Source organism: Staurois parvus, unplaced genomic scaffold, assembly GCF_062004578.1.
Source record: "Staurois parvus isolate SC_StPar_1 unplaced genomic scaffold, SC_StPar_1.0 ptg001049l, whole genome shotgun sequence".
NCBI classification, from domain to species: domain Eukaryota; kingdom Metazoa; phylum Chordata; class Amphibia; order Anura; family Ranidae; genus Staurois; species Staurois parvus.
This window is the reverse complement of record NW_028318845.1, coordinates 964,310-1,036,398: the sequence shown is the minus strand read 5'-3', so window position 1 is coordinate 1,036,398 and position 72,089 is coordinate 964,310. Positions and strand designations below refer to the sequence as shown.

At 44.1% G+C, this 72,089-nt stretch overlaps 1 protein-coding gene across 2 annotated transcripts; it reads left to right on the top strand.

Moving 5' to 3' along the window:
* Positions 1-19,710: 19,710 nt before the first annotated feature.
* LOC149440901 (class I histocompatibility antigen, F10 alpha chain-like) lies at positions 19,711-60,616 on the top strand. 2 transcript variants are annotated; one of them, XM_089658010.1, is made up of 6 exons: positions 19,711-19,861; positions 44,397-44,675; positions 48,990-49,102; positions 50,624-50,665; positions 52,268-52,307; positions 57,079-60,616. In XM_089658010.1, the coding sequence occupies exons 1-3, from the start codon at positions 19,723-19,725 to the stop codon at positions 49,043-49,045; spliced, it is 474 nt and encodes a 157-aa protein (XP_089514136.1). In that variant the 5' UTR covers positions 19,711-19,722; the 3' UTR covers positions 49,046-49,102; positions 50,624-50,665; positions 52,268-52,307; positions 57,079-60,616. The 2 variants fall into 2 exon arrangements, with proteins under 2 accessions (XP_089514136.1, XP_089514137.1); XM_089658011.1 differs by lacking the exon at positions 52,268-52,307.
* Positions 60,617-72,089: the final 11,473 nt, after the last annotated feature.

Sequence of the window (72,089 nt, the reverse complement as noted above, 5' to 3'; positions counted from 1 at the left end):
ACAATCCTGTCAAAACGCACAAAGTTCAATGCTGAAAAAGCTACACGAACTACTTTGGCGCGTGGGTTGTGCGTAGGGAAGCCCATGGAAATGAATGGGCTGACCTATGCGTGTAGTACAAAAATACACACAAAAAAGTGCTCTTTTTACATGCGTCCACAAAATGCAGTTTATAGATGTAGGATAAAAAAAATTACAAAGGAAAAAAATCTTTTGCAATTATGAGGGTGGCCACTGGGGTGTAGTATGTGTCATTATTTCTCTGTACTGCACTCCCAGCTGCCCACACTATACATGGCAGGAAGGGGGCGCTTTACCAGGATAAAGAGATGTGCACTGCTCAGCTCCGCCCACTCACATGCTGGCTTAGCTGCTAATGACAGCTTTGAAACTGCACCCAAAATCGCCATTCATACATGTATTATCAGCCCAGATGCCATTGGCTGTCCCTCTGGGGTGTTCTGTGGCTACTACTGCTTTGAATTACATCCCCAGGTGCCCACACTACACCTAGAAGGGAATAGGTCCCTTCACCGTTACAAACATGGCCGCCGGAGTCCTCAGCTCCGCCCCGTTTAGCTACTTAGCAAGTAATGACAGCTTTAAAACTGGAAACAAAATCAGCATTCGTACATAAATAATCAGTCCAAAAGTCATGAGATGTCCCTCTGGGGTGTGCGGGTACTATGTCTGCTCTGCGTTACATTCCCGGCTGCCCACACTGTACATAGAAAGGAATGAGTTACTTTACCATAATAAAGATGGCCACCGGAGTCCTCAGTTCCGCCCACTCAGATACTAGGTTAGCAACGAATGACGGCTTTGAAACTTCAATCAAAACCAGCATTCAAACATGAATAAACATTACAAATTACATGAGCTGCCCCTCCAGAGAATACTGTGGCTATTACTACTCTGAATGACATTCACGGCTGCCCACACTGTATATAGAGGAGAATGGGTCACTGTACCTTAACAAAGATGGCCATCGCAGTACTCGTCCCCGCCTCTCCTTGGCTCCACCTCTCATATAGCCGAGTCTGTGGTCTCTTCATAACTGACGGAGGAGGAGCTTCAGCCCAGCAGTCCTCTCCTCTCTAAGAAAAGGCAGTGAATGAACAGTTGCTAGGGACTCCAGAGTGCTTAGCAACCGAGGTTTGCTCCGCCCCCTGCTGCGTGTAGCTCCTCCCACTTCCCGCCCCCGGATTGGCTGACTTCTGGGACTTGTCAGGTATAATGGGGGGCTGTGATAGGAGCTGTGTTGAGCTATGGGGAGGGGGACTGTGATCTATGGGGGACCTCAGAGGGGATCTAGCTCTGTATACACAAGCATTGCTATAGAAATGTCTGTCATCTCCTGTACAGGTGATCATGACATCACACTCTGCTTTCTATGGACACTTTACTACTTTGTTGTCAGAGGTTTTCTATAAAGTGACCCTTCCCCCTCCCCCCCCCCTTTGTATCATTGCACTCCTCCCCCTCCGCTGTCACAGATGGACATTTTATTTCATTATTGTATTATTCTACTTTTTTTGGCATTTTTTCTTAAATTTGTTTATTGCTGTAATATCTTTTTTTCTTGTCCCCACCCCTCACATTTACAGGTGATCATGACATCACACTCTGCTTTCTATGGACACTTTGCTACTTTTGTTTGTCACTTTTCTTTTAAAGAGACCCTCCCCCCCACACTTTGTATGATTGCACTCCCCCCCCCCCCCACACACATTGTATCATTGCACTCCTCCCCCCACACACACACTTTGTATGATTGCACTCCTCCCCCCCCCCACACACACTTTGTATGATTGCACTCCTCCCCCCCCCCCCCACACACACACACACTTTGTATGATTGCACTCCTCCCCCCCCCCCACACACACTTTGTATGATTGCACTCCTCCCCCCCCCCCCACACACACACATTGTATCATTGCACTCCTCCCCCCCACACACACTTTGTATCATTGCACTCCCCCCCCACACACTTTGTATGATTGCACTCCTCCCCCCCCCCACACACTTTGTATGATTGCACTCCTCCCCCTCCGCTGTCACAGATGGACATTTCTTTGTATTTCTTATATGGATTATTCGCCTTTTTTGCATTTCTTTATTCATTTTTGTAATACCATTTTCCTTGTCCCCTCCCACCACGGGCAAGACTCTCCGACATCCTCCTGGAATACTGATGTCATGCATCCCAGGAAGCCTCGGGGTCCCGTACAACGCATGCGCATCATCAGAGCTCTGGCTGTCACTTCCTGATTCTTGCAGCTGTAGCCATGATGCTGCACTGTGGCCAATGCGTGCCATTAGGGGGGCGGCTACGAGAACCCCGGAGAGACAGCGGCCCCTCGATGATGTACCAAAACACCTGACTGTTCTGTGAGCGCAGCAAAATCGTAAGTTTTTATGTGCATTTATGAAACTTTGTGGTGCCATTCATTGTTAATGACATCACAAACACAGCAAGCACACATGTGTTGTTCCACGTGGCAGACGTGTCAAAACGCACAAAGCTTACTGCTACTTTGGCACGTGTGTCATGCGTAGGGCCGCCTACTGAAATGAATGCGATTTTGCATGCGTTCATGGAATGTACTTTATAGCTTACAAAACATGATAACGGAAGTCATTCTTTTACCAGAACAAAGAGCTCTGAGCGCTCGGCTCCACCCCGCAACATTGTGCTGGGCTGGCAGATTATGACCGCTTTGTACCAAAACTGCTATTCATGGATGTATGGATGATTAAGGATGATGGCAACAGCCATTAGGGGTCCCTCTGGGGTGTATTGCGGCTATTACTGCTCTGCACTACATTTCCTGCTGCCAGCACCAGACATCGGAGTGAAAGGGTCGCTTTACCATAAAAGAGATGGCCGCTGGAGTGCTCAGCTCCACCTCCCATCATTGGCTCCACCTCTCATCCTTGGCTCCACCTCTCAGGCTCTGTAATACTTAAAATTTACTGAAAGCTCTTCAGGAAATGGCAGACCTGGACTGTCAGCCCGCCAGTCTACAGCACTGGATCCCACTGAGCAGCAGTCAATGACTGCTAGGAACGCCAGCGTACTTAGCAACTTCTTAGCAACCAATGATGTCATGTGTATGCCTTGTCCCCTGTAGCACACCTCCTCCCAGTTCCCATCAACCCTGTCTGCTCTTCTTCGGGGACATATTGATCAGGCACTGGGCACTGTGATGGGCTCTGCTGATCTATGGGGGCTACTCTTATCTATGAGGGAACTCTGATCTATGGGGGGTATTCTGATGACACATATGATCTGTGGGGGTACTCTGATGTATGTGGGCACTCTAATCTATGGGGGTACTCTGATTGGGGCACCTGGTCTGCGGGTCTACTCAGATCTGTAGAGGCACTCTATAGGGGTACTCTGATTGGGATACCTGATCTGTGACCAGGTCTTTTGGCTAAGTCCAGGGCAATTTTTGCTACGGGCCTCAGGGCCTGGTCTGTGCACTATTAGGCACGGTACCACTTTTTTATTTTTATTCTATTTATTTATTCACTCCCACGTTTTGTCACTTTTTTGCTTTCTTATGTGTGTGTTTTTCACGGATGGAGGGTGTGGGTCCTCGGGCCTTACCTGAAGTCTAGGGGGAGGATGTGTGGCCATACGGTTCCTTCCTCCCCTGATCCCTAGGGGGTTTTCTCTTCGGGAGAACCCCCTTGCCTAGTACTGGATGTCCGGCTCCGGCTGGGCATAAGGAACGGTGGTCCACCAGGCCTTTTGGCCAGGAGGACCAAATGGGAACCTTGTCCCTGTCAGGAGCTTCGTGCCCCGGGGGATCAGGTGAACGGTCCAACCCTTTCGGGGGTAGGACAAACACACCCCTAAGTGCACGTTTTTCGTGTGTGTGTTTCTGCACTTGCACTTTTTTGCGGACACTTACGGGTTTTTCGTTACAGTTCCACGTTTGCGGACTTAAAAAAAAAAACCTGATCTGTGGGGGTACTCTGATGAGGGCAACTGATCTGTGGGGGTACTCTGATGTATGTGGGCACTCTAATCTATGGGGGTACTCTGATTGGGGCACCTGGTCTGCGGGTCTACTCAGATCTGTAGAGGCACTCTATGGGCGTATTCTGATTGGGGTACCTGATCTGTGGGGTACTCTGATCTGTAGTGGCACTCTATGGGGGTACTCTGGGGCACCTGATCTGTGGTGTTACTCTGATGAGGGCAACTGATCTGTGGGGGTACCCTAATCTATGGGGGTGCTCTGAATGGGGCACCTGCAATTCTGCAGCATAGAGGTGGGTATGTTTTTTTTAGTAACCCCATACATCTCAGACTGATGCTGCAGTGTGGCGGGGAGTATGGATGTTTGTTTTTTGAGAACCCCAAAATTCTCCTTTAATTTACCTCCTATTTGATGGTGCCTAGTTAGTTCCATGTGTGACACCAGACTACAGCATGACAATAGGTAAGGGGTGCATTCTTCCTACTGACCACCAATGTGAGGGACACTTTGATTAACCTAGCTGGGAATCTAGCTCTGTATACACAAGCATTCCTCTAGAAATGTACATTTACAAGTGATAATGATAATAAACTCTGCTTTCTATGGACAGTTTGTAGCTTTTTTTAAAAAAAGTTCTTTGAAACATAGCTTTTTAATGTACAATCAAGACTATACAGAAAAAAGGTTCTGTTTAAAGGGAACCAGGGGCGGACTGACCATTTGGTCAGTCCCGGGGTCAGTAGGGGGCACCATGAGATGCCCATGGTACCTTTTTCTTTGGCTTTTTTGAGTTTGGGCAAGGACACAGGGGCCCCATGATCCCCTATTGCCCGGGGGCCCCATGAGTTGTCAGTCCACCCCTGTACATAGTTAAATATTTGGCCTCCAAATTATGTGAAAGGAACCCCAATAAGGCAAATTATGCAGAACGATCATACAAGCAGGAAAATTATTCACCACTGTGAGTGCCGAAACCAAATAGGGGCTCACCCTTACCCCAAACTGTCTGTAATTCCAAAATAAAAAGCACACCATAAAAAAATTACAGAGTCTCTAAGATGAAGCCCAGTTTTAGGTGAAATGTGGCAGAGGAGGCGGCCCCAGGATGGAATTTGTGTTGGTTTTCTAGAATAATAAAGCTTCATTTGTGTTGGATTTTATAGTGTGCCACCAACTTATTTCTTTTGGATGTACAGAGAGATTTTTTGGACCCTTGGAGACTCTGGTAGGTTTTTTTTAACGTGTGCTCCACTTTAAAAAATGTTTGCCTAACCACTTCAATACCAGACACTTTCACCCCCTTCCTGCCCAGGTTAATTTTCAGGTTTCAGCGCTCTCACACTTTGAGTGACAATTACTCAGTCATGCAACACTGTACTCAAATAAAATTTTCATCATCAGCTCAGATAGAGCTTTCATTTGGTGGTATTTAATCACCAGTGGGTTTTTTTATTTTTTCACTATATAAACAAAAACATACCAATTATTTAAAAACATATTTTCTTAGTTTCAGTTTTAAATGTTTGCAATAAATAATCTTCCTTCACAAATTTAGGACAAAAAGTATTCTGCTACATTTCTTTAGTTAAAATACACCAAATCATTGTATATTGTTAAGTCTGGGTGAAAGTTATGGAGTCTACAAACTATGGGATATATATCTGAAATGCATCAATCCTGTTGTACTGACGGACACTCTAATTTCTTGAGGCTCTAAAATGTCAGGACAGTACAAATACCCCCCTCCCCCCCAAATGACCACTTTTTGGAAAGTAGACACCACAATATATTTAATTAGAGGCATTGTGAATTTTTTGAAGTTGTAATTTTTTTTTTTAAATTAAGAAAATAATAAAGTTTCGTTTTTTTCACAATTTTACATAATGTCCCCAGATCAGTACAGCATCATCATATGACTGTTGTGGTGGTGATTAGGGATACTGACTGGTGACAGTATGTAAAAAAAATAATAATATTTTTTTTTACATACTGTGACCAGAGCAGTGCAGTCTCACTATAGTGACACTGTACTACTTTGGGGAGGTGATTAGGTTTTTTTTTTTTTTAACAGAGATGATAACTCTTATAAGAAGTCATTTTTATGAATGGCATCCATTAATGTGCCTTTATATACAAATGTGATAGCTGCTATTGGATTTCACAGCTATCACATGGTACAGGTGTGCTGTAATTGACCCTGCCTGTACCATGTGATCAATGTGACCAATCACAGAGATCATAATCGTACAAAATGAATGGCTATGAATGAAAGCCATTAATTGTGAGATTGTAAGCTCCAAGGAGCAGGGCCCTCCTGTCCCTCTTGTATTGAACTGTATTGTTGCTGTATTGTCTCCCTTTATACCATAAAGCGCTGAGCAAACTGTTGGCGCTATATAAATCCTGGTAATAATAATAATAAAAATTGTGTAAATTTGACATGTGATCGCTGTGATTGGTCTCAGCGAAAAACATGGTACCAGGGCTGTCCCAGTACAAGGAGCTGTCATCCGCTGTGTCTGGTGGACACAGCAGGTAACAGATCACGCCATTCTGCAGCCCCTAGAGTGCACATGAGACGTGCAACTGGGTGGATGTCATATGAAGTAGACCCAGGTGTCACTTTGGGTGGGGGGCCCATGGAACACAGCCCCCTTTGGAGGGGTGGGGAGACCCCTGTCTCAGCTCCCCATATCCCTATTATGTGTAAGTCACCCTGTGCCTGTTAGGGGTACAGGGTGGAATGTCCTGATATTGTGTAGACATGTATAGGAGGGGTGGGGGGTTGCTCATTGTTTACTGCCATGTGGTGCATCCCATTGTTCTATTGTGTGTCTTGCTTGGGAGCAAACTATTATGGGATGTATGTGTTTGTGTATTGGCTTGGTGGGGGGTGTAGGCTGATGTGTCTCTGGTTGATAGATTTGGTTTGCCCCGCCCCGTGTCCTTATGCAGGGAGGGGGGAATTGTTCCCTTGAATGTAGATATCTTGTGTCTGTGTTAAAATAAAGCAGTCTATTTCCTGATTTTACTTTTACTTTTAATGCAGAGTATGCATTAAAAAACTATAGACTTTAGAACCACTTGAAGCACATTAGTTTTTTGGAAATGTGTTGCAAAGTTTCTTATCTGGTAATCCTGCCAGGAACAGCACTTCTTTTTTGAAAGCTAACAAAGCTAAGTTGATGCCTTGCAATTAGCAGCAGTGTTTTTGGCCTGCCATGTGCGTGTTGGCAGGTGGTAATGTAGGTTCTCTCTTAAGGTGCACCCTCCCCTAGCAGAAGGCTGGGAGTCTGGGCAGGACCTAGGAGGGAGGTGGGCCAGAGGAAGAGGCAACATCCATCTGCTGACACCTGTTCTCCGGGTGCATGCCCAGGAGAGGACTTTGGAAATTGATCTACCCCTCAGTCCCTCCCCTCCCTAGCCCAGAAAGAGTAACAGGCCTACAAGGAATGAGTACCTTTCTGCAGGGACCTGAGCAACAACCGGCAGGGCCCAGTGCCAAGAGTCCATATTGCTGTTGGAACTGTGTTGGAGTCTGTGACCCACTGGAGCCATGTTATTGATTGAGACTTTCAAGTAAAGATGTTAACCACATCCAGCCTTGTGGTGCTTTTATTCGGTCAGAATGCTACTCTGAAGAGAGTGAGAGTGAATTCCACTGATGTCCCTTGGTTGTTGGGCCTTAGAAAGATAGGAATCCCTGGGAGTGAGGGGGCAAAGGCGCACAGCCTGGAGGGTGGATTGTAGAGTCGGTCTCTGCCTGCCACCTGCACATTGGGAAGAATCATGGGCAAAGGTATCGTATTGCTCTGAAGGTCAGTTTTACATTGGGGGGTTGGCTCAGCTGTTTGCTATAGCCACAACACAAGGCAGCTGGCCACCCCCCAACATGCGCTTCTTCAGTTAGCCATTTTTCTGACTGTTAAGTCTATTGGATAGGCAGCCGAACTGACAACTGAATATGCTTGCAAGGCAGTTTGACAATGCTGCTGTTAGTTGCGGTGCATTGGCTTAGGGATGTCAGTGTTCAACAGGAGGTACTGTTACTGGCAAATTCCAAAAGGGAAACAGAGTGTTTCCCCAATACATCTCAAAGCAACATGCTGCTGTTAGCATAGACCACTGAAAGCATTGGACTTTCTCTAAACCGCATACTTGGCCTACTGTAGCAAATACAGCAAACTGAAATGAGAAAGGTCCTTCATGGAATCCTATGTTTGGTTGTGGACATGAGGCCTGACTATAGTCCTGCACAGCCAGGCAACACGCATTTGTCACAGACTTGCATTCAGAGTCAGTAAATAGTCCTTGAGCTTGGTTTTATGTTTTATTAAGGGGTGTTAAACTTGGATGGGGAAAGGGGTGTATGGGATACCCAATGAAACTACAAACCAAGGATGAACTCCTTAGCAACTATGTACAAGTCTTTACTCAGTAGAAACTCTTCTTCGAGAGCTCTCCAGCCTCTCCGGGTGTACCGCCCGAGACCCCAGATAATCCTCTTCTTTTCCAGCTGCCTGAGGGAATCCCTGGGCAAGGGAATCCAGTGCCTGCCACTTTAAATTAAACAGTCCCGGGTAAGGAGCTTATCAGGTTTCCCACCAGAATGCTCTTTTTCCCTTAACTGGTCCACGGGGTGTAGGACTACTCAATCAGTCTCAGTCCTGTGAGCAGGTTTACATAGTTGGCTGCCATTAGGCCTTCCGCTGGACTGACTCCTTTCCTGGCTCTACAAGTGGTCCTCGCTCTGGGGGCCAGTGAGGCTGAGTGATCCTCCTTTCCAGTGCCCTTCCTGTAGGTAGGCCTCTTCCCACTGGGCCCCCTCCCAGGTCCCCTCACTCCCAGGGATTCCTGGCCCAGCTTCCTCACATCTACGACCCAAACTCTCCCTGCCACTGAGCAGGCTCAAACACTTTTAAGGGCTGTTCTGACCCCATGACAAACCTGCTTGATGACTGGTCAGGATCCCTTAAGAGTGCAGACCAGCCCCTCCTCGCCCCCACCCACTGCTTTTACAATCTCCAAGATTCTAGAGCAGGGACAAGTTTCAAGTTACTGATCTGCTGAGCCTCTCAGCCCTGACCGAACTGACTATTTCCCAGGCTGCTACTCAACCTTTCTAACTAATAAATAATCAGCTATCACCAGCCAGCTAACTAGGAGGTGCCTCACTAAAAATTAAAGCATCTTCAACAAGTGATGACTTCTGTAGCAGAAGCTGCATTTTGAGCAAATTATTATATAACCACTGGAATGTTAGAGGTTTTTTTTTACAGTCCAAAAATATGTCTTTGCTTCATATCCCAATAAAAAAAAATCTCTTTTCTTGGTACTTTGCTTTTTAGACAGGAAATGAAAGGAAAAAATAAAATCCAGGGATGTATGAAATCATTTTGGCATAGGCCAGCAACCAGGAAACAACTGAAGAAATGGAAAAAAAAAAAGGTTAAAACAATTAAATATAATACACTGCTCAAAAAATGAAAGGAACAGTTTGAAAACACATCAGATCTCAATGGGGAAAAACCTCCTGCTGGATCTCTATACTGACATGGACGGGTAATGAGTTAGGAACGTAAGAATGCCCCATCAAAGACACCCCGAAAATCTAAGTGAGAAAATGATGCAGCAGGCGAGTCCATTTTGCTGAAATGTCATTGCAGCAACTGAAAATGGTACTCAGTAGTTTCTATGGCCCCCACATGCTTGTATGCATGCCTGACAATGTTGATCCTAATGAGACATGGGATGGTGTCCTGGGGTATTTCCTCCCAGATCTGGACCAGGGCATCACTGAGCTCCTTTCCAGTCTGAGGTGCAACCTGGCGGCGGCGGATGGACCGAAACATGATATCCCAGAGGTGTTATATTGAATTTAGGTCAAGCGAGCATGGGGGCCATTCAATTTTATCAATTCCTTCATCCTCCAGAAACTGCCTGCATACGTTCGCCACATGAGGCCGGGCATTGTCATGCACCAGGAGGAACCCAGGATCCACTGCACCAGGAGGAACCCAGGACCCACTGCACCAGCATACGGTCTGACAATGGGTCCAAGGATTTCATGCCAATACCTAATGGGTATCATTGTCTAGGCTGTAGAGGTCTGTGCGTCCTCCCATGGATATGCCTTCTCAGACCATCACTGACCCACCACCAAAACAGTCATGCAGAATGATGTTACAGGCAGCATAACGTTCTCCAAGGCTTCTCTAGTTCCTTTCACGTCTGTCACATGTGCTCAGGGTGAACCTGCTCTCATCTGTGAAAAGCACAGGGCGCCAGTGGAGGACCTGCCAATTCTGGTGTTCAATGGAAGATGCCAGTTGAGCTCTATGGTGCCTGGCAGTGAGCACAGAGCCCACTAGAGGATGTTTGTCCCTCAGGCCACCCTCATGAAGTCTGTTTCTGATTGTTTGGTCAGAGACATTCACACCAGTGGCCTGCTGAAGGTCATTTTGTAGGGCTCTGGCAGTGCTCATCCTGTTCCTCCTTACACAAAGGAGCACATACCGGTCCTACTGATGGGTTACAGACCTTTTATGGCACTGTCCAGCTCTCCTAGAGTAACTGCATGTCTCCTGGAATCTCCTCCATGCTCTTGAGATTGTGCTGGGAGACACAGCAAACCTTCTGGCAATGGCACATATTGATGTTCCATGCTGGAGGAGTTGGACTGCCTGTGCAACCTCTTTAGGGTCCAGGTATTGCCTCATGCTACCAGTAGTGACACTGACCCTAGCCAACTGCAAACCTAGTAAAAATCAGTCAGAAAAGATGAGTATGGAAAAAATGTCAGTGTCCTCCACCTGTAAAATCATACTTGTTTTGGGAGTCGTCTCATTGTTGCCCATCTAGTGCACTTGTTGTTAATTTCATTAAGCTGAAACTGATTAATAACCCCCTCTGCTACTTAGCTGACCAGATCAATAGCCCTGGAGTTTCATTGACTTGATGCTAGACTCTGAGTAAAAAGTCTTCCTTTAATTTTTTTGAGCCGTGTTTATCTTCTTATTTATTCACTAATGCTAGCAGCATAAGGATTAAAATAGTTAAAGTGGAGCTCCATCCAAAATGGGAAGTTCTGCTTTAAAGCTTCATCCCCCACTCCCTGTTAAGGATTGGCACTTTTGGGGAGTGGGGGGGGGGGACCCAAATTTGGCAATTGAAAATGGAAGTTTTCCTACCCCCACTCCCTCCCTTTAGTCTTCTGGGACACGTGACCGTTCCCAGAACACTACGGGACTATTTGCAAAAGGCAGCGCTACTTGCGCAAGTCACAAGTTGTCATGGCCGGGTGACCACAGTGAAGATGCCGCGAACACAGGACGGCCGGTGTGAGAACACCGCAGGATCAAGGGATAGGTGATTGGCTGTTTTTTAAAAGTCAGCAGCTACAGTTTTTGTAGCTGCTGACCTCTATTTTTTTTTTTCATTTTGACTGGAGCTCGGCTTTATTGTTGATTGAGAGACTTTACTTCTGCTTTAATAATACTGAGTTGTAAAGTTACTGAGAAATTGGCTTTAATTTTCTTTAATTAACCACTAGTCTACAGGGCACTTATACCCTCTTCCTGCCCAGGCCAATGTCCAGCTTTCAGCGCTGTTGCACTTTGAATGACAATTGCGCGGTCATGCAACATTGTACCCTTATGAAATTTTTATAATTTTTTTGTTACAGATAGAGCTTTATTTTGGTGGTATTTAATCACCTCTGGGTTTTTTATTTTTTCTTAAACAAACCAAAAACCACTGAAAATTTTGATTAAAAAAGTTTCTTCGTTTTTGTTATACAATTTTGTAAATAAGTGATTTTTCTCCTTCACTGATGTGCGCTAATGAGGCTGCAGTGATGGGCACTGATAGGCTGCACTGATGGACACTGATAGGTGGCACTGATGAGGAGGCACTGATGGGCATTGACAAGTATCACTGATGAGCACTGAAAGGCAGCACTCATATATGGCACTGATAGGCAGCACTGACTGGCACTGTTAGGTGGCACTGATAGGCAGCACTGATGGCACTGATGCACATTGATAGGCTACACTGACTGGCACTTATAGGCAGCACTGATGGGTGGCACTGACTGGCATTGATAGGTGGCACTGACCACTGAAAGGCAGCTCAGATGGGCACTGATATGTGGCACTGAAATGTGGCACTGATGGGCATTGGCAGGTGGCATGGATGAGCACTGAGAGCTGGCACTGATGGACACTGACAGGTGGCGCTGCTGGGGCCACACTGATCATCAGGGCACACTGATCATCCATGCTTTTGATGATCTGTGTACATGTCCCCTCCGAGGAATGCCGATTACCGGCTCTCCTCGCCTCACGAGCTGTTAGCGTGACTGCTCGTGAGGAGACGAATGCCGATAACCGGCATTTCCCTGTTTACATGTGATCAGCTGTGATTGGACACAGCTGATCACATTACCGAGCCAACATCTTCAGCTCTTTCCATGGATCGGTGATTCGCTGTGTCCGATGGACACAGTGCACCACCGATCGCCGCGTTCCGGGAGCCGTGCATGCACGGTTAGAATGGGAGGACGTCATATGACGTCCTCCCAGAACAAGAGAACCACCTTGTGTCCATCATATTACTATATGGCGGGCAGGAGGCGGTTAAAGCGGAAATTTACCCACAACTTGATAGAAAAATAATGTTCTTTAGCAAGGACCATGTAATACATATGTAATATTATTAGTGTGTGCTGTTAATTGCCTCCAGCATCATTCCGGTTTCTTCTTGCTGCAGGCAGCCATTTTGCTGAAGCCCAGAGCCCCTGAACAGCAGTAAATTATAAAGCAGAACTAAACCCATCGATTTATTGGTTTAACCCCCCTAGCGGTCTGATTATGTCAATATTTCTGTGCTTAAAGCGGTACATTTTTGCATGGAAATATGTAATTTTTTTATTGTAGGCCTGTAATTTTTATCGTATCACACACCTCCATCCCTGTACATATCTCCTCCCTATACCGTCACCTCCTACATCATCACGTATCACACACCTCCATCCCCGTTCATATCTCCTCCCTATACCGTCACCTCCTACATCATCACGTATCACACATCTCCATCCCTGTACATATCTCCCCCCTATACCATCACCTCGTACATCATCACGTATCACACACCTCCATCCCTGTACATATCTCCTCCCTATACCGTCACCTCCTCCATCATCACTTATCACACACCTCCATCCCCGTACATATCTCCCCCCTATACCATCACCTCCTACATCATCACGTATCACACACCTCCATCCCTGTACATATCTCCCCCCTATACCATCACCTCGTACATCATCACGTATCGCACACCTCCATCCCTGTACATATCTCCCCCCTATACCATCACCTCCTCCATCATCACGTATCACACCTCCATCTCTGTACATATCTCCCCCCTATACCATCACCTCCTACATATCACATATCACACACCTCCATCCCCGTACATATCTCCTCCCTATACCATCACCTCGTACATCATCACATATCACACATCTCCATCCCTGTACATATCTCCCCCCTATACCGTCACCTCCTCCATCATCACGTATCACACGCCTCCATCCCTGTACATATCTCCCCCCTATACCATCACCTCCTCCATCATCACATATCACACATCTCCATCCCTGTACATATCTCCCCCCTATACCGTCACCTCCTCCATCATCACGTATCACACCTCCATCTCTGTACATATCTCCCCCCTATACCATCACCTCCTACATATCACATATCACACACCTCCATCCCCGTACATATCTCCTCCCTATACCATCACCTCCTACATATCACATATCACACACCTCCATCCCCGTACATATCTCCCCCCTATACCGTCACCTCCTCCATCATCATGTATCACACAGCTCCATCCCTGTACATATCTCCTCCCTATACCGTCACCTCCTACATATCAAGTATCACACACCTCCATCCCTGTACATATCTCCTCCCTATACCATCACCTCCTCCATCATCACGTATCACACACCTCCATCCCTGTACATATCTCCTCCCTATACCGTCACCTCCTCCATCATCACGTATCACACACCTCCATCCCCGTACATATCTCCTCCCTATACCATCACCTCCTCCATCATCACGTATCACACACCTCCATCCCTGTACATATCTCCTCCCTATACCGTCACCTCCTCCATCATCACGTATCACACACCTCCATCCCTGTACATATCTCCTCCCTATACCATCACCACCTACATATCACGTATCACACACCTCCATCCCTGTACAAATCTCCTCCCTATACCGTCACCTCCTACATCATCACATATCACACACCTCCATTCCTGTACATATCTCCTCCCTATACCGTCACCTCCTACATCATCACGTATCACACACCTCCATCCCCGTACATATCTCCTCCCTATACCATCACCACCTACATATCACGTATCACACACCTCCATCCCTGTACATATCTCCTCCCTATACCGTCACCTCCTACATCATCACATATCACACACCTCCATTCCTGTACATATCTCCTCCCTATACCGTCACCTCCTACATCATCACATATCACACACCTCCATTCCTGTACATATCTCCTCCCTATACCGTCACCTCCTACATCATCACGTATCACACACCTCCATCCCCGTACATATCTCCTCCCTATACCGTCACCTCCTACATCATCACGTATCACACACCTCCATCCCCGTACATATCTCCTCCCTATACCGTCACCTCCTACATCATCACGTATCACACACCTCCATCCCCGTACATATCTCCCCCCTATACCATCACCTCCTCCATCATCACGTATCACACACCTCCATCCCCGTACATATCTCCCCCCTATACCATCACCTCCTACATATCACACACCTTCATCCCCGTACATATCTCCTCCCTATACCGTCACCTCCTCCATCATCACGTATCACACATCTCCATCCCTGTACATATCTCCTCCCTATACCGTCACCTCCTCCATCATCACATATCACACACCTCCATTCCTGTACATATCTCCTCCCTATACCGTCACCTCCTCCATCATCACGTATCACACACCTCCATCCCTGTACATAGCTCCTCCCTATACCGTCACCTCCTACATCATCACGTATCACACATCTCCATCCCTGTACATATCTCCCCCCTATACCATCACCTCGTACATCATCACGTATCACACACCTCCATCCCCGTACATATCTCCTCCCTATACCGTCACCTCCTCCATCATCACGTATCACACACCTCCATCCCTGTACATATCTCCTCCCTATACCGTCACCTCCTACATATCACGTATCACACACCTCCATCCCTGTACATATCTCCCCCCTATACCGTCACCTCCTCCATCATCACGTATCACACGCCTCCATCCCTGTACATATCTCCCCCCTATACCGTCACCTCCTCCATCATCACGTATCACACGCCTCCATCCCTGTACATATCTCCCCCCTATACCATCACCTGCTCCATCATCACATATCACACACCTCCATCCCCGTACATATCTCCCCCCTATACCATCACCTCCTACATATCACATATCACACACCTCCATCCCCGTACATATCTCCCCCCTATACCGTCACCTCCTCCATCATCATGTATCACACAGCTCCATCCCTGTACATATCTCCTCCCTATACCGTCACCTCCTACATATCAAGTATCACACACCTCCATCCCTGTACATATCTCCTCCCTATACCATCCCCTCCTCCATCATCACGTATCACACACCTCCACCCCTGTACAAATCTCCTCCCTATACCGTCACCTCCTACATCATCACATATCACACACCTCCATTCCTGTACATATCTCCTCCCTATACCGTCACCTCCTCCATCATCACGTATCACACACCTCCATCCCCGTACATAGCTCCTCCCTATACCGTCACCTCCTACATATCACGTATCACACACCTCCATCCCCGTACATATCTCCTCCCTATACCGTCACCTCCTACATCACCACGTATCACACACCTCCATCCCCGTACATATCTCCTCCCTATACCATCACCTCCTCCATCATCACGTATCACACACCTCCATCCCTGTACATATCTCCTCCCTATACCATCACCTCCTACATATCACATATCACACACCTCCATCCCCGTACATATCTCCTCCCTATACCGTCACCTCCTCCATCATCACGTATCACACATCTCCATCCCTGTACATATCTCCTCCCTATACCGTCACCTCCTCCATCATCACGTATCACACACCTCCATCCCTGTACATATCTCCTCCCTATACCGTCACCTCCTCCATCATCACGTATCACACACCTCCATCCCTGTACATATCTCCCCCCTATACCGTCACCTCCTACATCATCACATATCACACACCTCCATTCCTGTACATATCTCCTCCCTATACCGTCACCTCCTCCATCATCACGTATCACACACCTCCATCCCCGTACATAGCTCCTCCCTATACCGTCACCTCCTACATATCACGTATCACACACCTCCATCCCTGTACATATCTCCCCCCTATACCATCACCTCCTCCATCATCACGTATCACACACCTCCATCCCTGTACATATCTCCTCCCTATACCGTCACCTCCTCCATCATCACATATCACACACCTCCATCCCCGTACATATCTCCCCCCTATACCATCACCTCCTACATATCACGTATCACACACCTCCATCCCTGTACATATCTCCTCCCTATACCGTCACCTCCTACATATCACATATCACACACCTCCATCCCCGTACATATCTCCCACCTATACCGTCACCTCCTCCATCATGACATATCACACACCTCCATCCCCGTACATATCTCCCTCTATACCATCACCTCCTACATATCACATATCACACACCTCCATCCCTGTACATATCTCCCCCCTATACCGTCACCTCCTCCATCATCACGTATCACACACCTCCATCCCTGTACATAGCTCCTCCCTATACCGTCACCTCCTACATCATCACGTATCACACCTCCATCCCCGTACATATCTCCTCCCTATACCGTCACCTCCTACATATCACGTATCACACACCTCCATCCCTGTACATATCTCCCCCCTATACCGTCACCTCCTACATCATCACATATCACACACCTCCATCCCTGTACATATCTCCTCCCTATACCGTCACCTCCTCCATCATCACGTATCACACACCTCCATCCCTGTACATATCTCCTCCCTATACCGTCACCTCCTACATCATCACGTATCACACACCTCCATCCCCGTACATATCTCCCCCCTATACCATCACCTCCTACATCATTACGTATCACACACCTCCATCCCCGTACATATCTCCCCCCTATACCATCACCTCCTACATCATCACGTATCACACACCTCCATCCCCGTACATATCTCCTCCCTATACAGTCACCTCCTACATCATCACGTATCACACACCTCCATCCCTGTACATATCTCCTCCCTATACCGTCACCTCCTACATCATCACGTATCACACACCTCCATCCCCGTACATATCTCCCCCCTATACCGTCACCTCCTACATCATCACGTATCACACCTCCATCCCTGTACATATCTCCTCCCTATACCATCACCTCCTACATCATTACGTATCACACACCTCCATCCCTGTACATATCTCCTCCCTATACCGTCACCTCCTACATCATCACGTATCACACACCTCCATCCCTGTACATAGCTCCTCCCTATACCGTCACCTCCTCCATCATCACGTATCACACACCTCCATCCCTGTACATATCTCCCCCCTATACCATCACCTCCTACATATCACATATCACACACCTCCATCCCCGTACATATCTCCCCCCTATACCGTCACCTCCTACATCATCACATATCACACACATGACACCCTCTGATCCCGGCTCACATCTCCCTCTTCTCTCTGCAGGGATCCATATCTTCCAGTGGATGTACGGCTGTGAGCTGAGAGATGACGGCACCACTGCGGGGTATGGTCAGCACGGATATGATGGGAGAGAATTCGTGTCTCTGGACACACAGAGATGGATCTACAGTCATGGCCGAAATTGTTGGCACCCTTGATATTTTTCCTGAAAATCAAGTATTTCACACAAAAAAGGTATTGCATTAACACATGTTTTGCTATACACATGTTTATTCCCTTTGTATGTATTGGAACAAATATAAAACAGAGGCAGAAAAGCAAATATGACATAATGTCACACAAAACCCCAAAAATGGGCTGGACAAAAGTATTGGCACCCTTAACTTAATATTTGGTTGCACACCCTTTGGAAAACATAACTGAAATCAGTCGCTTCCTATAACCATCAATAAGCTTCTGACACCTCTCACCCGGAATTTTGGACCACTCTTCCTTTGCAAACAGCTCCAGGTCTCTCTTATTGGAAGGACACCTTTTCCCAACAGCAATTTTAAGATCTCTCCACAGGTGTTCAATGGGATTTAGATCTGGGCTCATTGCTGGCCACTTCAGAACTCTCCAGCGCTTCTTTGCCATCCATTTCTGAGTGCTTTTTGACGTATGTTTGGGGTCATTGTCCTGCTGGAAGACCCAGGATCTTGGACGCAAACCCAGCTTTCTGACACTGGGCCCTACAGTGCGACCCAAAATCCTTTGGTAATCCTCAGATTTCATGATGCCTTGCACACAGTCAAGGCACCCAGTGCCAGAGGCAGCAAAACAACCCCAAAACATCATTGAACCTCCACCATATTTTACCGTAGGTACTGTGTTTTGTTCTTTGTAGGCCTCATTCCGTTTTCGGTAAACAGTAGAATGATGTGCTTTACCGAAAAGCTCTATCTTGGTCTCATCTGTCCACAAGACGTTTTCCCAGAAGGCTTTTGGCTTACTCAAGTACATTTTGGCAAACTGTAGTCTTGCTTTTTTATGTCTCTGTGTCAGCAGTGGGGTCCTCCTGGGTCTCCTGCCATAGCGTTTCATTTCATTTAAATGTCGACGGATAGTTCGCGCTGACACTGATGCTCCCTGAGCCTGCAGGACAGCTTGAATGTCTTTGGAACATGTTTGGGGCTGCTTATCCACCATCCGGACTATTCTGCGTTGCAATCTTTCATCAATTTTCCTCATCCGTCCACGACCAGGGAGATTAGCTACAGTGCCATGGGTTGCAAACTTCTTGATAATGTTGCGCACTGTGGACAAAGGCAAATCTAGTTCTCTGGAGATGGACTTGTAACCTTGAGATTGTTGATATTTTGCCACAATTTTGGTTCTCAGGTCCTCAGACAGTTCTCGTCTCCTCTTTCTGTTGTCCATGCTTAGTGTGGCACAGACAGACACACAATGCAAAGGTTAAGTGAACGTCTCTCCTTTTTATCTGCTTTCAGGTGTGATTTCTATATTGCCCACACCTGTTACTTGCCCCAGGTGAGTTTACAGGAGCATCACATGCTTGTAACATTCTTATTTATCCGCAGTTGTGAAAGGGTGCCAATACTTTTGTCCAGCCCATTTTTGGAGGTTTGTGTGACATTATGTCGAATTTGCTTTCTTTCCTCCCTTTTTTTGTTTTGTCCCAATACACACAAAGGGAATAAACATGTGTATAGCAAAACATGTGTTAATGCAATACGTTTCGTGAGAAATACATGATTTCCTGGAGAAATATCAAGGGTGCCAACAATTTCGGCCATGACTGTATATCCCGACCATGAATGGGGCTCAGATCACCACACAGAGATGGAACAGTCCGGAGGAGAGATGGGGGGAGAGACAAGAATTATCTGGAGAATCAATGTCTGGAGGAGCTCAAGCAATTCATAGAGTACGGGAGAGAAGATCTGGAGAGGAGAGGTGACTGTATACATGTTTATTATCCACACGCAATGTATACACGCTATGTACACGCTCCACCCTATATATATACACCACTCCCTATATACACGCTACACCCTATATACACGCTACACCCTATATACATTATTTACACGCTATACACTATGCCAGGGATGCACCAATATACCAGCGGCCAGAATGTATGAGCCGCAAATATTGTTAGCGTTTTGCAGATGGGAAAAAGGAGCTGATAATGGCCACTGAAAACGTGCAATTTTACAGCGATTAGGGTGCGTTTTGCATAGTCATGTGACTCAAAAAAAGCATCAAAATGCAACACGTGTGCGTTGTCAATGCATTTCAGGCCTGGTTCACACCAGCAGTTTGCCTTTTTGTCTGTTTTGCATGTTTGCATGTGCGTTTTTTTACACTTTTTTTAAATGCATTTAGCATTTTTAATTTATTTATTTTGACCAACTTGTTGCTGGGCAGATTAAAAACACAAAATGCATCAAAAACTAAATACATGAGTGTTTCCATTTTTGTTTTTTTCAGTGCATTTTTGGCCTGTTTCACACCAATGCAGTTTGTGTTTTTGCAGTGCGTTTTGTGTTTTACACGCATGTTTTTGACAAATTTCTTTGATGCGGTTTATTTTTTTTGCATGGTGTTTTTTGTTTTCGTTTTTTTTTTTTGGATTTTTTTCGTTTTTTTGGGACAACTTGTTGCTGGACAGATTTAAAACGCATCAAAAAGGCAACACGTGTTTGTTTTTTATATATGCTTTCAATGCATTTCAGGCTACACCCTATATACCCTGTATACACTCTACAACCTATATACCCTGTATACACTCTACACCCTATATACCCTGTATACACTCTACACCCTATATACTCTGTATACATGCTACACACTATATACCCTGTATACACTCTACACCCTATATACCCTGTATACACTCTACACCCTATATACCCTGTATACACTCTACACCCTATATACCCTCTATACACTCTACACCCTATATACCCTGTATACACTCTACGCCCTATATACCCTGTATACACTCTATATACCCTGTATACCCTCTACGCCCTATATACCCTGTATACACTCTATATAACCTGTATACACTCTACACCCTATATACCCTGTATACACTCTACACCCTATATACTCTGTATACACTCTACACCCTATATACCCTGTATACACTCTACACCCTATATACCCTGTATACACTCTACACCCTATATACCCTCTATACACTCTACACCCTATATACCCTCTATACACTCTACGCCCTATATACCCTGTATACACTCTATATACCCTGTATACCCTCTACACCCTATATACCCTGTATACACTCTATACCCTGTATACACTCTACACCCTATATACCCTGTATACACTCTACACCCTATATACCCTGTATACACTCTACACCCTATATACCCTGTATACACTCTACACCCTATATACCCTGTATGCACTCTACACCCTATATACCCTGTATACACTCTACACCCTATATACCCTGTATACACTCTACACCCTATATACCCTGTATACACTCTACACCCTATATACCCTGTATACACTCTACACCCTATATACCCTGTATACACTCTACACCCTATATACCCTGTATACACTCTACACCCTATATACCCTGTATACACGCTACACACTATATACCCTGTATACACTCTACACACTATATACCCTGTATACACGCTACACACTATATACCCTGTATACACTCTACACCCTATATACCCTGTATACACGCTACACCCTATATACCCTGTATACACTCTACACCCTATATACCCTGTATACACTCTACACCCTGTATACCCTGTATACACTCTACACCCTATATACCCTGTATACACTCTACACCCTGTATACCCTGTATACACTCTACACCCTATATACCCTGTATACACTCTACACCCTATATACCCTGTATACACTCTACGCCCTATATACCCTGTATACACTCTACGCCCTATATACCCTGTATACACTCTACAACCTATATACCCTGTATACACTCTACGCCCTATATACCCTGTATACACTCTACGCCCTATATACCCTGTATACACTCTACACCCTATATACCCTGTATACACTCTACACCCTATATACCCTGTATACACTCTACACCCTATGTACCCTGTATACACTCTACACCCTATGTACCCTGTATACACTCTACACCCTGTATACCCTGTATACACTCTACACCCTGTATACCCTGTATACACTCTACACCCTGTATACCCTGTATACACTCTACACCCTATATACCCTGTATACACTCTACACCCTATATACCCTGTATACACTCTACACCCTATATACCCTGTATACACTTTACACCCTATATACCCTGTATACACTCTACACCCTATATACTCTGTATACACTCTACACCCTATATACCCTGTATACACTCTACGCCCTATATACCCTGTATACACTCTACGCCCTATATACCCTGTATACACTCTACGCCCTATATACCCTGTATACACTCTACAACCTATATACCCTGTATACACTCTACGCCCTATATACCCTGTATACACTCTACGCCCTATATACCCTGTATACACTCTACGCCCTATATACCCTGTATACACTCTACACCCTATATACCCTGTATACACGCTACACACTATATACCCTGTATACACTCTACACCCTATATACCCTGTATACACGCTACACACTATATACCCTGTATACACTCTACACCCTATATACCCTGTATACACTCAACACCCTATATCACCTGTATACACGCTACACCCTATATACCCTGTATACACTCTACACCCTATGTACCCTGTATACACTCTACACCCTATGTACCCTGTATACACTCTACACCCTATATACCCTGTATACACTCAACACCCTATATCACCTGTATACACGCTACACCCTATATACCCTGTATACACTCTACACCCTATATACCCTGTATACACTCAACACCCTATATCACCTGTATACACGCTACACCCTATATACCCTGTATACACTCAACACCCTATATCACCTGTATACACGCTACACCCTATGTACCCTGTATACACTCTACACCCTATATACCCTGTATACACTCTACACCCTATATACTCTGTATACACTCTACACCCTATATACTCTGTATACACTCTACGCCCTATATACCCTGTATACACTCAACACCCTATATCACCTGTATACACGCTACACCCTATATACCCTGTATACACTCTACACCCTATGTACCCTGTATACACTCTACACCCTATATACCCTGTATACACTCTACACCCTATATACCTTGTATACACTCTACACCCTATATACCCTGTATACACTCTACACCCTATATACCCTGTATACACTCTACACCCTATATACACTCTACACCCTATATACCCTGTATACACTCTACACCCTATATACCCTGTATACACTCTACACCCTGTATACCCTGTATACACTCTACACCCTATATACCCTATATACACTCTACACCCTATATACCCTGTATACACTCTACACCCTGTATACACGCTACACCCTATATACCCTGTATACACGCTACACCCTATATACCCTGTATACACTCTACACCCTATTTACCCTGTATACACTCTACACCCTATATACCCTGTATACACCCTATATACCCTGTATACACACTACACCCTATATACCCTGTATACACTCTACACCCTATATACCCTGTATACACTCTACACCCTATATACCCTGTATACACGCTACACCCTATATACCCTGTATACACTCTACACCCTATATACCCTGTATACACTCTACACCCTATATACCCTGTATACACTCTACACCCTATATACCCTGTATACACTCTATACCCTGTATACACTCTACACCCTATATACCCTGTATGGCTATACCCTGTATACACTCTACACCCTATATAACCTGTATACACTCTACACCCTATATACCCTGTATACACTCTACACCCTATATACCCTGTATACACTCTACACCCTATATACCCTGTATACACTCTACACCCTATATACCCTGTATACACTCTACACCCTATATACCCTGTATACACTCTATACCCTGTATACACTCTACACCCTATATAACCTGTATACACTCTACACCCTATATACCCTGTATACACTCTACACCCTATATACCCTGTATACACTCTACACCCTATATACCCTGTATACACTGTACACCCTGTATACTCTGTATACACTCTACACCCTATATACCCTGTATACACTCTACACCCTATATACCCTGTATACACTCTACACCCTATAAACCCTGTATACACTCTACACCCTATATACCCTGTATACACTCTACACCCTATATACCCTGTATACACTCTACACCCTATATACCCTGTATACACTCTACACCCTATAAACCCTGTATACACTCTACACCCTATATACCCTGTATACACTCTACACCCTATATACCCTGTATACACTCTACACCCTATATACCCTGTATACACTCTACACCCTATAAACCCTGTATACACTCTACACCCTATATACCCTGTATACACTCTATACCCTATATACCTTGTATACACACTACACCCTGTATACACTCTACACCCTATATACCCTGTATACACGCTACACCCTATATACCCTGTATACACTCTACACCCTATATACCCTGTATACACTCTACACCCTATATACCCTGTATACACGCAACACCATATATACCCTGTATGAGCTACACCCTATATACCCTGTATACACTCTACACCCTATATACCCTGTATACACGCAACACCCTATATACCCTGTATGAGCTACACCCTATATACCCTGTATACACTCTACACCCTATATACCCTGTATACACTCTGCACCCTATATACCCTGTAAACACTTTACACCCTATATACCCTGTATACACTCTACAACCTATATAACCTGTATACACTCTACACCCTTTTATACACTCTACACCCTATATACCCTGTATACACTCTACGCCCTATATACCCTGTATACACTCTACACCCTATATACCCTGTATACACTCTACACCCTATATACCCTGTATACACTCTACACCCTATATACCCTGTATACACTCTACACCCTATATACCCTGTATACACGCTACACCCTATATACCCTGTATACACTCTACACCCTATATACCCTGTATACACTCTACACACTATATACCCTGTATACACTCTACACCCTATATACCCTGTATACACGCTACACCCTATATACCCTGTATACACTCTACACCCTATATACCCTGTATACACTCTACACCCTATATACCCTGTATACACTCTACACCCTATATACCCTGTATACACTCTACACCCTATATACCGTATACACTCTACACCCTTATACCCTGTATACACTCTACACCCTATATACCCTGTATACACTCTACACCCTATATACCCTGTATACACTCTACACCCTATATACCCTATATACCCTGTATACACGCTACACCCTATATACCCTGTATACACTCTACACCCTATATACCCTGTATACACGCTACACACTATATACCCTGTATACACTCTACACCCTATATACCCTGTATACACGCTACACCCTATATACCCTGTATACACGCTACACCCTATATACCCTGTATACACTCTACACCCTATATACCCTGTATACACGCTACACCCTATATACCCTGTATACACTCTACACCCTATATACCCTGTATACACGCTACACCCTATATACCCTGTATACACTCTACACCCTATATACCCTGTATACACGCTACACACTATATACCCTGTATACACGCTACACACTATATACCCTGTATACACTCTACACCCTATATACCCTGTATACACGCTACACACTATATACCCTGTATACACTCTACACCCTATATACCCTGTATACACTCTACACCCTATATACCCTGTATACACTCTTCACCCTATATACCCTGTATACACTCTACACCCTATATACCCTGTATACACTCTACACCCTATATACCCTGTATACACTCTACACCCTATATACCCTGTATACACTCTACACCCTATATACCCTGTATACACTCTACACCCTATATACCCTGTATACACTCTACACCCTATATACCCTGTATACACTCTACGCCCTATATACCCTGTATACACTCTACACCCTATATACCCTGTATACACTCTACACCCTATATACCCTGTATACACGCTACACCATATATACCCTGTATACACTCTACACCCTATATACCCTGTATACACGCTACACCATATATACCCTGTATACACTCTACACCATATATACCCTGTATACACGCTACACACTATATACCCTGTATACACGCTACACACTATATACCCTGTATACACTCTACACCCTATATACCCTGTATACACTCTATACCCTGTATACCCTGTATACACGCTACACACTATATACCCTGTATACACTCTACACCCTATATACCCTGTATACACTCTACACCCTATATACCCTGTATACACGCTACACACTATATACCCTGTATACACGCTACACCCTATATACCCTGTATACACGCTACACACTATATACCCTGTATACACTCTACACCCTATATACCCTGTATACACGCTACACACTATATACCCTGTATACACTCTACACCCTGTATACCCTGTATACACTCTACACCCTATATACCCTGTATACACTCTACACCCTTTATACCCTGTATACACGCAACACCCTATATACCCTGTATACACTCTACACCCTATATACCCTGTATACACTCTATATTCTGTATACACTCTACACCCTATATACCCTGTATACACTCTACACCCTATATACCCTGTATACACTCTACACCCTATATACCCTGTATACACTCTACACCCTATATACCCTGTATACACTCTACACCCTATATACCCTGTATACACTCTACACCCTATATACCCTGTATACACTCTACACCCTATATACCCTGTATACACTCTACACCCTATATACCCTGTATACACTCTACACCCTATATACCCTGTATACACTCTACACCCTATATACCCTGTATACACTCTACACCCTATATACCCTGTATACACTCTACAACCTATATACCCTGTATACACTCTACACCCTATATACCCTGTATACACTCTACACCCTTTATACCCTGTATACACGCAACACCCTATATACCCTGTATACACTCTACACCCTATATACCCTGTATACACTCTATACCCTGTATACACTCTACACCCTATATACCCTGTATACACTCTACACCCTATATACCCTGTATACACTCTACACCCTATATACCCTGTATACACTCTACACCCTATATACCCTGTATACACTCTACACCCTATATACCCTGTATACACGCTACACCCTATATACCCTGTATACACTCTACACCCTATATACCCTGTATACACTCTACACCCTATATACCCTGTATACACTCTACACCCTATATACCCTGTATACACTCTACACCCTATATACCCTGTATACACTCTACACCCTATATACCCTGTGTACGCACTATACACTGTATATCAGGGATGCAGCAATATACCAGCGGTCAAAATGTATCAGCCGAAAATATTGTTAGCACTTTGCCAATAGGAAAAAAGGAGCCGATTAGTGGCTGCTGAAAATGTGCAATTTTGCCACGATTTTACCATGATTATGGTGCGGTTTTTATAGTCATGCGACTCAAAAACCATCAAAAACGCAACACATGCATTTTTGATGCATTTTCAATGCATTTCAGGCTTGGTTCACACCAGCAGTTTGTGTTTTGTCAGTTTTGCATGTGTGTTTTTTGACTTTTTTTTGTGCGTTTTGTGAATTTGTTTTCTTTTTTTTTGGCCAACATGTTGCCGGGCAGATTAAAAACGCAAAATGCATCAAAAACGAAACACCTGAGTTTTTGACTCATTTTTGCAGTTTGCAGTGCATTTCAGCCCTGTTTCATACCAATACAGGTTGTGTTTTGTCTGTTTTTCAGTTCTTTTTCAGCGCATTTTTTTTTTCAGGCGTGTTTTTGATGTTCTTTTTAAAGCTTTTTTTTTGGGGGGGGGGGCAACTTGTTGCTAGGCAGATTAAAAATGCATCAAAAACGAAACACATAAGTTTTTGACACTTTTTTGCTGTTATCAGTGCATTTCCAGCCTGCTTCACACCAATGCAGTTTGCGTTTTTGTCCTTTTTGCAGTTCATATTGTGTTTTATGCACGCACATTTTGACACCTTTTTTATGCGGTTTACGTTTTTTTATTTTTATTTAATTTTCTTGGCCAATTTGTTGCAGGGCAGATTAAAAAGCAAAACTTGTGAAAATGCGTCAAAAACGCACTACATGCGTTTTTTGCATCTATTAATTTCTGTTGCACCAAAACCAAACTGTTTTGCATTTAAAAAAAGTCCCTGACCCTTTCCAAAAATGCAGTTGCTGAATAAAGCTCAAAAAAGCATAGATGTGAATGTGTCCCATAGAAAGTCATGTTTAATGGACTGTAGTGCGTTTCTGCAAAAAAAGCCGTAAAAAACGCATTGATGGTGGTCAGGCCTCAATGGGGAGGTGCATTTTTGGTGCGCCCAAAATGCGGCAAGCAGGATTTAACACCAAGTACAACACAAGGGAAGCGCAACAGACCAGTGTGAAGACATACATTGAATTTAAAGGGATGCATTTTTCTTTTTTTTTTATTCTTGAGCTTTTCTTGTGCCTTTTTTTTTCTTTCTTTACTCAAAAGTGCTGCAAAAACTGCTCAGTGTGAAAGCAGCCTATTGCTATGGAGGCCCCCATTGCTCCATTTTTGTATTCACACATTGAGCTGTGGCTTGGCCCCGCCCCTCTCTGCTCATTGGCTCACTGGCTGTGATTGACAGCATTGGGAGCTAATAGCTCCTGCTTCTGTCTCAGCCAATAAGAAGAGGGAGACCCGGGATAGCCAAGAGTCCAGTGCACATCACTGAAGCGAGAGGGGGCTAGGTGAGTATTGGGGGGGGGGGGCTGGGGGGATGCTGCACACAGGTTTTTTTTACCTGCATGACGATAAAGAACCTTGAGCCTTTAGAACCACTCTAAGTACATCCATGTGAACAAGGCCTAAGAATCTAAGGTCACAGAAAAGCTCAATCTGCACAATTGTGCCATGAAAAACTCATTTTATTTTTGGAGCTTTATTTTGGTGATATTTGATCATCACTGAATTTATTTTTTATTATGTAAATGAAAAAAGATCAAACCTAAAAAAAACCCAATATTTTCTACTTTCTGTTATAGGACATATCCAATAAAATCAAATTTCTTCATAAATTATAAAAAAAAAAATCCCAATGTGTATATTAATTGGTTACAGCGTCTACAACCCATGGTACATACAGTGGGTATAGAAAATAATCAACCCCCTCCCTCCCCCCCCCCTTTAAAATAATTACATTTTGTTGCTTTGCAGCCTGAAATGAAGACACACAGTTTTTGTTTTATCCAGCTGGATTCACTCAGTGCAACTTATAACATCCGGGTGATATAACACCAACATGTCAGAATTGTTTTTTTTTTTTTTTAATTCAAAAACCAAATCACTGAGTTGGAAAAAGGATCACCCCCCCCCCCCCTCCTAACAATGACTTGTAAACTCAGTCAGGTGTAGCTAATCACCTTCTCAATGGCACACAAAGCCATTTGACTTTCTACTGTGATCAGCTGTGGTCATTTTGATTAGCTCAGCATAAAAAGAGCTTTCCTGGAGCATTTCAGTCCCTGGTAGTGCAACTGTAGAAAACTATCAATTATGGGTGGCAAGGCACTGTCTAAAGATCTCTGGGATAAAGTTGTGGACAGGCACAAGTCAGGATAAGGATACAAACGAAAATGTCAAATGATTTATCAATGCCTAGAAGCACAGTGAAGTCTATTATTTAGGAGTGGAAGGTATTTGGTACAACACAGACCCTCCCTGGATCAGTCGTCGCTCCAAACTGGATGAAAGAGCCAAGAGGAAACTGGTCAGAGAGGCTACCAAGAGGCCTCCAGCAATTCTGAAGCAGTTGCAGGAATCTATGACAAAGAGTGGTCATTGTGTGCATGTGACAACAATATCACAAATCCTCCACAAATGTGGCTTGTATGGGAGGGTGGCAAGAAAAAAGCTGCTCCTCAAGAAAGCCCACATGTAGTCATGACTGAGATTTGCCAAAACACACCTTGAAGATTCTGAGGCCGCATGGAAAAAGGTGTTCTGGTCAGATGGGACTAAAATGGAATGATTTGGCCTCAACACTAAATTATATGTCTGGCAGAAATCCAATCCAGCTCACCATCCAAATCCCACCATTCCTACAGTAAAGCATGGAGGGGGGAATATCCTGGTATGGGGGGGGGGGGGGGGGGGTTTCTCTGCAGCAGGGACTGGAGCACTTGTCAGGACAGAAGGAAAAATGCCATCAAAATTCTGAGGAAAATCATCTGCCCTCTGCCAGAAAGTCCAACATGGCAATGACCCAAAGCACATAGCAAAAAAGACCCCACAGAGGTTGGGGGAGAAATGGGTGACAGTCCTTGCATGGCCGGGTCAGAGCCCAGACTTATCCACTTCAATACCGGGGACTGTCACCCCCTTCCTGCCCAGGCCAATTTTCAGCTCTCTGGCACTATGAATGAGAATTGCGCAGTCATGCAACACTGTACCTAAATTCAGTTTTTATCATTTTGTTCACACAACTAGAGCTTTCTTTTGGTGGTATTTACTCACCACTTGTTTTTTATTTTTTGCTAAATAAACTAAAAAAAATTGGAAAAAAAACTTTTTTTTTCATTTCTGTTATAAAATTTTTCAAATAAATGTTCTTCATAAATTTAGGCCAAGATGTATTCTGCTACATTTTTTGGGTGAAAATAATCCAAATCATTGGTCATTATTGTTCTGGACATTAATACTGAGGAACTCCTTACCGCCTATTGATTAGTGGTGTCTTGGAAATTCGCTTTAACGAATTTCTCCTTACCGTGAGTACTCGCAGTTGGATGCGCAGAAATCCCCCATAAAGCTGTGTGAATTTCGCTTACCACGACTGCAGCCAAACTACACGATTCCTGCCCATCCAAATACTTTGGTCCTGTTGATTTGTAGGTGATTTGGAGCTCCGTTACCCTAGAATGATCACACGACACTCTAAGGCTGGTTGCAATCCACATAAGGGCCGGCTTTAGGCTCAGCTCTCTGTTTTTATTAAAAATACACACATGCCCCCCACATGAATAAAGTCAAACCCCTCCCACCGAACAATGCAATGGGGATTGCCTATACAGAAGATGTACATTCCAATTGGAGCATAGCCTTTCCTATTATCTATCACTGGTCCTCCCCCATGAACCTTCTGAGGTCAGCAGACTTCCTCCCCTTCCCCCCTATGAGCCATCTGAGGTCATATTTCCTGTCCTACTAGCTTCTATTGGTATGTAAAATTCTCTGCACAAGCACTCCCTAAAAATATCAGTCTGTACCTGGATGGGCCCGATACGATCTTTATTAAAACACATCCATCCAAGATACAGTTTCAAGTTGGTAATGGGTTGTAAGATATGCATAAGCCTACACGTGGAGTTCACACCGCTTGCGCATTGCGTTATGAAGCCCACGTGGTACCATGCTGCTGATATGTGGATACAGGCCCACGGTCTACTGACAGCAGCATTCGCATGGAATGCCGTGGTGGTATACACGCCGGTCTATAAGCGCAGATCTGCCATCTCATCCATTACCAAGCCGAGTACTGTAATACATACATTGTACATGCGCATGGCCCAATTGCAGCCTTCAGAGCTTTAATTAAGCCACACGAGAGACATATGAATAACACGAATATATGACACATTTAAAGTTCGACCAACAATACAAAATTTCCATGACATTCCCTCCTGTTTTATCATATTCTCCTCGTGTCCCTTCTTGATCTTCTTCAGCTTGATGGGTGTAGTCTCAAACTTCAAAGAGTTCCTGTAGTTGTCCCTGAGAATAAAGCTCCACGGGGTACCTGAAACAACAAGACCCGACGCAGACTCGACGCAAACAGGCTTGATTGAAGCGATGATCCTCAAGAGCGTTGGAACCTTCACTACAGGAAGGCTCTTGCAAAAACCACAAACAGACTTGTGGTATGAATAAAGCTTGTGATCCCACGGTGGTCTGGGGAGATCCAGCAACAGATTCTCAAATTGCCCCTGCAGACGGGGCCACACAAGGCTGGTCTCGACCCAGACAGTTTTCCAAATCGCAGACACAAACCATGATGAGGCTTGAAGCTTGCTTGAAGGTCTTGGAGAATGTGGTCTTCAGAGAGATAAATTAGAGGGAAGCCAGGACGTAATCTGTAGAGAAGGTGGATGGTTGGTGAGGTCTTCCTCCGATCAGTGGTTGGAGTGGGATCCCAGGAGCGGGCATGGAGATGTGGTCGTCTGCCCGAGCTTGGTTTACACGGTCGATGAGGCAACAGGAACATCTCACCGCGGCATATAAAAGGCAGATGAAAAAGAGAAGCATCAGGATATACACTCCCACTTCCTTCAACCAAGATCCGATGGAGAACAGGAAATCTCCCAATCCTCCCAAACCCTTGAACGGATTCCAACCCTCACTAGCTATAGCTCTAGCTTTTCCCTGTAGTTCACTAACTTTGTCCATATGGGCCTGGACCTTGTCATCGGTGTCTTCTATCCAAGTACAACAATCCTCTCTGATGAACTCACAGAACCCCCCTTTGGCGGCTAAAAGATAATCAAGGGCCATCTTCTCCTGAAGCACTAAAATTCCCATCTGCCGTTGTTCTTGGGCAATTTCTCTGACAGCCTCTACGGTCTCGTTAAACATACTATCCACGATGACAGAAAAATTGTTCAGGCGCTTCATAAGTTCTATTCCCCATCCTGTCCATGAGGGGAACCAAGCCCATGCCTGGTCGCCCTCAGAGAACAGTTCCCTGCGAACTCTCCCTGCCATCCTTACCTTCTTGTGGACCATCAACTCTTCATGGTCCATCACTACATAGGATGCGGGGACTAGCTTTATGAGGGCACACAAACCTTTCGCGTTCTGGGGAAATGTTCTATAGGCTGCCGAACCACACAGAAAATAGTATGGACCTGTCAGAGCAGAACAGGAGGAGTTCCTCGTTCGGCCTCTGGCACTGAGCAACAGTTGCACAGACTGGGGGATTGCTCCCTCAGTCTGCACATCACATCCGTCCTTCCAACACACGTGGTCTGGTCGGTCAGTGTGGTTACTCAGAAGGGAAGTCTGGTTAGTCAGATTGACAGTTATACCTCCCTCACAGGTGGTAGTCCCAACAAACTTGTTACCTGTGCCAAAGCTGATGTTAAAGCACACCTGAGGGCTGCCTAGCTGTCCAGTTACCCATAATGGACTGACGAGGGTCCTACAGGAGCTAGAGCTAATATTGGTGCTGAAACTGATGTTACCTGACAAAAATGTGTCATTAAGTTCTACCGACAAATGTCTACGTGGGGGCTGACCAGGGGTCCCTTGCTTAGAGCATACCCAACAGTTGGTTTTGTTGGCGGTTCTAGCTAAACGCAGGTGCATTTTAAATAAAAGGTTGGTGTATCTGCCGTCTTTTCCTCCGTTCACACACATGTATGACATACAAACAAAAAGAAAAAGGAAAATGACACCCCTCATTCTCTGGTGTAGCTGAAAAGCTTCTTGCAGTGGCTTGCGTGCACCCAGTTGTCTCGTCCCTTGAGTTTGAGTGAGGTAGGTGTCGTCAGCTGGACTTGGTATGGTCCGGTGAACCGTGGCTCGAGTCCGGTTCTTTGATGTTTCTTTAGGACGACCCAATCACCTGGCTCAATAGAAAGAACACCTGTTATTGATCGGGGAGCGATTCGCGAACCCGATGGTGTATCTTCTGCAGCTCCCGTTGCAGAGATTGCACATAACCTGTAAGCTGTGAATGCAAAGATGACAACTGTTGAGGAAAGTACAACCCTGTTTTGGGAGGTCCCCCAAACAACACCTCGTAGGGTGACAGCCCATGTGGTTGCCGAGGGGCATTCCGGATGGAATAGGGGGCAATGGGGAGACACTCAGGCCTAGGTTTTTGGGTATCGGAAGACGTTCAACCTTACCGCTACTCTCGGGGTGATATGGGGTGTGTCGCCGCTGACTCCAGTTCCACCAAAGAAATGCAGTCGTGTCCTTTGGAAGAGAGATTAGTAGTGGACAAAGAAGACATGTTAGCAGAAGAGGTGTTAGTATTGTTAGTCGTGTTGCAAAATTCAGCACTGTCATTTCTGTCCTCCCCCCCCTTCTCATCTTCCGACACAGGAAGAAGAGAAGCTGGGTTAAGAATAGTGCATCGTTTGATAGTGAGGTTAGTAGGGGTTAGGAGAGCTTTCCCCTGAGAGGGGTACCTTGCCTTGGATGTCCTGTTTTTGCAGGACCGTTCTTGCTGCACCGGTGTCAGTGAGGCAAGGGAGGGGATATTTTAATTCCTCTAGAAAAAGATGGATCTGGGCCGACACCGATTTGTCAACTTCCTATGAGAATTCATAGGAGTTACTTACCATGGTGGTCATAGGGGCGGAGGACTCATCAGGAATGAACTGCCACCGACCTTTAGGTAATTGGGGACAGCTCCTCCTCATGTGCCCCGTTTGGTGGCACTGGAAGCACCTGGGTGGGGGCCTATCCTTCCTGTGACCCAGATCCCTTGGTTTTTCGTGTGGGGTCTGGGACATAAGAACTTTGGCCTTGTCTTGTTTTCTTCTATCCATTTCCCTCTCTATTGCCGCAAGAGTGGAAAGGATAGCAGGGATAGACATCTCATTATATTCGGGTCGGGCCAGAACCAGCCTTTCCCGAATTTTAATATTGATGCCTTCCAAAAATTTGGCCCGCAACAGAATGTGCGTCGCGGTCACCTTTACCCCTTCAGTTGGAGCATCAGGTCCAACTTCCAGATCCGCATCCAGTGCCGTCTGCTTGAGACGGCGCCAGAAGCAGGCGCTTTCCTCATTAGGACCCTGGGTGAGCTTCATCATGTCCGTAGTAGAGGTAGCACCATACATTTCTGGAAGCTTTGCCTTTAGCTGTGTACAGAACTCTTTGCCCCCTGAAGTCATCTCCTCATGCGTGGTTATAGAGCACCCTGCAATCACTGTACTGGCCACTTCCATGCCCACCTTTGCCCGTAGGATCTGTGCACAATCTGACCCGCTCATACCATAGCTAAACTGGTTTTGTCCAAACATTCGAGCAAATCCTCTCGGATTGACTCGATAGTCCGGGAGCTCAGCCAGAATAGTGCGGATCTCTGCCGGGGTGAAAGGGACATGCCAAACTACCCGTTCCCCTAAAGTCCGTTCCCCCCGTGCATTGGGAGGACCTTCAAATTGCTGCACCCTGACTGGATAGGCCTCGGTCCGGGAAGAGTGCAAGGGCTGGCCCAGCTTCATCGGTGGGCTTAGATTAACCACCTCGCTTACTGCACCTTCAGGTTTGAGGTCCCTCAGATCAGGGTATAGCTGGGGGGCAGGGGTCTGATCAGTGGTTCGTAGCGCTTTGATGCAATCCGCCCTGTTTTTTTAACCGGGTGTCTATTCCCCTTGATTCACAGATAGTCTGCAAATCGGTTGTTGAGTAGGCTTCATAGTTGGAAACAGAAGGAGCTGGGGTGAAGCAGGGAGAAGGGAGAGGTAGAGGCAGAGGCTGAGGCATAGAGACAGAAGACACAGAAGGTATGTCAAGAGTGACGTCACTAACAGAAGAGACAGGTGCAGTTATACTTATCTCAGCCACTGTTGGTTGTTGGAGAACCCCAGCAGACCCTGATCCTGCCTGCCTTAGTAGAGTCAGCCCTGAAAGAGCTTCCTCCACCTCTGACACTGGATCCTCCTGTTTTATTCCCTCTGGAGGCCAGGTATACATCACCTGGTTCTTCCGGACAGACACCAGTTTATGTATGCCCTGCTTCCCTAATCGGATTGACCTGTGAAGCCATAGCTGTGCGATCTCTAGTTCTGACGCCTGCATCCGTGGTTCAAATTCAGAGATGAATTTTTCCCACCTCCATGCGTCAAATGTACCTTCCCGGGGAATTTCCCATCTGGTACCCTTCGACCATTTATTCCACCTTTTGAGGGGTTCTGTAGACTTCCCCCCCAAACTCACCTTCATCAGTTGTGCAGCTGTCCTTACCCTGAAGAGGGCTGCTTCCCCCTCTCTCTTCATGGACTGACTACTGCCCATCGTGACTAGTCACTGGTATATATCCCGCGTCCGGGTACCTGTTTACCCCCTGGAGCACTCGGTGGGATCCTACCGAGAGGCCTGATTCCACCACTTTCCCAGCACAGCGTAATTTATGTGATACTTATCGATCACCCGAAGCGCATCAAGTGGCGGTCAGACTGAGAGCACACCTCCCACTCCCACAGCGCAATTTGTGTGATCCTGACCACCCGAAGTGTTTGTGGTGACCAGGACTTCCCTGGACCGCCCACTCGCACAGCGTAATTTATGTGGCTCTCATCACCCACTGTGTTTGGCAGGCCACACCGCACAATGATGAAAGTGGCTTTTCTCTCCCTGCACACAGAAGCTAACACAAGTCAAAACAAAAAGAGGGGTTCTTGGATGTTACTTAGGGGTCACTGGTTGGGCAGAAACCTACTAACTGACCTTTAGGAAATTTGTGTAAAGAAAAAAACTTTCCTAATACACACAGAAAAAAAACTCTTTTCAACCTGAAAAACTGTTAAAAAGGACAAAGTGGATCCTTATGAAAAACACGGGACGTTTCACAGTAAAACAATTACACAGAGGTAAACCGAAAAACTGCGCCAAAAGTAACCTTGTTGCTGACGCAAAAATCACTCCTATCAGCACCGCTAAACGATCCACGTTATACACGCAATCTTTACTGCAACCACCTAGAACCGTTTACACAAAAAGTCTGCTGGACGTGAAACACGCGACACAGCAGCTTAAAACAAACCCGCTTTACAATAAGGAACTACTTTTAACAGGAAAAACACAAGAAAAACATAATCACTATACAAGAAATCTATGTGCAAAAACCCAGACTACACCGCGCTCATTAAATGTGGAACACGTGAAGGGAAAACTCGCTTAATACACTTTAAATTGGCTGGCAATACGCAAATTTAAAGCTAAAAGCAAACAAATGAAACTGTAAAAAATTTGGATTAAAAACACAATATGGGTCAAATGCATATAGGAAACTTCATGCACATTGCATAGAGATTACTGCACATATGGTAGCCAACGAAATGGCCACCAAACAAAAGGAGTCCATGTGGTTTAGTCAAGAAAATGACCCCCCACAGAGGAGCACATGGCAGATACTAGAATGACCCCCCACAGGGAAGCACATGGTAACGCTAGAATGGCCCCCCACAGGGAAGCACACGGCAGCCTCTAGCCTCAAAATTGCCTCTTACATAAAACAGACTTTTAGACAGAACATACACTGGACAATTACACAACAATATGAAGCACACATACAACACAATTTGGGCACAATCACAGAACGGACATAAAACACCAACATATCACACTAACATGCACATGTAACAGAAAGGACCCCCTGCTGCATGCTTGCTGGGAGCAGTAGTACCACAAAACATTGTACAGATCACATACACACAGAGATCTTACAACAGTTAACAATTAACCTAAGCCTTTCAGCACTGTAATAATTACCTCACGTGGAGGGGGTAAAGCAATCACCACAGTACCTACAGCCCACAAATACTTACCTAACACTATGCAACAACTTTTACCCACTAAAACATATACCCGTTTAATTTTTGGTTGGAAGATTTTTAAACTTGACCAAATCCAGCCAACCAAAACCCACCCCTCCTGCTGCTCTCAGCAGAGACAAACCCTTGTCTTTTCACCCACAAATCAAGAGTTTAGGACAAAAAATGAGGTCCTTGCCAAGCGGTATTTCTTGTTAGCTAACAGAGAGCGAAATCAGCCACACGAACACGCAAAAAGCGATCCTCTTAATGGCAGAGAGACCTGAAATGTGCCGGCATACTTTTTGCTAGTTCATGATGGCCATTCCCCCCTCGTTCTAGGTTAGCTACGCAAGAATACGCGTTAGTATCCACCAGGCTCGCCAAACTGTCTTGGAAATTCGCTTTAACGAATTTCTCCTTACCGTGAGTACTCGCAGTTGGATGCGCAGAAATCCCCCATAAAGCTGTGTGAATTTCGCTTACCACGACTGCAGCCAAACTACACGATTCCTGCCCATCCAAATACTTTGGTCCTGTTGATTTGTAGGTGATTTGGAGCTCCGTTACCCTAGAATGATCACACGACACTCTAAGGCTGGTTGCAATCCACATAAGGGCCGGCTTTAGGCTCAGCTCTCTGTTTTTATTAAAAATACACACATGCCCCCCACATGAATAAAGTCAAACCCCTCCCACCGAACAATGCAATGGGGATTGCCTATACAGAAGATGTACATTCCAATTGGAGCATAGCCTTTCCTATTATCTATCACTGGTCCTCCCCCATGAACCTTCTGAGGTCAGCAGACTTCCTCCCCTTCCCCCCTATGAGCCATCTGAGGTCATATTTCCTGTCCTACTAGCTTCTATTGGTATGTAAAATTCTCTGCACAAGCACTCCCTAAAAATATCAGTCTGTACCTGGATGGGCCCGATACGATCTTTATTAAAACACATCCATCCAAGATACAGTTTCAAGTTGGTAATGGGTTGTAAGATATGCATAAGCCTACACGTGGAGTTCACACCGCTTGCGCATTGCGTTATGAAGCCCACGTGGTACCATGCTGCTGATATGTGGATACAGGCCCACGGTCTACTGACAGCAGCATTCGCATGGAATGCCGTGGTGGTATACACGCCGGTCTATAAGCGCAGATCTGCCATCTCATCCATTACCAAGCCGAGTACTGTAATACATACATTGTACATGCGCATGGCCCAATTGCAGCCTTCAGAGCTTTAATTAAGCCACACGAGAGACATATGAATAACACGAATATATGACACATTTAAAGTTCGACCAACAATACAAAATTTCCATGACAGTGGTTCCAATTTAACCACCTCCCGCCTGCCATATAGTATAATGATGGGCGCAAGGCGGTTCTCTCGTTCTGGGAGGACGTCATATGACGTCTTCCAATTCTCACCACGCATGCGTGGCTCTGGGAGCGCGTGGCGATCGGCGGTGCGCTGTGTCCCTCAGACACAGCGGATCACTGATCTATGGAAAAAGCCAAAGATGTCGGCTCGGTTATGTGATCAGCTGTGTCCAATCACAGCTGATCGCATGTAAACAGGGAAATGCAGGTTATCGGCATTTCTCTCACGAGCAGTCACACTGACAGAGGAGAGCCGGTAATTGGCATTCCTCAGAGGGGACATCTACACTGATCATCAGGGCATTGATGATCAGTGTGCCCTGATGATCAGTGTAGCCCCATCAGTGTTACCTGTCAGTGTCCATCAGTGCCATGTGTCAGTGCTCATCCATTCTACCTGCCAGTGCCACATTTCAGTGCCTACCAGTGCACATCAATGCCACATATCAGTGCCCATCTGAGCTACCTTTCAGTGTCACCCATCAGTGCCAGTCAGTGTCATGTATCAGTGCCGCCTAACAGTGCCAGTCAGTGCCGGATATAAGTGCCACCTATCAGTGCCATATGAGTGCTGCCTTTCAGTGCCCATCAGTGATGCCTCTCAATGCCCATCAGTGCTACCTACCAGTGCCTCCTCATCAGTGTCCATCAGTGCCACCTATAAGTGTCCATCAGTGCAGCCTATCAGTGCCCATCACTACAACCTCATTAGCGCACATCAGTGAAGGAGAAAAATCACTTATTTACAAAATTTTATAACAAAAACTAAGAAAAAACTTTTTTTTTTCAAAATTTTCAGTGGTTTTTGGTTTGTTTAAGAAAAAATAGAAAACCCCGAGGTGATTAAATACCACCAAAAGAAAGCTCTATCTGTCACAAAAAAATGATAAAAAATGTCATATGGGCACAGTGTTGCATGACCGCGCAATTGTCATTCAAAGTGTGATACCGCTGAAAGCTGGAAATTGGCTCGGGCAGGAAGGGGGTCTAAGTGCCCGGTAGGCTGGTTGTTAATAAATACAGTGTTCCCTCGCCACTTCGCGCTTCATGTTTTGCGGCTTCAGTACTTCGCGGGTCAGCAGCCACATTGTGGAAAGGAGTGTTGTTTCATGTTGATGCGCAAAAGAGAAGGATCCCTGCATGTCAACCAAAGAGATGAGTTGACTCAGAGTACTGTACATACCACGGGCTTTCATAAAGGCGCGTGATTGGTTTCCGGTGTGACATCGACCAATAAGAGTATGAGTGGATTTATCCCTGTGAGTTGATTGTCTGCGCATCATTGCAGCCTCACTTAGCATCTTCCCTTGTTGTATCTCGCCAGTCTAGTCCATGATGTTTACATATTTAAAACATTCTTGTACAGTACCCGCATACAGAAAAATTCCTAGGGGCAAATACTACTTCGCGGTTTTTCAGCTTTTGCGGGAGGTTCTGGTCCCCATTAACAGCGAAAAACGAGGGATCACTGTACTGCAGTGGGGAACAGACACAAACCTTACACTCGGCATCTTTCCAAATAACTGTTGTGTTTATTTGTATTTGAAGTATTTTATACACATGATTATGTAGGGATCACATTAATATTACAATTGTACTTTATGGTAACTGTTAGAAGCTTTCCATAACCTAATATCTGCTTATTAACATTACTAACATTTGTATGAATGTGTTGGATCTTAATAGAAGAATTGTGTTGTTAGATTTGTATTTGTTCTAGATTGGGAAAAGTGAGATAAACAGACTATTGTTAGTCTATGTGAATACATATGTATATGGATATATACAGTATCTTGATTATGCAAGAGCTGGAAGGACTTTCTTTTTTGGACTTTTCTCACCAATACAAGTTAACAAAATATTGAGACAATCCTGTATTTTACAGTAACGAGGGGCATTACATAGGCAGGTAAATTCAAATCAGGGCTTGAAAGAATGCAAACATGTAATGAGAACATTATTAGTGCCGTGTGCACAGAGTGCCGTGTACAATACATAGGCAAAGCACACAAAATAAAATACAGTTTTTATACAGAATTAGCAAATTTCCTTTACAATTATTTATTCTGTAGGAAAGCTAAAATGATGAGTCCACAAACTATGTTCTATGTCTGAAAATCAATCAATCCTGATGTACTGATGGCCAATCTAATTTCTTGAGGCCCAAAAATGTCAGAACAGTACAGAAGACCCCCTTTTTTTTAAAGTAGACAGTCGGAGGTATTTAGTAAGAGGCGTGGCAAGTTTTTTGAAGTTGTAATTTTTTTTGCCATTTTTTTGGAAAATGAAGAAATTAAAAAATTATTTTTCACAAATGTTTTTTTTGGGGGGGGGGGTGGTTTACATACTGTCACCAATGCAGCAGTACAGCATCATCATATAACTGGTTTGGTGGTGATCAGGGACACTGACTGGTGGCAGTACAAAAAAAAAAAAAATACTTGGTTTTTCAATTTTTTATTTAGTTTTTTTTTTTTTTCATAATACACAATAACCAGATTATTGGTATCATTGTACTCCTTTGGAGAGGTGATCAGTATTTTCTTTTTTTTATACATGATTGCTTATAGCAAAGAATTTTATTTGCTATAAGCAAGCATTTAACTGAATTAAATTGATTCATTCAGGTTTTTTTGTTGTGAATAGCTGTGATTGGCCACGGCTAATCACATGACACAGATGGGCTGTGATTGGCCCAGTCTGTACATGTGACCAATCACAACTAGTGACACAATTGTGTACAATGGATGGCATGAAAGGAAGCCATCCATGTGATGTGCTGTGATTAGTCACATGGTACTGGCAATGGACTGGTACACAGATCTGTCATCGGCTCGATCGGAGGTACACAGCCGGTGACAGATTTCGCCACAGCACGACACAATCCAGGAACGACATTATGATGCCCACCCAGATCGATGAGATTCCGCTGGGCCATCATTCTGTTATTGGCGGGGCGGGAACAGGTTAAAGACAGCTCTGATCACCTCCCCTAGTAAAAGCACCACCTAAGTACACACTTAACCCTTTGATCACCTTAGATCAGGCATGTCCAAAGTCCGGCCCGAGGGCCATTTACGGCCCGAGGGTCGGTTTAATACGGCCCTCCATGTCAGTGTGTCAGTGTGTCTTATGGAGCGGCCGGTCCGGTATTTCCACCGCGGCCGTGTCAGAATACCGGGCCGGCCGCTTAGCTCTGCAGCGGGACCTTACCTGTTCCTCTATCCAGCGGCGCGCTGTCTTCCCGGCTTCTGTAGTGTGGGCACTGGGCATGACAGCCGGGTGCCAAGTGCGCATGCGCAAGAAGCGGTGCTTTTTGTGAATGGTAAGGTGGTACCTGGGACACATGACAGATCCCAGAAGCCGCCGGACCAATCACAAAGCGCAAGTGCTTCTCGCTCATGCGCACTGGGCACCCGGCTGTCATGCCGAGCGCCATTACAGAAGCCGGGAAGACAGCGCGCGGCTGGATCGAGGAACAGGTAAGATCAAAGAACAACTGCGGAAGTAAGAGCGGGTACCTGTCAAATTCAGGTACCCGCTCCCCCCTCCCCAAAGGTCAGCAGTCATCTGTACTGTCCGCAGTCTCTGGTCATCCCTGTGCTGTCCGCAGTCTCTGGTCATCCCTGTGCTGTCCGCAGTCTCTGGTCATCCCTGTGCTGTCCGCAGTCTCTGGTCATCCCTGTGCTGTCCGCAGTCTCTGGTCATCTCCTGTACTGTGTCTGCAGTCCATTAGTTCAGAATTTTTTTTTCCTGTTTTCTGCCTCTAAAACCTAGGTGCGTCTTATGGTCAGGTGCGTCTTATACGGCGAAAAATACGGTAACTTGGCATAAAATAATTTATTTGCATTTAATTGTAATGGTTCAAAGAATGTTTGGAAAAATGTTCGGCCCTCCACCATGTTCACTTCATCCAATCTGGCCCTCTTTGAAAAAAGTTTGGACACCCCTGCCTTAGATGATTGATTAGACTTCAGGGGGGCCAGACTTTGGCCAGTGGAAGTAGGAAATGTCCTGGTGTCAGTGGGAGTAAACAATGTCACATCTTTAGTGGGAGGGATAGTGCCCCAGCATTGGTATCAGTGGGAAGAATAGTGCCCCATCATTGGTATCAGTGGGAGGAATAGTGCCCCATCATTGGTGTCAGTGGGAGGAATAGTGCCCCATCATTGGTATCAGTGGGAGGAATAGTGCCCCATCATTGGTGTCAGTGGGAGGAATAGTGTCCCATCATTGGTGTCAGTGGGAGGAATAGTGCCCCATCATTGGTGTCAGTGGGAGGAATAGTGCCCCATCATTGGTGTCAGTGGGAGGAACAGTGCCCCATCATTGGTGTCAGTGGGAGGAATAGTGCCCCATCATTGGTGTCAGTGGGAGGAATAATGCCCCATTGTGGGTGTCAGTGGCAAAAATTATGCCCCCATTGTTGGTATCAGTAAGAGGAATAATTCCCTCCCCAGGGGCCGGATAAAGGCAAGCAAAGGACAATTTCTGGCCCCCTGACTGCAGTTTGGGATCCACTGCCCTAGAAGTTAACCTCTTCCCAGGCAGTGTAATTAGTACAGTTTCAGTGCCTAATTTTAGCACTGATCACTGTATTCGTGTCACTGGTTCCCACAGTGTCAGTGTAAAAATGTCCACCGCAATATCGCAGTCCTGCTATAAGCTGCTGATCTCCGCCATTACTAGTATAAAAAAAAATCCATTATATGTACCATAGTTTGTAGACGCTATAACATTTGCACAAACTAATCAATATACACTTGTTGGGATTTTTTTTTTACCAAAAATATGTAGCAGAATACATTTTGGTTTAAATTTTATGAAGTTTGATTTTTAATTTTTTTTTATTATGTTTTAGAGCAGAAAATAAAAAAAATATTTTTTTTATCTTTCAAAATTGTCATTGGATGCAGCGTTGCATGACCGCGCAATTGTCAGTTAAAGTAACGCAGAGCTGTATCGCAAATAATGGCCTGGTCAGGAAGGGGGGTAAATCCTCCAGAGGACAAGTGGTTAAAAGACAAAAAGTACTGATCAGTGTGAGCCATCCTGGGAGTCAGACAGGCCGCTTCCTGTCAATGGGATGCATGATGGATCGTCTTCTGAAGGGATGTCCTCAGGACTGCTCTGTGTTGATGGATCTACACCCCACTGACATCACTGACAGCTCACCTTCTATTAGAGTGAATGGTGGGGACTGTGGCCTCATAGTTCTATGCTGGAGATCATCATACTGTATGTGTCCACATTCATCTCATAGGAGAACATAGATTACATTTGTCAGTAGATCACATACCTTGTTTTCTCTCTCTCAGTGCGTCCAGAGGTGCAGGTGTGGGGCCGCCGTCAGTCGGATGATGTGACCAGACTTCATTGCCTGGTGTACGGGTTTCACCCCCGACCTGTGGATGTGAAGTGGATGAGGAATGGGGAGGACCATGTTCCTTCAGATGAAATGACTCCAATTCTCCCCCATCCTGATGGCACCTATCAGACCAGAGTCAGCGTGGAAGTCCCAACCAAGGAGGGAGACACTTACTTCTGTCATGTGGACCACACCAGCCTGGGGGATGAGACTCTCAGTGTGAAATGGGGTGAGTGAGTAGGACTTCTGCTATCTGTCCATACACCACGGGGTTATACCTCTATGCCGACGACACACAAATCTATCTCTCAACCCCCCACCTCACCCCCTCAGTCTCCGACCGAATCACACACCTACTGAGCGACATATCAGACTGGATGTCACTCCACTTCCTTAAACTGAATCTCTCCAAAACCGAGTTTCTTGTCTTCCCCCCAGCCCGGACACCACCCCCCATTGACTTCTCAAACACGTCCAACAACGCCACCATCAAACCCGCCCCGCAGGCCAGAGTACTTGGTGTCATTCTGGACTCCAACCTATCCTTCCAGCCCCAAGTCCACTCTTTAACAAACTCGTGCAGACTCCACCTCCGCAACATCGCCAAAATCCGCCCGTTCCTAACCCCAGAAACCACTAAACAGCTCATCCACTCCCTCATCATATCACGACTGGACTACTGCAACTCCCTCCTCACTGGCCTGCCTCGCCGCTGGCTATCCCCTCTTCAGTCAATCCTGAATACGGCTGCCAGACTCATTCACCTTTCCAACCGCTCCGTCTCTGCCACCCCCCTCTGCCAATCCCTCCATTGGCTTCCGATTGCGCAACGGATCAAATTCAAAATCCTAACACTGACGTACAAAGCCGTCCACCATACTGCCCCGTACTACATCACTGACCTAATATCCAAGTACCGCCCAACACGCACACTCCGCTCCTCACAAGACCGCCTTCTCTCTAGTTCCCTGGTCTCCTCCTCCCATGCCCGCCTCCAGGACTTCTCCAGGGTGTCACCCATCCTCTGGAACTCTCTGCCCCAACCCATCAGATTATCACCTACTCTCCTCTCCTTTAGGCGCACCCTGAAAACCCATCTCTTCAGGGAAGCCTACCCCACCCCCTACTAATTTGCCGACCTCCTCCACTCTTCCTACCACTCCATCCCCCACAGCTATCTCCTCCTGTGCCACCATCCCCTCCCTCCTAGATTGTAAGCTCCAAAGAGCAGGGCCCTCAATCCCCTCATGTTTTGCATTGTATTGGTATTGTTCTGTCACATGTTCTGTCCCCCTTTGTAATGTACAGCGCTGAGCGAACTGTTGGTGCTTTATAAATACTGTATAATAATAATAAATTACTCAAATCTGGTGCAGCTCTGTATAGAAACCAATCAGCTTCCAGGTTTTATTGTCATTGAACAAGCTGAAGCTAGAAGCTGATTGGCTCCCATGCACAGCTGCACCAGATTCTGAGTGCTCCGGTTTTAGTAAATCTCCCCCTGTGTGTTTATCACAAGTAATGCTAAAATGGAAACATCCTTTGTAATAAGCCGGCTGTGTTTGTGTCACTAAATGAATGAGAACGAGTGCAACCGAGGAACAAAACAAAGTACTGAAATACAGAAATAGCATTCAGACCTACACAGCAGTATCTGGGGTAGCATTTCCAGCACTGAGGCTGGTCGGTGATTTGTTGAGATTTGAAATCCATTTACAATGAAAGATCTGCCTTTGTATGGTTATCTGTAGAAAATTACAGAATCTCCATGTCATTGGCATGTCATCATTTCATATTGTACCAATGATCACTGTCACATATATAAGATATATTGTTCTTGATATATTAATCATTAGCAAAAGTATTTCTCCCATGTTCTGTTCTGTAACATTGCCAATGGAGGGATTTGTTCTTCTTTTGTACCTCGGTAACTCTGGATTTAAAGGGTTAGTTCATACATAACTGAGAATTTACATATAAAGTGTTACTAAACCCACAACAGTAAAATCAGTCTGTATATGTTGTAAATCATACTTATTATACTCACTGTGGAACTTAAGAGGGTAATCCTCTGCCTTGTGTAAAAAAGGCTGTTTGATCCTGTCTTCTCTGATCCTGCCCTTCTTTTGCGTTTCCCAATCCATCAGCCATAGTTAGAGCAGCAGTGGCAAGTCTACACATGCTCTGTTTACTGTGTATTGATAGGGGTGTTTTTCATTTCTGTTTTTTTTTTTGGGAGGGGGCATGTGATCAGCACGGGGCCAATCAGAGCTGTGCAAACAGAGGGTCAGGGGTTATGCAGCCTTGTAGGATAGTCAGAGGAGAATGAAAACTCCTCCTACAAGAGTAGCCAGTGCTCGACCAGACATTGATAGAAGTCACAAGACTACATACTGCTGGTGAGAAAAGGTATTAAGCAGTTTATGTTTGCTAAAATAATTGCATTTTTGTGTACTGTGAGAGACCAGATATAGTGCATGCAGGGTCCAGGGAGACCGGATATAGTGAATGCAGGGTCCGGGGAGACCAGATATAGTGAATGCAGGGTCCGGGGAGACCAGATATAGTGAATGCAGGGTCCGGGGAGACCAGATATAGTGCATGCAGGGTCCAGGGAGACCGGATATAGTGAATGCAGGGTCCGGGGAGACCAGATATAGTGAATGCAGGGTCCGGGGAGACCAGATATAGTAAATGCAGGGTCCGGGGAGACCAGATATAGTAAATGCCGGGTCTGGGGAGACCAGATATAGTGAATGCAGGGTCTGGGGAGACCGGATATAGTGAATGCAGGGTCTGGGGAGACCGGATATAGTGAATGCAGGGTCCGGGGAGACCAGATATAGTGAATGCAGGGTCCGGGGAGACCACATATAGTGAATGCCGGGTCTGGGGAGACCACATATAGTGAATGCCGGGTCTGGGGAGACCACATATAGTGAATTCCGGGTCCGGGGAGACCGGATATAGTGAATGCCGGGTCCTGGGAGACCGATATAGTGAATGCCGGGTCTGGGGAGACCAGATATAGTGAATGCCGGGTCCGGGGAGACCGGATATAGTGAATGCCGGGTCCTGGGGGACCGATATAGTGAATGCAGGGTCCGGGGAGACCACATACAGTGAATGCAGGGTCCGGGGAGACCAGATATAGTGAATGCAGGATCCGTGGAGAGCAGATATAGTGAATGCAGGGTCCGGGGAGACCGGATATAGTGAATGCAGGATCCGTGGAGAGCAGATATAGTGAATGCCGGGTCCTGGGTTTCGTAACACTTTAAAGGAGGCCATAGAGGCTGCCATTGCTGACTGGTTGATAATTGCCTGTTTGTCACACTGACCCTTTTGGCTTCACAAACCTAGAACAGGTATACAAATAAAGAGTCCAAGTTTTACTCTGACTTAGTTGATTTGCATATTTGTTCCAGGTCAATAACATTAGAAAATAATGAATCCAGAGGGTCAGCATGACAGCCAAGTAAATGTCGGACACACCGGCTGGTTGCTCAGGACGCCGGTGGGATGGGAGATCCCAAGAGAGCCTTGGAAGGCAGCGGAAGGGGGGGGGGGCTCTCTTCCTGGTTGTGCAAGCCATTGAGCTGCTAGTTAGCTGCTCCGATTGCTTGTACAAGAGAGCCGACCGCCAGCTCTAAAAAACTGTATCAGGGTGATGCCTGTAGCTGCTGGCATCACACCGGTACAACCACCAGAAACTCCAGAAGTGGCTAAGCTGCTCATGGCCGTGGTCGCACTATTGCCCCCTCCATTGACAGTTAATAGTGAAAGGTCCACACATAGGCTGGAGCTTTGGGTGGAGAAGAGGACAACACTGGACTGGGGGTGAGGGTTAATTATATTGTTTGATTCTACCCCCTAGACCTACTCCCACTACAAGGGTAGATGTTGACTAACTCCTGTAGCTGGGCTGTATAGTAATGGGGAAGGACCTTTTTTGTGTAATGAGGTGCATTGATGGTCCATTCAGAAAGCTCTGTTACAGTGAGAATGGGCCCCAGTTATCTGCTTCTACTATTAGTTGCTGTACCATACCAGTGCACTGTGCTGTACACAGACATTATTCTGTATATAGAACCTCTTTAGCACACCTTCTCTTTGTAAATGATTTGGAAGAATTTGCACCCTTCCCGAGGTGTTCCTTCCACAATGATCACACTCATGCCTGCTGACTGCACTGTGTTATTTATGGTGGACTGGTGATTGTTATCCTTCATGTTCCCCCCAACACCGCACACATGTTTATGGAGTGTCAGGTCTGTTCTACACATTCCAGAAACCCAAATCTCTGTGGACCTGGCTGTGCTCAAATCCATCCTCCTGGCACTGACATCATCCATGTGTGAGTCTGTTTCTTCATTATAGACCATTATATCTCATTTAGTGAATTATAATGTGCACTTGTAATGATATGATGGAACAATGCAGGAACAATGTGCTTCTATGACCTGCAATCAGCTGATTCTGGGACTAAATACACAAGACTGTCAGTAGATCTCACATCATGTTACTTCTGTGTTTCCCCCAGATCCCCCTAAGGACAATACTCCTATATTATCGGGGCTGTTGTGGTCGTTGCTGTAGCGCTGATTATCGGGGCCGTTATTGGAGTCGTCATATACAGGAAACGCTCCGTTTCAGGTGAGATTACTGCACATTACACACCAGAGCGCTATTCATCATACAGGAGAACCAGACATGAGTCCTACACACTGATCAGCAGGAAGCCCTTGTATATGGACAACGAAGAAAATGATGTGTCAGCACAGAGGGATATTTATAGTGGTTGTAAAGGCTCGAGGTTTTTTTTTACCTTCATGCATTCTATGCATGAAGGGAAAAAACCTGTGTGCAGCAGTGCCCCCAGCCCCCTCATTACTTGCCTGAACCCCATCGAGATCCATCAATGTGCACAACAGCCTTGGCTGTCCTGGGTATCTGCCTCCTCATTGGCTGAGACAGCAAGCAGGAGCCATTGGCTCCCACTGCTGTCAATCATAGCAAGTCAGCCAATAAGGGGGGGCTCCATGTGTGAATGGACACACGGAGCAACGACTTGAGAACACACCTGCTTGGGTGCCCCCATAGCAAGGTGCTTGCTATGGGGACACCCAACAGAAAGGAGGAGTGCCAGCAGGGGACTCAAGAAGAGGAGGATGCAGGTTGCTCTGTGCAAAACCACTACACACAGCAGGTAAGTATAACATGTTTGTTATTTTGTATATAAAAAAAAAAAGAACCTTTTTAGTATCCCTTTTAAAAGCTTTCATATGGTTCTGTTATTAAACATTTCTAAAAGCAAGCTCTCCAATTACAGTCCCTAGTTCAGTATGTTAGATTTTAAAGTTGTAACAGAATTGGTAATTGGCCAGACGGTGACTGTAACTTGCAGTTCACTAAAGCTGGCCATACATTATATAATTTTCTTGTTCAATTTCCTTTAGATCTACCTTCACCTATGTAGTACAAGGGCCTGTCTGATTGCATACAAATTGAAAGTGTTTAGATTTGACCTCATATGATATGGTTTTGGTAAATCTAAAGGAAAATTGTATAATGTATGGCCAGCCTAAACAGGTACAATGTTAGAATCTATAATGCAAGACAGGTCCAGAATGGGGAAAGCATGAATACACTGCAGAATAATACACAATAGATGATGAAAGCTGCACTAACATGGAGTCCTCCCAGCAATGTCTATGTGGCTCAGTCATGGTAACATGTGGCTGTATAGTATGGTCTCTATTAGAAGTCTGGCTGAGAATCATCACTTCAATAAACAGTTCACAACAAGAACAGCTTCTTGCTATTATCCTCATAAACCGCGTCCCTCACAGTGAAGTCCAGGGTGGCTCCGGTAACACAGGCAAACAGCTGGAACAGATATTGTACAGATATTGCTCAGGATTATCTTCTAAAGTTTAGGGTAATCTTGGAAGACCATTGATGTCATTTGGAACAGGAAATCTCACCGACCAGCATCAGTGAAAACCATCCGAAGGTCTCCACTTCATTAAAAACAAAGTACCAGCAAATACAGAATAGAGATGTATACTTTTTAAATTGTGATTAATTGAAGATATGTGTGTGACTTATTATATATGAAAGGTTTCAAAAATCAATTTTCTGGTTCCTAATGTATCAAATTCTGTGTTTCTTTAGGAAAGACGCCTGCTGATCGCAATATTTATGTTCCGGCTCCCAGTAAGTAACATTATTATGTGTTCTGTCCCCTCTGCAGTGTTATATTATGGGGGCTGAGCTGTAGAGTGATGCATATTGATCTGATATTGAGGCTATGGGGGATGTATGGTTGTTTTTCCTCCTATAAAGTGCGATTTTTATTTTAATTAAAGAGGCTGTGAAGCCAAATCATAAAACTAGAGGCAAGATTGTCTACAGAGATCGCACTGGGGACAGGAGTGAAAATGATCTACAAACAGATTGCATGCTGCGGGTTTATTCTGTGATTATCTATTTTCCAGTTCATTAAAGTATATGTGAACCCTCCCTTGTAAAACAACTCATTCAGTTTAAAATAGAAATAAAAGGCAAAACATTTGTGTATAGATATAAAGACCATTATAACTACAGTCTGGGTTTTTTTTGGGGGAGGGGTCTTTTTTTTTTTTTTATAAAGCCTCATGCACACAGGGCATTTTTTTACAGCCATGTTTAGGGGCGTCAGGTGATTTATTTTCTTAGTATTATACAGGATTTGTATAGCGCCAGCAGTTTGTTCAGATCTTTACAAAATAAAAGAATACAGCAACAATACAGTTCAATACAAGAGGGTTAGGAGGGCCCTGATCCTGGGAGCTTGTAATCTAAGAGGGAGGGGCTGGTGGTACAAAAGGTAGTAACTGTCTGGGATGGACTGGTAGGAGGAATAGAAGTTTCCATTATTAGCTGAAGGCAGGATAGGTTTCCCTGAAGAGAGAGGTTTTCAGAGATTGCCTAAAAGTGGGCGATAGTCTGATAGATTGGGGTAGAGAGTTCCAGAGGATTTACTTCTTCAAAACAGCCCTCCATGTCATCCTATGTGTCCAAGCACACATAGACTTTTAGTAGCAATAGCGTTTATCAGCAGGAAATTAAAGAAAAAAAGGGTCAGTGCGTCTAGGAGCAGCAGCGTTTTGGCAGAAAAAACGCTTGACGTGGGTAAACGTGTCTTAACGCTAGGCATGTTTAGCGCTTGAACGTTAATTCATTTCAGTTGCCAGAATAAGTTATCATTCTGGCCAATGAAATGAATTCATGCCCAAGTGCTTGATGCTTGTAAAAGCGTTAGATACTTTTACAAACATAAGGTGTTTTTTTTCTGCAAAAACGCTGCTGCCAGGAGGACAGCTTCTAGGAGATGGTTTATTTCTGTTCTTTTTTTTTTTTTAATGTCCTGTGTGCATGAGGTCTTAGTGATCACATTCTCTCTGTTCTCAGCTGCATAAGGAGCTCAGCGAGCTGAGGGAGGAGAAACAGTAGCACACTGAACTTCCCAGTAGGGGTGGCATTTTCTCTGTTTGGTCAGGCTACATGCACACGGGTGCTTTGGCCCATCAGCATCAGATCTGTGTTTTGGACTCCCGGGAGGCATAGGTGCAGCATCCTCCTCTGCTGCCAGCAGCCGGTCAGATCTATGGCAGGTAAAATGACGTGGTGGGTGAACGTATGTCCCGATCACAGAATTCCTGTGGGAATTGGTACTGATGGGTCAAACTATCTGTGTGCAAGAGGCTGTCTGAGGGCAGGCATTCATATTTCTGTAGGCTGAAACTAACCATAGTTACCAATACTTTCTATCTGCAGACAATGAAGAGAATTCTTCTAACTCCTCCAGCAACTGAATGTGAGTCCCTGAATGTCATTACCCAGCTGTCTGCTTTGTATTACTATTATAAGTCTGTCTCCTGTCTAGTTATGTACAGTAGTACGCATGTTTGTATTCTATGTCACTGATTATCACATTGCTGTGACATCTTTCTTTATCCTCATAAATTGAACATTACCTGTGAGCGTCAACTATTTTCAGTTTCAGTTTTCTAGACAACTGCTTAGAAGAACCCATGGTGCTGATTGTTGGGGCAAGGTCAGATGAGTCTGGGCATTTAAAACCTTTGAGATTGACATCACATGGTCTTCCCAGACGATGATTGAGAACAATCCATGACACTGGCAGGTCTCAGCTTTGCAAAGGGGGCAGTGCATGCTATAAATTCTGCAGGGTGCCCAAACTTTTTTGCAGACGCCATTTTTTGGTTTTCTGTTATTTTGAAAGTGTAAATGATGGAAATAAAATCTAACTTTTGTTGACATATTATAAGAATGTCTAATCTGTAATTTGATGCCTTTTGGAGATTTTTCCATCTTTCCTTGGCTTCTTTATGCACATTAATACAAATTTTTAGCTGGGGTGCCCAAACTTTCGATCCCCACTGTATGGGTTTTGAGGGGAACCCCCATGCCAAAGTTAACATCCCCCACCCCCACACTCCTCCTTAACCATACCAGGCCATATTCCCTCAACAAGGGCCTCTTCCCCACAACCCTGGCTGGTGGTTGTGGGGGTCTGGCTTGACAGATCTTAAATATGTAAGGGGTGGATGATGTCACAAAGGGGCGGGATTGTGTTCAAAATAATAGCAGTCAGACATCACTAACCGGATCAATCACTGTTTTTGGTAGAAATGATATTTCTACATGGCAAATAATTTACTAGCAGGTGTAGTAGAGTAATAGAAATCCAACAGACCCAACAGTCATGACATGCATGCTGCTGATTCTGTGTCATTGAATCACTAATTGAAAGGGACATGTTTAAAATAATAGCAGTGTGGAGTTCTATTAGTGAGGTCATTCATTCTTTGAAAAACAGGTGGCAATTATTGCCCTTATTTAAGGAAGGAAGGCAGCAAATGTTGTACATGCTGGTTACAGTGCATTTCTCTCTGAAATTCTGAGGAAAATGGGTCATTCCAGACATTGTTCAGAAGAACAGCGTACCTTGATTAAAAAGTTGATTGGAGAGGGGAAAACATATAAAGAAGTGCAGAAAATGATCGGCTGCTCAGCTAAAATGATCGCAAATGCTTTAAAATGGCAACCAAAACCTGAAAGACGTGGAAGAAAGTGAAAAACTACCATTCAAATGGATAGAAGAATAGCCAAAATGGCGCGGACTCCGCCAACAATCAGCTCCAGGAAGATGAAAGAAGGTGTAAAGTTACCTGTGAGGACTGTTACAATTAGAAGACGCCTATGTGAAGCCAAGCTATCTGCAAGAAGCCCCCGCAAAGTCCCACTGTTGGAAAAAACACATGTGCTGAAGAGGTTACAATTTGCCAAAGAGCACATTGACTGGCCTAAAGAGAAATGGCGCAACATTTTGTGGACTGATGAAAGTAAGATTGTTCTTTTTGGGTCTAGTGGCCGGAGACAGTTTGTCAGACGACCCCCAAACACTGAATTCAAGCCACAGTACACTGAAGACAGTGAAGCATGGTGGTGCAAGCATCATGATATGGGGATGTTTCTCATACTTCAGTGTTGGGCCTATTTATCGCATACCAGGGATCATGGATCAGTTTGAATACATCAGAATACTTGAAGAGGTCATGCTGCCTTATGCTGAAGAGGAAATGCCCTTGAAATGGCTGTTCCAACAAGACAATGACCCCAAACACACCAGTAAACGTGCAACATCTTGGTTCCAGACCAACAAGATGGACGTTATGGTGTGGCCAGCGCAATCCCCGGATCTTAATCCAATAGAAAACTTGTGGGGTGACATCAAAAATGCAGTTTCTGAGGCAAAACCAAGAAATAGAGAAGAACTGTGGAATGTCGTCCAATCATCCTGGGCTGGAATACCTGTTCACAGGGGCCAGAAGTTGGGTGACTCCATGCAACACAGATGTACAGCAGTTCTCAGAAACAGTGCGACTACAACCAAATATTCATGAAGTGATTCAAAGGAAAGCAAAATCTTCAAACATTTCTCAGTTTATATAGTGAATGTTTGAGTTTGTAAAGAAGAATACAAACACTGCGATTTTTTTGAACAGTCTAATATTCACTTTTCTTCAATTTTGTTAGAGGAACAACTCAAATTTGATGTATTTTTCTTCCTGTTTTGATTTGGAATAGAATGTGTCGTGTTCCCAATGCATTTGTGTGGATGGAAATAAAAGCTATTAGAAGGATTTTGAGCTTTATTCACTTTTTTCAACACACTGCTATTATTTTGAACACAACTGTACATGTCACTAGGTGAGCAAACCCCTTTTTTTTTTTCTCTTTTTTCGGGTAGCGGCAGTGGGCATTGTGATTGACCTTGAATCTACTTAGGGGGACATTCTTTTATTTTTCTTTGTATAATAAATGACTTGTCAAAGACTCTCTCTTGTCATTTTTCACTCTAGTGTTGTTTTTTTTGTTTGTTTGTATTTTGTAAATGGGTAGTGGTATCATGCACTGCATACTCATTCACATTGCTAAAGGGGGCTTCCAGATTTCGATAAGCCCCCTGCCTGCAGACCACCACAACCACCGGCCAGGGTTGTGGGGAAAGACCCTTGTCCCTTTGACAAGGTGCTTTGTGGGGGGGGCACCCCCCCATATTGAGGGCACGTGGCCTGGTATGGTTCGGGGGGGGGAGAGGGCGCTCGCTCGTCCCCCACCCCCCCTTTTTCTGACGTTCCAAGCTGCATACTCAGATAAGTGTCTGTTATGGATTTTGGGGGGACCCCATGCCTTTTTGTTTACAAATGTCATGGGGGTTTCCCTCAAAGTCCATAACAGACCCGAAGGGCTTGGTATGGATGGAGGGGGACCCCATGCCATTTTTTTAATTATTTTGTTACTTGCCAGCAATTCTCTCTTTTACATTCAGCTGTCAGTGGGGAACCCCTCTGACAGCTGAAACATTTAATGACTTGATAAAATAACTCATGCGGTATTTTAGTAGCGTTTTTTTTTTTTTTTGTGAATTCAAACTTTTTTTTTTTTAATGCTATGCGGTATCCTACTGCATACTCGGATGAGGTAAGATACCGCTTAGTGAATTGTGCCGTGTTCAGTACATTTTCATGTCTGTGGTAAGATTTGTGATGTATGAACTAAACAAACTACTATCAAAATAAGCAAAAATGCATAAAATCTAGCTCTAATGTTACATCTTTTTTGATTTGAGTCTAATGCCATTTTCATGTGAAGGAGCAAAATGTTTTATCAATGGCTGCTAAAGGGTCACTCCACCCAGATGTGATTGGTGGTCTGGAGCTCACAGTTTCACCTCCCTTCCCATAGAGTCTGAGAGCTGCATGAACACTCTCTGTGCAGAATATAAATAGGATCCTACAGCGGGGTTTCCCAACAAAGGTTCCTCCAGAGGTGGTTAGGGGTTCCTTGATCAATGACCAATGTGCCTCTCCGATAAGTTCCCACTGACACCATTGATCTTCATAGCTATCTATAAGGGGCTAATTCCTCCCAATGACCACAAATGTAAGGAGCGTTCTTCCCACTGACCATCACACGAATGTATCATGAGTTGTAGATATAGAATTTTTAGCGGGGGTTCCCTGAGATCGGAGAGTTGTGTCGGGTTCCTCTGTGTTCAAAAGATTGAGGAAGTCTGTCCTACAGGGAGAATGAGACCTTTCTATTAGATACACCGGGTGTGAGGACCCGTCCACCTACTGTATGCCACCAGATCAGGAATTAGTAGTTTGACATCTTCCCATATCTAATACTGAAACATCCATTTGGGGGGATCTCATACTGTAATAGAAGATGTCAGGTAATATAATGGAATCATCAGATCTAGATGAGTTCTATAGTCACAACGTTCATTTTATAACATCAGCATTGTAATAACAATACAACCAACTGTTATTCTTCACAATCCAATATAAGTGTACTTCAAACATCTCCTTTCTTGTTATGAGTGTTGCCTGTCTGGAGCCCTCAATTTCCACAACTTCTTGGAATCCCAGCATGCTCTGCAGCTTCTCCTCTGCTGTTTGCTTTCCATTTCTAAGGACTACATATCCCATGGTACCGTGTTGCCTGCAAGCAGTGATTCTTGTACTGACTCCGCCTCCTGAGACTCTTCCTCCCAGCAACCAGTTCAGAAGGCAGGCTCTGTGAAATGTGTGACACAGCAGTGCCTATGAACAGGGCAGAGTGAATATGTGTGACAATAGAACTTATTTTAAGATCTGAGAAAACCAGTTTGTTTTCTTCATATTAGACACAAACCCTGGAGCCCCTCACCATGTGTAGGCGAAAACCCAACGTGACACATACTGTATCCACCGTCTACAAGCCTGCCACCCAGGGACTTACTGTACAATATACAGTATATTGCAGCGCTGGAAATATGGTGCAGCAAACAGAAAAATGTGAAACTTGCCCTCCAGAGGATTTACCCCCCTTCTTGACCAGGACATTTTTTTGCAATACGATGCTGCATTATTTTAACTGACAATTGCACGGTCATGCAACACTGCACCCAAATGTCAGATCAGAGGTCCTAGTTAGTACAAAGACTTCTGTCATTTTATATTTTAACATTTACATTGGAGTACAACCAAAGATAAAAATCTCTGTCTTTACAGGATGACAATTGTCTGAAGATCATCAACAAGGAGACGGAAGATATTGAGCCGTTCTGCTTTCAATCTGCCGACTTGTTTTAGCGTTTATTCTCTACTTTCAGGTGGACCCGTCTTCTATTGAATAATGAGCACTTTGTTCAGGATGTTTGGAACGAAGAATCATTTTTACATATAAATTTATTTTTAGCATTCTGTTTAAGGACCTCCCCTTCCTGTATTAATTTTGGATGGATGAATTTTTATTGGTGTCTATTACCTGATTGAACGATTTTATCATACTTCCTGTTCTGTCTGACACTCCTCAAAAGAAAGGAATTGGAGGGAAATTTCCCTGACAGGGTCCACACAGCAATAACAATTTTATAGTCCCAACTCTTCCCTACTTTGTCTATAATAATAATAATTTAAAAAAAAGTAAATTTAATAAAAAAGTATTTCTGCTAAACTGATCTTGCCATATGTGAAATCAGATCTGTGTTTTGCAGAGTAGATGGGAAGAATGAACAAATCCTATTTTATTATTAAAGTTGAATACTAGGTTTGCTTTTTCTTGCACAGTTACATTGGCCTGGCTTAGATCAATGTATGTATGTATATCACATACCTCACCGCTCCCTGTATAACACTGGAAATTGTTGTAGTAGCTGCTGTTGCTGCTACTACAGTGATATCAGCAGTCTTCTGGGTCCAGTGCTGAGTGTCTCCCTTCTGTGTACTAACCTCAGGGGGTCACTCGCTCAGCACTGGTGCCAGTTAGAGAATGTGCTGCATGGGAGATTTGGGTCTACCCCCCCCCCCCCCCCCCCAGTGTAGCCAGACAATTGCATTTTGGTAAAGTCTTCCTCTAGTGGTTGCCAAAGATATTACAGGCTGTGAAATCTGTATTCTAGCTGCCCAAATCAAGTTCCGCTCTCATTCTTTCCCACAACAAGCAAGGTCCTCCCCTCAGTTACTAGTCCTAGCAGGTTGGTGTCTGACATCTGGTGTCAGCTGAGGGATATTAGAGCATGCTTGTGTTTGTTCAGCTATCACTCCTGTCTGGACTGGAGAACTTGAGGTTCTTGCAGCAATCTTCCAGCCTATTGGTTGGTTTTCAGAGATGTGTGATGGACGGCGATACCTTGCATGTCAGCCGACCTCCCTCATTGCTGCACTTTTGGAACACTTTTGGGCAAAATCTATGCAGATGAACTGTGAGCGCTGAACTTCAGAAACATCTGTTAAATGCCTGTTCTGACTATAAGATGTGCAACTGACCAAAGGCCCAGAGAGTATAAAACACACAACATTGGCAAGGTAAAAAGTCATCAATGTAGCTGTGACAAACAAAATGGGGAGGATGGGTGGGAAATGTCGGAGGACTGCAGAGGAGCTCAGAATATAACAGATCCCACCCTTTTCAGTGGAAAAGAGACCCTTCATTTAATATGTTTTAGATTTCTGCTCATAATGACAGGTTCCCTTTAAGGGTTCAGCTGATACAGTATGGTGTTGGTTTTGTTCAAGATCTCTGATTTCTATTATACAAGCATTTTGCTATCAATAATTTCTTTTGCAATGGGGTTGTGTTTCTCCTTTACTGTGTCCACATTTATACTCAGTTTATTTTAAGTAATTTTATGTGATAATGAAACATTTATATTACAAAGCAAAACTTTAGTGGAATAAACATTGCAGACAGAGAGTTCATGCAATGCCTGCTGGGAAATATCGGGAAATAAAATGAGCATGGCCAATATTCTGTATGGTCAGGCCTGGTACTTGGGTGAGGTTCACCACCCAATGAGAGTGCAGGAGTGGAGTATGTACAGTCAGGGCTGGAGAGGTGGAAATAATCATGCTCAGAATGTGACTGTATGGGGGGATTTGCTGGGGGTGCAGATTGCAAAATACAAGCTGGATAGTTAAAGTGGTTGTAAACCTCAGACATGAAATATGTACAAAGCACATCCCTCTATAGTGTGTGCTTGTCTCAGTTAATAGCACTAAGTGTCATTTCTATCTGCTGTCATCATGAAACGTTTTCCTGACACCAAGAGAAAAATGGTGATGGGGAGGGATCTTCATCAGATTGATAGCCTCCGCTCTGTACCTATATGCTGTCTGGAGGGGGGAGGGGTGTGGCCGTTTCCTCCAATCAACTCTCAGAACTCTCGTCACTGAGCTCTGCAGTGTGTAATTTCTGTTTTCTGTCCCAGTTTTCTGAACTCTCAGACAAGCTTTATAAATTCAGAACTGTGAATAGATGTAGAGAATACCACAGATAAACAGGTACAACTTATGTAGGAGAATTTGTTTAATCTCTGTGTATCACCCGAGGCCAGTCACTTCACTAGGTATATGTAAGGGTTTACAACCACTTTCAATCTGTACTGATCCTGCAATCCATACAGCAGCAGGCTTGGTGAGGGCATGTCACTTGTCAATGAACTGCTACATGTTTCAGTACTTTGATTGCCAAAAGGATCCCTATATGGAGAATCTGACTTTGTCCGCTCAGAACAAAGTAACAGTCTATTAAAAGGCCACCCAACCTACTGCTAGTCATGCCACCCTCCTCTCTCACTTGTCAGGGTTCTGGCTGGTTGCTCATCCCCAAGCACTGCATTCTGGGAAGATATCACATCCTGTCCCACACCCAGGTATTTTTGGGGGGCTTCAACAGAGTGGGGTATCACTGCAAAAGGAAGTGTAAATGAGTTGGGGGAGTGAGCCCCTGTCACTCTGCCCTGGACACCTAAGGAGATGGGGAAAATGCATTTACTTTGTCTCATCAGGAACTCGTTTGTATAAAAAAGTGATAAATTCTTCTTTAAGTTACATTTTGCTCAACGTAAGAAGCTGCTTGGATGGCTGTGAAATGTAAACATTACAGAACAAGTCCAGTTACATGTGACTAAGGTCCGGTTCACACTAGAATGCGGTGCAGGAAATCAGAGATCCATGTGGGTTCCCCACACCGCATTCTAACTGCACTGCCCTTGTGATCTGCAGGGGGGTTAGTGCAATGATAACGACACCACAAACACAGGTCACAAATGCAGTGCGTATCCTGCGCCAGATTGCAGGGTACAACATGACCGTGTGATCTGGTTGCAGTGCATTTTCAGACTTGGTGCATGCAGAACTTCGGTGTCATTTGAGTGGATTCAAAATGAATTGGTCAGCTTGCACTGCACTGAATCACGTGTGAATTGTACAGAATGCAGTGTGCATCCCTGTGTGATCCATAGTGGGAACCTAGGCTAACCCCCGCTAAATATACCATGACCTGGATACATTTCACCCTTCACAGATATATTGCCAAATCTGCATGAACAAGTTACAAGTACAGATTTCGAGAAAATAATTTGACTTTATTTGTAAACATCGTTACTTTCCTGCAAATGAAAAAAACTGTTTTGTGAATCTGGCAGTTATCTATGCAGAATTTCGTAATGTAATCAAGATAAATCGTATTTTAATACATTGATATGTTTAGATGATTGCAAATTTCCTTTTTACATATTTTCACTGTCAATAAATTTTTTCTAAACAAGTTTCTATATTTTTCTGCTTCGTGGGATGGGGTCCCTGGTGGCACAAATAACTACACTGGGTTTGTTCAGTAAGGCACCACATAGAGAAAGGATGCCATGCAATAATCTCTATCGACCAATCACATTCCAGTATAGTCAGTCTGTGCTGAGAAGGGTCCTATAGTGGGGCAGTGGAAGGGCCGATGTGTGAAATCTGTGAACTTGTCTGCTGTGGTATTAGGGAAGGTGAGTCTTATTTAGAAGAAAACTATATTTTTGACTTTTTGCTATTAAACATGTCCAGTAAGAAAATTTTAAAAATCAAATTTCTTCATAAATTTAGGCCAAAATGTATTCGGCTCCATGTCTTTGCTAAAAAAAAAATTCCAATACGTGTAAATTAATTGGTTACGTGAAAGGTATAGAATCTAAAAAAAAAATTCCAGTATATATACACCACCATTTGTAAATATATATACTAGTAATGGCAGTGATCAGCGATTTATAGCGGGTCTGCGGCGGGCATTCTGACACTGAGGGGGGGGGGGGAACTAACTGCCACTGACATCCCAAGTGACACTAATAGAGTGATCAGTACTAATAAAAGGCACTAACACTGTACTAATGACACTGGGCAGGAAGGGGTTAACATGAGGAGCGATCAAAGGGTTAACTGTGTGCTGTTTTACAGTGTGCTGTGTGTGTGCTTTACTATGTCAGCACATTGCTTTGTATGGCTCTGCAATGCAGAGCCATACAAAGCAATGTGCAGGAGCTGACGGGAGAGATCTGTATTGTTTACATACAGGTCTCTCCCCCGTCAGTGATACTCGGCGATCGCCGGGCGCCAGCCAGGATCCGGTGATCGACAGGTGAGGCCGTCAATGGCGGCACGGGTAGGGCACACGCCCCTTCTGCCCGAAAATGAACTTAGAGGAATCTAGAGGCTACCAAACCTTGTTCAGTGAATTCCGTTTGCATTGTTTTCATGGGGATCCGGTAGCTTTTGGTGTTTTCATTGAATCACGGATCCAAAATAATTATGCAGAATTGAGAAGTGAAATTTAGGGGATCTATACAGAACACAGTTGCTGTGTAAATGTTTCAGCATTCAACAGCCGTCACAAATAATCCCTGAAATGTGACTAATATGTGTATTTTCTGTGATTGGCAGATCCATGCAGCGGAGCTTACAATCACATGACTCTAATGTTTCTGGGCTGTGCTGCACATGTGATATCACTGCAATCATCAGGAGCCGGAACATTTATTTTGGGTTCTTGGTTGGTTGGCACAAACTAGTAACAAATGCAATATTTTCACCAGTTTTTTTTAATAAAAATAAGTCAGGTGATATCATTACAATTTAGCACCAAATGAAAGCCCAACTTGTGCTGGAAAAAATACAATATAATTCACTTGAATACAATAAGTAGTTGCAATGATATGTAGAGATTTACTAACACATGACAAAGTTGCAGAACTGTGATCAGGCATTAACCCCTCCCCGCCCCTTTGAGAGGTTCTAAATACCATTCTGATCATATGACCGCTGTGATTGTCAGTTACAGCAGTCACATGATCAGAAGGTATACATCAGGAGCTTTGTGGTACCCATCAGTTACAGGGCCGGGTGCGCACAGGGAGCACACACTCAGCACAGCAATGTATGTACATAGGGCCGTATATATGCGGACAGCCAGAGGGAAGAGGCTAAGATTTGTTTTATCCTCCGTCATGAAGGTGTTAACCACTTTCCCTCCAGAGGAGTTACCCCCCTTCCTGACCAGGTCATTTTTTGCGATATGGCGCTGAGTTACTTTAACTGACAATTGCACGGTCATGCAACGCTGCACGCAAATTAAATTTACTTCCCTCTTTTCTCACAAATGGAGCTTTCTTTTGGTGGTATTTGATCACCTGTGCGTTTTTTATTTTTTGTGCTATAAACAAAAGACCGTCAATTTTGAGAAAAAAAAACTATATTTTTTACTTTTTGCTATTAAACATGTCCAGTAAAAAATCAAATCCCAATACGTGTAAATGAATTGGTTTACATGAAATTTATAGCATTTACAAATGGCGGTTTACATACAGGAATTTTTTTTATACTAGCAATGGCGGCAATCAGGGACTGCGCGGGCTGTCTGGCACTGGGGGAAGGGGGGGGGGCGCTGGGACTGATTTGGTGTCACTGACATCCCCAGTGACACCAATACAGTGATCAGTGCTAATAAAAAGCACTGACTGTACTAAAGGCACTGGGCAGGAAGGGGTTAACATGTGGGCGATCAAAGGGTTAACTGCTTTATTTTACTATGTGTGTGTGTTTCACTGTAAGCACACTGCTTTGTATGGATGTGCTATGAAAAGCCATACAAAGCAGTGTGAAGGAGCTAACTGAAGAGATCTGTATTGTTTACATACAGGTCTCTCCCCCGCCAGAAATCCTCGGAGATCGCTGGGTGCCGGCAGTGAATCACTGGCTGGGACCCGGTGATTGACAGCCGAGGCCACAAATGGCGGCATGGCTAGGGTGCGCGCGCACCCCCTACCCAGAACTGCAAAATCACATATATATATACATGTGATTTTGCGCACCCGTGCCGCCCTGTAGCAGTATTTCTGCTACAGGGCGGCTCAGAAGCAGTTAAACAAGTTCGAAAATCCATTTACTGCGTGATGCACTAACCACGTAAAGTAAACAAACTTCCTTCACCCTCCCAGACTGATCCAAGCCCTCCTTCATTTGTGTCTCACACGCTTCCCCTCCCTGACACTGCAGCTCACAATGGGAGGGTTCAGTAAGAGAGGCAGTGCGACCAATCCAGGGAGCAGTGGGCGGGACTAGTGCTGACTGACAAACTGCCAGCTTGTACAGCCTTGGCAATGCTGACAGTCGGGCCCCTTGCTGCATCTTCCATCCCACTGCTGTGTAAGCAACATAGTGTATATTGTAGTGACAACTCGGCTTTGAATTCAGTATCAGTGCAGCACTGCGGGGAAGGGGGTGTCCTCGTGTGGTTGTGTGAGGTGCCTGGGGGGAGGGGTGTTATGGTTGTGTGAGGTGCGGGGGGGGGGGTTACAGTTGTGTGAGGTGTCGGGGTGAGGAGTGTTACGGTTGTGTGAGGTGCCGGGGGAGTGTTATGGTTGTGTGAGGTGCGGGGGGGTTATGGTTGTGTGAGGTGCGTGCGCGGGGGGGGAGGGTTATGGTTGTGTGAGGTGCGGGGGGGTTATGGTTGTGTGAGGTGTCGGGGGGAGGGGTGTTATGGTTGTGTGGGGGGGGGAGTTAGGTCATGGTTTGTCTTTGCTCTGCACACATTGAGTGTAATAAGTTGGTATAATCTAAGCTCTGGTTGTACACGAGTCCTAGCTGGGAATAATACCGGCCATAAACGGGTTGAATTCCGAATGAATTCTCTTTAGAAAATCGGAAATTTTGTGCATTTTGTAACCCGATGGCGCCACCATTGATTTCGAAATTCAACCAACCAAGCCTTCCAATTTCAAGTGTTGCTACAGAAAATAATTTTCATGGACAAGAATTTCCTCTTCTTTCCAGGTCACAGCTCACCCTCATTTCTTTTTGGTTTATATTTCCCGCAGGATTCTCCCATCATTGATTCAAAATTCATTCATTTTTCAAAAAATTTCCAACATGCCCGATCACTCAAATTCGATGTTCACACGAAAATCAGCCATTTCTGTGACCCACTAATGGTGCAAAATTTGAACGAAAATTCTTAGAAAAGATTTTCGAAAGACAATTCTTTTGGAGTTGGACCCGTGTATGGCTGGCTTCAGTCATGTGTTGGGGCTGTATGAGTTTGCAGAGTTCCCCTCTCACTCGGACTGTCCCTTGTCTTCATATAGAGCAGTGGTTCCTAACCTTTTTGGAGGTACTGAACCCCACCAGTTTCATATGCGCATTCACCGAACCCTTCTTAATTGGAAAAATAAAATATGATTTTTAAAATTCAAAACATAGGTATATATTTATACATAGGTGCACAAAATGAACAAAACCATTAAGAACAAAGAACAAAACCATTAAAACATGATTTTCACACAAAAACAAAATAATGAATATTTACCGCAAATCAGTGTGACTTCTGCTGTTGTCTTTCAGAGGCCAGTTCAGAAATGCGCGGCATTACCTTGGTATAGTAATTTATCCCCCATATAGTAATTCATCCCCCATAGTAATTCATCCCCCATATAGTAATTCATCCCCCATAGTAATTCATCCCCCATAGTAATTCATCCCCCATATAGTAATTCATCCCCCATATAGTAATTCATCCCCCATAGTAATACATCTCCCATATAGTAATTCATCCCCCATAGTAATTCATCCCCATAGTAATTCATCCCACATAGTAATTCATCCCCCATATAGTAATTCATCCCCCATATAGTAATTCATCCCCCATAGTAATTCATCCCCCATATAGTAATTCATCCCCCATATAGTAATTCATCCCCCATAGTAATTCATCCCCCATAGTAATTCATCCCCCATATAGTAATTCATCCCCCATATAGTAATTCATCCCCCATAGTAATACATCTCCCATATAGTAATTCATCCCCCATAGTAATTCATCCCACATAGTAATTCATCCCCCATATAGTAATTCATCCCCCATAGTAATTCATCCCCCATATAGTAATTCATCCCACATAGTAATTCATCCCCCATATAGTAATTCATCCCCCATATAGTAATTCATCCCCCATATAGTAATTCATCCCCCATATAGTAATTCATCCCCCATAGTAATTCATCCCCCATAGTAATTCATCCCCCATAGTAATTCATCCCCCATAGTAATTCATCCCCCATATAGTAATTCATCCCACATAGTAATTCATCCCCCATAGTAATTCATCCCCCATATAGTAATTCATCCCCCATATAGTAATTCATCCCCCATAGTAATTCATCCCCCATATAGTAATTCATCCCCCATAGTAATTCATCCCCCATATAGTAATTCATCCCCCATATAGTAATTCATCCCCCATATAGTAATTCATCCCCCATAGTAATACATCCCCCATATAGTAATTCATCCCCCATAGTAATTCATCCCCCATATAGTAATTCATCCCCCATAGTAATACATCCCCCATAGTAATACATCCCCCATAGTAATTCATCCCCCATATAGTAATTCATCCCCCATAGTAATTCATCCCCCCTATAGTAATTAATCCCCCATATTAATTCATCCCTTATAGTAGTAGTAAGTAAGTAGCAAGTAGTAAGCCAAGTCCCCCCTGTGTCAATTCACTTACCTTTGCTCCGCGCGTTCCTCTCGCCGTATTCCCGCGCCGTTCTGGTCTTCAGGGCGGACTGTGAGAGGAGCCTAGCTCCTCTCACTTTCGTCACGCTGCCCCGCCTACACACATCCTGACAGCCAATCACTGGCTATCAGGATGTGAGTGGCAGCGAGACTGGCCAATCATTGCATTTGAGTCCCTGCCGCCCGAGAGGAGGGAGGCGAGCGGGCACCCGGCACACAAGAGCCGCGGCTTGCCGACCACTGGGCTAAGCGATGTTGCGTGACAACCTGCAGCCAATGATGGACAAGCGGGGCATGTCATCACAAATCATATGAGTCGGGTGTGGGTCACCTCCGCCGAACCCCCGAGACTGACTCACCGAACCCCTGGGGTTCGATCGAACCCCGGTTAAGAACCACTGATATAGAGCCTCCCAATGATGACTGCCCTCTGTCTCTCTCCTGTGTACTTTGATGTCAGGTAGGTTCCTGCTGACTATATAGGTTGGCAGCATCTCTAGGTAAGTAGGTACAGAGTGATCTACAGGGAGGGACAGCACCGATGGAGCCGCTCCGATATATCCTCAAGCCTGACTACGCTGCAGCATCCCGGCACTATTTCCATGAGAGGAGATCTAGTTGCAGGTGAAATGTAGGAGCACATGGGGGGGGTCTGGGTGGGACATGGCTGCTGATGAGCACCAGGACTGGAGGGAACATTCAAAGGAGCCAGGAGCAGTTTTCAGGGGAGCTCGGGGCCCGGATCCACACTCATGGCCACAAACCCACTCACCCCACCATCAGAACAGAACCTCACAAACCCTTCCAGGCCCAGCAGACATTATCTTTACGTCCAACACAGAAATCTATTTTTATTTTCAAAGTAACAATTGTGTTTGGAATGCAACACCCCCCATGTATCTCTAATCTTCTAACCAGAGAATCCTGAACTCAACAAACAAACTATAGAAATATAACAATTTACATAATTTATTACAAGGATACTAAGAGTCACTATCATGATTCACAAATAAAAAACGGAACAATCCATTGAAACAATATAAACTACCAATACCTGATATAGGCAGAGAAACTGCGCTCACGTAATATTTTAAAGCTGACGTGTTTTGTAGACATGTGCATTTCATTTAGATCGGAATCAAAATTCAGATGAATTTTCTGTTATTCGGAGATTCGGATGTATCCAAATTACAATAGTAACGAATCAGAAATAAGGTAATGAAATTCGGCCTAAATTCGAATTGGAAAACACATTCAAAAACCAATTTGAATCTGAAAACAAGAACAGAAAATAAAGAAACTGAAAAAGAATAGTGGAAAAAAGAACAAAATAGAAAATAAAAGAAGAACAAATAATATAGTAGAAAATAATAGCGTAAAACAGAACAAAATATAATAGAAAATAAATGAATAGAAATTAATAGAATTCATTGGAATAGAATAGAAAATATTAGAATAGAAAATCAAAGAATAGAACATAAAATAATAGAGTAAAACTGAGCAAAATAGAACAAAACAAAAAAGGTACAGAATAGAATCAGATAGAATAGAAAAGATTAGAATAGAAAAAAATTTAAAAGATTAGAAAATTAAAGAATAGAATAGTACAGAAAAAACAATAGAAAAGCATTAAATAGAAAGAATATATGCCTTCTGAAATTCAAATTTTGAATAGAATGAATTTAAATTCTAACATAATATATTCAAATAGAATATACAATAATAGAAAAGAATATAATAGATTAGAAAAGACTAAAATACTTTATAAAAAATTGTGAGCTGCACTGTTGACGTAACTAGTGATCAACAAAGGCACTGTGAAAATTTTGCTGCAATTTTCAGTATGGTCACCCAACTCTTCATTTAGCCCATATACCATCAAAAACACATATGGATTGTGAATTGTAATGTTATAATTATTTTTGAATCCGTTCCAAGTTTAGAATTTGGTTGAATTCAAATAAATTAAACTAATTCAGAAAAATTAATTGAACAAAACAAAAATTAGTCAAATAATGAACTGGAATCAAACAAAACAAATTTTTTTTATTTTGCACGTCTAGAGTTTTGATTCTCAATTTGTACAATCTTCATCAGGGAGTCAATATGGTGGTGAGCTCTGAAATATGAATTCATGTATCAAAGTCATAAAAAACAACAACACTGAAAACAGACAAATGACTTCCAATCATCAGAAGCATTAGTAGAGGGGTGTTCCCCCCAGCGCGGGTCTCGCAGTGAAATCTCAGCGAGGTGCAAATGACCCCAATATAGGTCTTCCAACTAGATGGAGACCCAACAATGTCAGCCCAGATAAACAGACAAATGGTATTCTAAAGAAGGTTTTACTCCACAATATATAAACACTTACAATGGGGGAAGGGAGGGAGCAGGAAGGTGCCGGAAGGAATCTATAGAGTGTAAAACAAGAAAGGAGCCTCTGCCTCACATTTGGTTCTAAAAATATAAATGTATAAAAAGGAAACAAATTTGTACTCCACATAAAATTCCTGAAAGTTACTTGAAGTGGCTGTAATAGATTTACCTCTCCAAAGATTGACCGTGTGCCAGAATGGATCAGTCTAGGGTCACACCTAAGCATTTTCTGCAGCATTTTGCGGAAACACACAGCAGTCCATTTAACATGATTTCCTATGGGACAGGTTCACATCTCTGCCTTTTCACCCAATGCGTTTTTTGGAAAGGGTCAGGGACTTTTTTAAACGCAAAACTTTGCATTTTTAGTTCTATAGACTTCAATGGAGATGCTGCAGAAAAGCATGTAGTGCATTTTTTATGCTTTTTTGCCATGTGTTTGATGCGTTTTGCATTTTAATCTGCCTAGCAGCAAGAAAAAAAAAAAACGCATCAAGAACTCAGCAAAAACACGTACAAATACGCAAAACGCACTGCAGAAACGGATCAAACACAAACTGCACAGGTGTGACCCCGCCTTATGTTTCCACTCCACATGCTAGTCAATAAACATGAACGGACCAAACAAGCTTTTCAATCCTCAGACGGGAATATAATAAAACAATATATATTGCTCTTAAGGGGGAAAAATCAAAACCAGAAAACATAACAATAAAATCAGAAAATATAAAAAAAAAACCCTTGTATGAAAAAATGTATATAAATCTTCCTGGGACCCGTATGGGATGAATATAGGAGGGCATCAAACCTGCAGCCACGGTACACTGGAGTCAATTGGATCTGTAAACCAACATCCCAGATGGTGAAGTGCGTTTTACATCCACTGATATGATCACAATGACGCCTTAGTATCACACCGCGATCAGCACTAAATATACAACTAAAGATGATAAATAACAAAGTTATAATAAAGTACAAATTCTTGTGAAATGCATCTCTATTTGTATCACCAATTGTGCTCATTTATCCTCCACAATCTGGTGTGACCACCACTGGTTGTGCCGTCACCTGGACTCCATGGCCTTACATGCTATGTAGGGTCATAGGGAGCTTGTGCCCCCCTCTATGGACATATCTCTGTGGTCCTCCTGGTGGCCCCTCCTGGTGATATTCTCCCTTCCTGTTGCTTTGGCTGCAATCCCATTCCTCCTTTGAATTATATTGGTACTGTCCCTTTAAAGCACTCTCGGGCTCTCTCCCCCACTCAGCAACACATGGGGAGAGATACTAAGGCTGGCCATACACTATACAATGTTCTGTCCAATTTCTGCCCAATTTCCTTTAGATTTACCTTCAACTATGTAGTGCAAGACCCTGCCTAATTGGATACAATTGAAAGTGTTGTTAGGTTTGATCCTCTATTATATGGTTTTTGGTAAATCTAAACCAAAAATCTCAAGAAAATTGGATAGTCTATGGCCAGCCTTAAACAGACCTGAGCTGTGGAGTCCACGCACTCTACTAATGGATCTCATGATTGGAAGTCATTTTTTTAACCACTTTCCCTCCAGAGGATTTACCCCCCTTCCTGACCTGCGATACGGCGCTGCATTACTTTAACTGACAATTGCGCGGTCATGCAACACTGCACCCAAATGAAATGTATGTTCTTTAGTTCCCAACAAATAGAGCTTTCTTTCGGTGGTATTTGATTAATAAAAAATAAAGTAGGTGTTGTACTCACAAACGACAATATAGTCAAGGCACATCATAGAAGAACAGCTGGATCAACACCGCGCTGAGTAACAGTCCACAATAGGGAGTTTAGACATCCAAAAGGCTGACGCGTTTCGAGGACTTGCCTCTTCCTCAGAGCCAACTGACCAAATGTCTGCTCCCTCTTTATATGCTCACTACTAGTTAGACCAAAGGTCACATGGGCCGTCCTGGACACTCCCCTGTGCAGGTGGAGGAGTCACAGGGGCAATCGACATAATGTAAGTAAACACAAAAGGTCTATAAAAGATACATACACATATATATATATATATATATATATATACACGCACAAATAAAACCATTGAAACTAGTGACAATCAAATAATCATATGAACCATAAGAAGTGTGCACAGTGGAAAATAAATAAATAAATGGAAAGTTACACATATATAAAAAATAATAAAAATCCTTCCCTGGTGATGCACTGCACTGCTCGCCTTTAAATAAATGGATGGATGGATGAGCAACGCTACGAAGCTGTCTAGTGCTCTGCTTGCCATAGACAACCATGGGACATGGATTTAATATAGAGAGTAGATCTGAAACCCAGCAGAGACACTTATTAATTCATAGAGATACAGCCTACAGGGTGTGTGCTTATCATTCTAGTATAGTCATATGATGAGACGTAGGCATGTGTGGCAATGTAGTGCACCATGGATGGATATGCATATGCAATACTATATACAAGAACAAAGGAGATAAATCACTAGTAAAACATAAATGTTGATATAAAACGTTACAAAAAACTTCTTAATATGGCTCACAAAGTTTAAATAAAATAAAATTAAATAAGTATTGTTACAATATAGTATAATATCTGGTAAAATGGTATAGTGTATGGTATATGTGTGCATGCATAGACATGGAAGCATAAGAAATATAAATATATAGGAAAAGAGAAAAAAAAAAAATATATATATTTATATTTCTTATGCTTCCATGTCTATGCATGCACACATATACCATACACTATACCATTTTACCAGATATTATACTATATTGTAACAATACTTATTTAATTTTATTTTATTTAAACTTTGTGAGCCATATTAAGAAGTTTTTTGTAACGTTTTATATCAACATTTATGTTTTACTAGTGATTTATCTCCTTTGTTCTTGTATATAGTATTGCATATGCATATCCATCCATGGTGCACTACATTGCCACACATGCCTACGTCTCATCATATGACTATACTAGAATGATAAGCACACACCCTGTAGGCTGTATCTCTATGAATTAATAAGTGTCTCTGCTGGGTTTCAGATCTACTCTCTATATTAAATCCATGTCCCATGGTTGTCTATGGCAAGCAGAGCACTAGGCAGCTTCGTAGCGTTGCTCATCCATCCATCCATTTATTTAAAGGCGAGCAGTGCAGTGCATCACCAGGGAAGGATTTTTATTATTTTTTATATATGTGTAACTTTCCATTTATTTATTTATTTTCCACTGTGCACACTTCTTATGGTTCATGTGATTTTATGATTGTCACTAGTTTCAATGGTTTTATTTGTGCGTGTATATATATATATATATATATATATGTGTATGTATCTTTTATAGACCTTTCGTGTTTACTTACATTATGTCGATTGCCCCTGTGACTCCTCCACCTTCACAGGGGAGTGTCCAGGACGACCCATGTGACCTTTGGTCTAACTAGTAGTGAGCATATAAAAGAGGGAGCAGACATTTGGTCAGTTGGCTCTGAGGAAGAGGCAAGTCCTCGAAACGCGTCAGCCTTTTGGATGTCTAAACTCCCTATTGTGGACTGTTACTCAGCGCGGTGTTGATCCAGCTGTTCTTCTATGATGTGCCTTGACTATATTGTCGTTTGTGAGTACAACACCTACTTTATTTTTTATTAAACATTTTTTATGGTAATGCACTAGGCCTGTGCGCCCTCTTTTTGTTCTTTCCCCATTCAGTATATTTGGATTCCCCCGGTCCATTTGAGGGCAGCAAGGTGTGCATGTTCCAGGACATTCTTAATGTGGTTGTAGCATCGAGTCCATCCCCAAG

Bases quoted from the DNA above. Each gene is read 5' to 3' on its own strand.
- LOC149440901 (XM_089658011.1), top strand. From the start codon at position 19,723: ATGGGGCTCAGATCACCACACAGAGATGGAACAGTCCGGAGGAGAGAT. The intron at 19,862-44,396 runs GTGACTGTATAC...TCTCTCTCTCAG, and splicing joins AGAAGATCTGGAGAGGAGAG to TGCGTCCAGAGGTGCAGGTG. The intron at 44,676-48,989 runs GTGAGTGAGTAG...TGTTTCCCCCAG, and splicing joins GACTCTCAGTGTGAAATGGG to ATCCCCCTAAGGACAATACT.